Source organism: Heptranchias perlo, chromosome 25 (assembly GCF_035084215.1).
Source record: "Heptranchias perlo isolate sHepPer1 chromosome 25, sHepPer1.hap1, whole genome shotgun sequence".
Lineage (NCBI taxonomy): Eukaryota > Metazoa > Chordata > Chondrichthyes > Hexanchiformes > Hexanchidae > Heptranchias > Heptranchias perlo.
In genome coordinates, this window is record NC_090349.1 from 5431570 (window position 1) to 5492517 (window position 60948).

General features: G+C 46.6%; 1 protein-coding gene across 2 annotated transcripts; it reads right to left on the bottom strand.

The window, feature by feature from the left end:
- Positions 1 to 13011: 13011 nt before the first annotated feature.
- LOC137341950 (protein PML-like) lies at positions 13012 to 60521 on the bottom strand. 2 transcript variants are annotated; one of them, XM_068005491.1, is made up of 10 exons: positions 60177 to 60521; positions 47054 to 47553; positions 43603 to 44186; positions 42284 to 42330; positions 38805 to 38967; positions 33803 to 33939; positions 30430 to 30658; positions 26185 to 26240; positions 25412 to 25607; positions 13012 to 15995 (listed from the first exon to the last, which is right to left on the bottom strand). In XM_068005491.1, the coding sequence occupies exons 2-10, from the start codon at positions 47548 to 47550 to the stop codon at positions 15187 to 15189; spliced, it is 2718 nt and encodes a 905-aa protein (XP_067861592.1). In that variant the 5' UTR covers positions 47551 to 47553; positions 60177 to 60521; the 3' UTR covers positions 13012 to 15186. The 2 variants fall into 2 exon arrangements, with proteins under 2 accessions (XP_067861592.1, XP_067861593.1); XM_068005492.1 differs by lacking the exon at positions 60177 to 60521 and adding an exon at positions 50233 to 50313.
- Between the last annotated feature and the right edge of the window lie 427 nt (positions 60522 to 60948).

The following is a 60948-nucleotide window of genomic DNA, read 5'->3' on the forward strand; positions in this document are numbered from 1 at the left end:
CCCTACCTTTGGGAAAAGATTTTGACTATCTACCTTATCTATGCCCCTCATTATTTTATAGACTTCTATAAGATCACCCCTTAACCTCCTACTCGCCAGGGAAAAAAGTCCCAGTCTGTCTAACCTCTCCCTATAAGTCAAACCATCAAGTCCCGGTAGCATCCTAGTAAATCTTTTCTGCACTCTTTCTAGTTTAATAATATCCTTTCTATAATAGGGTGACCAGAACTGTACACAGTATTCCAAGTGTGGCCTTACTAATGTCTTGCACAACTTCAACAAGACATCCCAACTCCTGTATTCAATGTTCTGACCAATGAAACCAAGCATGCCGAATGCCTTCTTCACCACCCTATCCACCTGTGACTCCACTTTCAAGGAGCTATGAACCTGTACTCCTAGATCTCTTTGTTCTATAACTCTCCCCAACGCCCTACCATTAACGGAGTAGGTCCTGGCCCGATTCGATCTACCAAAATGCATCACCTCACATTTATCTAAATTAAACTCCATCTGCCATTCATCGGCCCACTGGCCCAATTTATCAAGATCCCGTTGCAATCCTAGATAACCTTCTTCACTGTCCACAATGCCACCAATCTTGGTGTCATCTGCAAACTTACTAACCATGCCTCCTAAATTCTCATCCAAATCATTAATATAAATAACAAATAACAGTGGACCCAGCACCGATCCCTGAGGCACACCGCTGGACACAGGCCTCCAGTTTGAAAAACAACCCTCTACAACCACCCTCTGTCTTCTGTCGTCAATCCAATTTTGTATCCAATTGGCTACCTCACCTTGGATCCCGTGAGATTTAACCTTATGTAACAACCTACCATGCGGTACCTTGTCAAAGGCTTTGCTGAAGTCCATGTAGACCACGTCTACTGCACAGCCCTCATCTATCTTCTTGGTTACCCCTTCAAAAAACTCAATCAAATTTGTGAGACATGATTTTCCTCTCACAAAACCATGCTGACTGTTCCTAATCAGTCCCTGCCTCTCCAAATGCCTGTAGATCCTGTCCCTCAGAATACCCTCTAACAACTTACCCACTACAGATGTCAGGCTCACTGGTCTGTAGTTCCCAGGCTTTTCCCTGCCGCCCTTCTTAAACAAAGGCACAACATTTGCTACCCTCCAATCTTCAGGCACCTCACCTGTAGCTGTCGATGATTCAAATATCTCTGCTAGGGGACCCGCAATTTCCTCCCTAACCTCCCATAACGTCCTGGGATACATTTCATCAGGTCCCGGAGATTTATCTACCTTGATGCGCGTTAAGACTTCCAGCACCTCCCTCTCTGTAATATGTACACTCCTCAAGACATCACTATTTATTTCCCCAAGTTCCCTAACATCCATGCCTTTCTCAACCGTAAATACCGATGTGAAATATTCATTCAGGATCTCACCCATCTCTTGTGGTTCCGCACATAGATGACCTTGTTGATCCTTAAGAGGCCCTACTCTCTCCCTAGTTACTCTTTTGCCCTTTATGTATTTGTAGAAGCTCTTTGGATTCTCCTTTGCCTTATCTGCCAAAGCAATCTCATGTCCCCTTTTTGCCCTCCTGATTTCTCTCTTAACTCTACTCCGGCAATCTCTATACTCTTCAAGGGATCCACTTGATCCCAGCTGCCTATGCATGTCATATGCCTCCTTCTTCTTTTTGACTTGGGCCTCAATCTCCCGAGTCATCCAAGGTTCCCTACTTCTACCAGCCTTGCCCTTCACTTTATAAGGAATGTGCTTACCCTGAACCCTGGTTAACACACTTTTGAAAGCCTCCCACTTACCAGACGTCCCTTTGCCTGCCAACAGACTCTCCCAATCAACTTCTGAAAGTTCCTGTCTAATACCATCAAAATTGGCCTTTCCCCAATTTAGAATTTTAACTTTTGGGCCAGACCTATCATTCTCCATAGCTATCTTAAAACTAATGGAATTATGATCACTGGTCCCAAAGTGATCCCTCACTAACACTTCTGTCACCTGCCCTTCCTTATTTCCCAAGAGGAGGTCAAGTTTTGCCCCCTCTCTAGTCGGGCCATCCACATACTGAATGAGAAATTCCTCCTGAATACACTCAACAAATTTCTCTCCATCCAAGCCCCTAATGCTATGGCTGTCCCAGTCAATGTTGGGAAAGTTAAAGTTCCCTACTATTACCACCCTATTTTTCTTGCAGCTGTCTGTAATCTCCTTACATATTTGCTCCTCAATTTCCCGTTGATTATTTGGGGGTCTGTAGTACAATCCTATCAAAGTGATCTCTCCCTTCTTATTTTTCAGTTCTACCCATATAGACTCAGTGGGCGAACCCTCGGATATATCCCCTCTCACTACTGCCGTGATGTTCTCCCTAATCAAGAACGCAACTCCCCCTCCTCTCTTACCTCCTGCTCTATCTTTCCTATAGCATCTGTACCCTGGAACATTGAGCTGCCAGTCCTGCCCCTCCCTTAGCCATGTTTCAGTAATAGCTATAACATCCCAGTCCCATGTACCCATCCATGCCCTGAGTTCATCTGCCTTGCCCATCAGACTTCTTGCATTGAAATAAATGCAGTTTAATCTAGACTTCCCTTGGTCTTTGCCCTGCTTTCTCAGACCATCTGTCCGGTCATGTTCTGTACACTCTCCCTTACTGCCTTTTGTTTCTGTCACCACTTTACTTCCCACTGACTTCCTGCATCGGTTCCCATCCCCCTGCCACATTAGTTTAAACCCTCCCCAACAGCACTAGCAAACACTCCCCCTAGGACATTGGTTCCAGTCCTGCCCAGATGCAGACCGTCCAATTTGTACTGGTCCCACCTCCCCCAGAACCGGTTCCAATGGCCCAGGAATTTGAATCCCTCCCTCTTGCACCATCTCTCAAGCCACGTATTCATCCTAGCTATCCTGTCATTCCTACTCTGACTAGCCCGTGGCACTGGTAGCAATCCTGAGATTACTACCTTTGAGGTCCTACTCTTTAGTTTAACTCCTAACTCCCTAAATTCAGCTTGTAGGACCTCATCCTGTTTTTTACCTATATCGTTGGTGCCTATATGCACCACGACAACTGGCTGTTCACCCTCCCCCTCCAGAATGTCCTGCAGCCACTCCGAGACATCCCTGACCCTTGCACCAGGGAGGCAACATACCATCCTGGAGTCTCGGTTGCGTCCGCAGAAACGCCTGTCTATTCCCCTTACAATCGAGTCCCCTATCACTATAGCTCTGCCACTCTTTTTCCTGCCCTCCTGTGCAGCAGAGCCAGCCACGGTGCCATGAACCTGGCCACTGCCAGCTTCCCCTGGTGAGCTATCTCCCCCAACAGTATCCAAAACGGTATACCTGTTTTGGAGGGAGATGACCGCAGGGGACCCCTGCACTGCCTTCCTACTCTTCCTCTGTCTGTTGGTCACCCATTCACTATCTCCCTCAGTAATTTTTATCTGTGGTGTGACCAACTCACTGAACGTGCTATCCACGACTTTCTCAGCATCGCGGATGCTCCAAAGTGAGTCCATCCGCAGCTCCAGAGCCGTCAAGCGGTCAAACAGTAGCTGCAGCTGGACACATCCTCAGATTAGATTCATTTCACATGTATTAGTCGTAGTGCAGTTTGTTGCAATATGATTCTTGGTTTTCATGGCATGTAATAAATGTAAGTAGAGGATGAAGGGTTTGGCAAAGATAGTAAAACAGAGCCTGGGTGAGAATGTCCCCATTGTCTCTGTGATTTCAACTAAGCATGATGGCTCGGATTGTGCCAGGGGCCAGCGTGGTCACTGAAGAAGAACATCTAATGGGAACACCCGAAGACGCCAAGGAAGACGGCAACGATGAGGAAGAAGACATCTATCTGTAACGTGTAACCTGTGAGTTACGGGTTAGGCATACGCACAGAACATCACGGAAGATAAATACCCGAAAAGGCTGTGTATTAAGTGCTGGACCAATGTTGCATGAACCTTATCGTTGTTGGTCAGTCTGATTATTAAGCCATAATCATGACCAAAAGGGTGGACTGTTAAAGTAAAATTTAAGCTGTTGGGTTAAACCGGCTATTGCTAAACTGTCAAACCGCTAGCATAGCAACACTCTCGAATTAGAAGCATAACATATGATGATTAACAAGTTAGTGTATTGCTAAACAAAATGGACTCTGTGGAACAAAATGGACTCTGTGGAAAGACATTAAAATGTGCTGACTTAGGCATAGACATTAAAAACTACGGGGCGGGCAGGGGCCGGGCTGCGAGGTCCAGATGGTCAGCTTAAGATAACGAGGAACCGAAACAATATGTTCTTGGTAACGGTTGTTTTTAAAGGAATGTGATTGGAGGTCAATTGTTGCTAGTGGGGAATAATTGGCTAATGTGTAACGAACCAAGGCTGATGATGTAATAACTGCTAAATGTCTGTACTTGTCGACTCTTTGGAATGTATAAAAGAAGCTCAGCGACCATTTTAAAATTGAGAAGTTGACTGCGAGCACTGCAGAGTGCCAAGCACTTCTCCCAAAGCTTTGTTCAATAAACTGCATGTTGAATCTTTAAGTCTGACTCCCACAACAGTGTGTACTAAGGTAGCTGGTCTCCCCTGGTTCTAGAGTCATTCCCTGGAGAGTAACATGGTTTGTGGTCTCCCCCAGGTTCTAGACTCATTTTTTGGTGTGCACTAAGGTAGCTGGTCTCCCCCAGGTTCTAGATTCAATTGCTGGTGAGGACCAAGGTTTGTGGCCTCCCCAGCTTCTAGATTCATTCCTTGGTGTGTACTAAGTTAGCTGGTCTCCCCCAGGTTCTAGATTCAATCCCCAGTGAGTACTAAGGTAGCTGGTCACACCCAGCTTCTACATTCACTGGTGTGTACTAAGGTAGCTGATCTCCCTCGGGTTCCAGATTAATCCCCGAGTGTCTACCAAGGTATGTGATCTCCCTCAGGTTCTAGATTCAATCCCCGGTGTGTACTAAGATAGTAGATCTCCTCAAGGTTCTAGATTCAATCCATGGTGTGTACTAAAGTAGCTGGTCTCCCCTAGGCCCTTGATTCAATCCCTGGTGTGTGCTAAGGTAGCTGGTCTCCTCTAGGTTCTAGATCCAATCCCTGGTGTGGACTAAGGTAGCTGGCCTCCCCCAGGTTCTAGATTCAATCCCTGGTGTGTGCTAAGGTCACTCATCTCCCCTAGGTTCTAGATTCAATCCCTGGCAGCACTAAGGTAGCTGGTCTCCCCTAGGCCCTTGATTCAATCCCTGGTGTGCACTAAGATAGCTAGTCTCTGCCAGGTTCTAGATTCAATCCCTGGTGTGTACTAAGGTAGCTGGTCTCCTCTAGGTTCTAGATCCAATCCCTGGTGTGTACTAAGGTAGCTGGTCTCCCCCAGTTTCTAGATTCAATCCCTGGTGTGTACTAAGGTAGCTCGTCTCCCCTAGGTTCTAGATTCAATCCCTGGCAGTACTAAGGTAGCTGGTCTCCCCCAGGTTCTAGATTCAATCCCTGGTGTGTACTAAGGTGGCTGGTCTCCCCTAGGCCCTTGATTCAATCAGTGGTGTGCACTAAGATAGCTAGTCTTTGTCAGGTTCTAGATTCAATCCCTGGTGTGTACTAAGGTGGCTGGCCTCCCTCCAGGTTCTAGATTCAATTCCCGGTGTGTTCTAAGGTAGCTGGTCTCCCCTAGGTTCTAGATTCAATCCCTGGCGGCATTAAGGTAACTGGTCTCCCCAGGCTCTAGATGCAAACCCTGGTGTGCGCTAGGGTAGCTGGTCTCCCCGAGGTTCTAGATCCAACCCCTGGTGTGTACTAAGGTAGCTCGTCTCCCCTAGGTTCTAGATTCAATCCCTGGCAGCACTAAGGTAGCTGGTCTCCCCCAGGTTCTAGATTCAAACCCTGGTGTGTACTAAGGTAGCTGGTCTCCTCTAGGTTCTAGATCCAATCCCTGGTGTGTACTAAGGTAGCTCATCTCCCCTAGGTTCTAGATTCAATCCCTGGCACCACTAAGGTAGCTGGTCTCCCCCAGGTTCTAGATTCAAACCCTGGTGTGTACTAAGGTAGCTGGTCTCCCCGAGGTTCTAGATCTAATCCCTGGTGTGTACTAAAGTGGCAGGCCTCCTCCAGGTTCTAGATTCATCCCCTGGTGAGTACCAAGGTTTGTGGCCTCCCCCAGGTTCTAGATTCAATCCCTAGTGTGTACCAAGGTAGCTGTTCTTCCCTAGGTTCTAGAGTCAATCCCTGGTGTGTACTAAGGTAGCTGGTCTCCCCCAGGGCGGTAGTGGATTCCTCGGACTATGGAGAAAAAACAAAATCCTGATCGCTATCCAGTGACCCCCTGCTGGAAAGTACATTGCGGTAGCACAGGATTGGGGTTGACTGTGATGCTTCCATAGTTGAGCAGCCTCTTAGTCTTAATGTCAAGGACAAGATGTCAATTGGAGGTCAGAAACTTCCACACAGAAGGGACAGAAAATATATTCTACAGTACCTCCTCGTGTCTGCATCACTGCAGCAGTGATTAAAGTAGATCTAATAAGAGAGGGGAGCTGTATGACATGAATGAGACTCCAGTAGAGCCATTTAACTTGAAGGAGTGTTTGAAATCTAAGCATTTCTACCATATCAGATATTGTGAGTATTGCGATAAAGTGGCTGGTTATCATGGAGCTACTCCAGCTGCACACTGGACAACTGGGTGCTTGGGCTCACAACCTAGAATGGTGGTTCCGATGATGTCAGGAAAAGAGTCACTCGAAAACAAGCTATTTTGAGGATTTTTGTGGCTATTCAAAAACCAGCATTAGCAGAGACAGGATGTGAGCCCGTGATCACTGAACACATAAACTCGATGATTCCCATCTGTTGTGAGATTCAGTTATTGCTCAATTAAAGGCCATGTGTTCCAAACTGCTATTACAGTCATCACAGGGAGTGCAGTGAGAAAGGGATCTCGATTACAGTCATTACGGGGAGTGCAGTGAGAAAGGGATCTCGAGTACAGTCATTACGGGGAGTGCAGTGAGAAAGGGATCTCGATTACAGTCATTACGGGGAGTGCAGTGAGAAAGGGATCTCGATTACAGTCATCACGGGGAGTGCAGTGAGAAAGGGATCTCGATTACAGTCATCACAGGGAGTGCAGTGAGAAAGGGATCTCAATTACAGTCATCACAGGGAGTGCAGTGAGAAAGGGATCTCGATTACAGTCATTACGGGAGTGCAGTGAAAAAGGGATCTCAATTACAGTCATCACAGGGAGTGCAGTGAGAAAGGGATCTCGATTACAGTCATCACAGGGAGTGTAGTGAGAAAGGGATCTTGATTACAGTCATTACGGGAGTGCAGTGAGAAAGGGATCTCGATTACAGTCATTATTGGAGTGCAGTGAGAAAGGGATCTCGATTACAGTCATTACGGGAGTGCAGTGAGAAAGGGATCTCGATTATAGTCATCACAGGGAGTGCAGTGAGAAAGGGATCTCAATTACAGTCATTACAGGAGTGCAGTGAGAAAGTGATCTCAATTACAATCATTATTGAAGTGCAGTGAGAAAGGGATCTCAATTACAGTCATTATTGGAGTGCAGTGAGAAAGGGATCTCAATTACAGTCATTACAGGAGTGCAGTGAGAAAGGATCTCAATTACAGTCATTATGGGAGTGCAGTGAGAAAGGGATCACCATTACAGTCATTATGGGAGTGCAGTGAGAAAGGGATCTCGATTACAATCATAACGGGAGTGCAGTGAGAAAGGGATCTCGATTACAGTCATTATAGGAGTGCAGTGAGAAAGGGATCTCGATTACAGTCATTACGGGAGTGCAGTGAGAAAGGGATCTTGATTACAGTCATCACTGGGATTGTAGTGAGAAAGGGATCTTGATTAGTCATAACAGGGACTGCAGTGAGAAAGGGATCACGGTTACATTCATCACAGGGAATGCAGTCAGAAAGAGATCTTGATTACAGTCATCATAGGTCTGCTGTCTGAAAAGGATCTCAATTACGTCATCAATGCGACTGTAATGAGAAAGCGATCTTGATAACAATCATCACGGGGAATCCAGTGAGAAAGGGATCTCAATTACAGTCATCACAGGATTGCTGTATCAAAGGGGTCTTGATTGCAATCATCAGGGGGAGTGCAGTGAGAAAGAGATATCGATTGCAGTCATCACAGGATGGCTGTATGAAAATGATCTCGATTACATTCATCATTGGGACTGTAGTGAGAAAGCGATTTAGATTAGTCATCATTACGACTGTCGTGAGAATGGGATCGCGATTACAGTCAGAAAAGGGACTGCAGTGAGAAAGGGATCTCGGTTACAATCATCACATGGACTTCAGTAAAAAGGAATCTCGATTACATTCATCACAGGCAGTGCAGTGAAAAAGGGATCTCGATTACATTCATCACGGGATTGCAGTATGAAAGGTGTCTCGATTGCAGTCATCATGGGTTGTGCAGTGAGAAAGTGATCTCAATTACAATCATCACAGGGACTGAAGTGAAAAAGGGATCTCAATTACAATCATCACAGGGACTGCAGTGAGAAAGGGATCTCGATTACAGTCATCGCGGGGACTGCACTGAGAAAGGGATCTCGATTACAGTCATCATTGCGACTGTGGTGAGAAAGGGATCTTGATTACAATCATCACAGGGACTGAAGTGAAAAAGCGATCTTGATTACAGTCCTCACGGTGACCGCAATGAGAAAGGGATCTTGATTACAGACATCATTGCAACAGTTGTAAGAAAGGGATCTCGATTACAGTCATTAAAGGGACTGCAGTGAAAAAGGAATCTTGATTACAGTCATCATGGGGACGGCAGTGAGAGAGGGATCTCGATTACAGTCATTGCAGGGAGTGCAGTGAGAAAGTGACCTCGATTAGGGTCATCATTGTGACTGTTGTGAGAAAGGGATCTAGATTACAGTCATAAAAGGGACTGTAGTGAGAAAGGGTTCTTGATTACATTCATCACGGGGAGTGCAGTCAGAAAGGGATATTCATTACATTCATTACAGGATTGCACTATGAAAGGGGTCTCGATTGCAGCCATCATGGGGAGTGCAGTGAGAAAGGGATCTCGATTACAGTCATCACTGGGACTGTAGTGAGAAAGCGATCTAGATTAGTTATCACTGGGACTGTAGTGAGAAAGCGATCTAGATTACAGTCATCATTACGACTGTAGTGAGAATGGGATCTCGATTACAGTCAGAAAAGGGACTGCAGTGAGAAAGGGCTCTCAATTACAATCATCACATGGACAGCAGTGAAAAAGGGCTCTCGATTACAGTTATCGCGGGGAATACAGTGAGAAAGGGATCTCGATTACAGTCATTACAGGGAGTGCAGTGAGAAAGGGATCTTGATTACAGTCATTACAGGGCATGCAGTGAGAAAGGGATCTCGATTACAGTCATCACAGCGAGTGCAGTGAGAAAGGGATCTCGATTACAGTCATCACAGCGAGTGCAGTGAGAAAGGGATCTCGATTACAGTCATCATTGCAACTGTTGTGAGAAAGGGATCTCGATTACAATCATCATGGGGACTGCAGTGAGAAAGGGATCTTGATTACAGTCATCACGGGGACTGCAATGAGAAAGGGATCTCGATTACTGCCATCACAGGGAGTGCAGTGGGAAAGTGATCTCAATTACAGTCATCACGGAGACCACAGTGAGAAAGGGATCTCGATTACATTCATCATTGCAACTGTTGTAAGAAAGGGATCGCGATTACAATCATCGCAGGGAGCGCAGTGTGAAAGTAATCTCGATTCCAGTCATCACAGTGAGTGTAGTGAGAAAGGGATCTCGATTACAGTCATGATTGCGACTGTTGTGAGAAAGGGATCTCGATTACAGTCATCGCAGGGAGTGCAGTGAGAAAGGGATCTTGATTACAGTCATCACTGGGACTGCCGTGAGAAAGGGATCTAGATTATAGGCTTCATTGCAACTGTAGTAAGTTATCTCGATTACAGTCAGAAAAGGGACTGCAGTGAGAAAGGGATCTCGATTACAATCATCACAGGGACTGCAGTGAAAAAGGGACCTCGATTACAGTTATCACGAGGACTGCAGTGAAAAAGAGATCTTGATTACAGTCATCACAGGGAGTGCAGTGAGAAAGGGATCTCGATTACAATCATCGCAGGGAGTGCAGTGAGAAATGGATCTCTATTACAGTCATCACAGGGACTGCAATGAGAAAGGGATCTCGATTACAGTCACCACAGGGATTGCAGTGAGAAAGGGATCTCGACTACAGTCATCATGGGCACTGCAATGAGAAAGGGATCTCAATTACATTCATCGCGGGATTGCAGTATGAAAGGTGTCTCGATTGCAGTCATCATGGGTTGTGCAGTGAGAAAGTGATCTCGATTACAGACATCACAAGACTGCTGTATGAAAATGATCTCGATTACAATCATCATTGCGACTGTAGTGTGAAAGGGATCTTGATTACAATCAGAAAAGGGGCTGCAGTGAGAAAGGGATCTCGATTACAGTCATCACCGGGAGTACAGTGAGAAAGGGATCTCTATTACAGTCATCACTGGAACTGCAATGAGAAGGGGGGTCACGATTACACGATTGCATTCAGAAAGTGATCTTGATTACAGTCATCACAGGGAGTGCAGTAAGAAAGGGGTCTTGATTACAATTATCACTGGGACTGCAGTGAGAAAGGGATCTTGAATACAGTCATCACAGGGAGTACAGTGAGAAAGGGATCACGATTACATTCATCATGGCGCGTGCAGTCAGAAAGGGTTCTCCATTACATTCATCACAGGGAGTGCAGTGAGAAAGGGATCTTGAATACAGTCATCATGGCGAGTGCAGTCAGCAAGGGATCTCGATTACAGTCATCACAGGATTGCAGACTGAAAGAGATCTTGATTACAGTCATCTCTGGGACTGTAGTGAGAAAGGAATTTAGATTACAGTCATCATTGTGACTGTAGTGAGAAAGGGATCTCGATTACAGTCAGAAAAGGGACTGCAGTGAGAAAGGGAACTTGATTACAATCATCACAGGGACTGCAGTGAAAAAGGGATTTCGATTACAGTCATCACAGGGAGTGCAGTGAGAAAGGGATCACGATTACATTCATCATGGCGAGTGCAGTCAGAAAGGGTTCTCCATTACATTCATCACAGGGAGTGCAGTGAGAAAGGGATCTCGATTACAGTCATCACAGGACTGCTGTATGAAAAGGATCTCAATTACAGTCATCACTGGGACTGTAGTGAGAAAGTGATCTCGATTACAGTCATCACAGGACTGCTGTATGAAAAGGATCTCAATTACAGTCATCACTGGGACTGTAGTGAGAAAGGGATCTCAATTACGGTCATAAAAGGGATTGCACTGAGAAAGGGATCTCGATTACAGTCATCACAGGGAGTGCAGTGAGAAAGGGATCTCTATTGCAGTCATCACTGGGACTGTAGTGAGAAAGCAATCTCAATTACAGTTATCACTGGGACTGCAATGAGAATGGGATCTCTATTACAATCACCACAGGGAGTGCAGTGTGAAAATGATCTCGATATAGTCATCACAAGGACTACAGTGAGAAAGCGATCTTGATTGCAATCATCACAGCAATTACAGTGAGAAAGGGATCTCGATTACAGTCATCACTTGGACTACAGCGGGAAAGGGATCTCGATTAGTCTTCATGGATTACAGTGAGAAATGGGCCTTCATTACAGTCATTACAGGGAGTGAAGTGAGAAAGGGATCACAATTACAGTCATTACAGGGAGTACAGTGAGAAAGCAATCTCGATTACAGTCATCATGGGGATTCGAGTGAGAAAGGGATCTCAATTACTGTCATCATTGGGACTGCAGCGAGAAAGAGATCTCAATTACAATCATTACAGGGAGTGCAGTAAGAAAGGGATCTCGTTCACAATCATCACAGAGACTAAAGTTGGAAAGGGATCTCGATTACGAATGTCACAAGGAGTCCAGCCCCCTCTCCCCACCACCCCCCCACCCCTATTTTCCCATATTCTGAGCACCTTGAGTTTCAAGTTGTGAAATTTTCCACTCTTCATGTTCAGGGAACTTTGACAATACATGAGGACAGAGTGACGAGTGACTGAATGTCCCTGAATAAGTGTTGGTATAAAATCTACAGGGAATGACACAGGATTTAATTGAAACACACTCAAAGAATAAGAGTGAAAAGAAACCCTGACTATACCCAGCCTCTGACCTGCTATAAGAGCAGGTCAGAGGCTGGGTATTCTGCGGCGAGTGACCTGCTATAAGAGCAGGTCAGAGGCTGGGTATTCTGCGGCGAGTGACTCACCTCCTGACTCCCCAAAGCCTTTCCACCATCAACAAGGCACAAGTCAGGAGTGTGATGGAATACTCTCCACTTGTCTGGATGAGTGCAGCTCCAACAACACTCAAGAAGCTCGACACCATCCAGGACAAAGCAGCCCACTTGATTGGCGCCCCATCCACCACCCTAAACATTCACTCCCTTCACCACCGGCGCACCATGGCTGCAGTGTGTACCATCCACAGGATGCACTGCGGCAACTCGCCAAGGCTTCTTCGACAACACCTCCCAAACCCGCGACCTCTACCACCAAGAAGGACAAGAGCAGCAGACACATGGGAACAACACCACCTGTACGTTCCCCTCCAAGTCACACACCATCCCAACTTGGAAATATATCGCCGTTCCTTCATCGTTGCTGGGACAAAATCCTGGAACTCCCTTCCTAACAGCACTGTGGGAGAACCTTCACCACACGGACTGCAGCGGTTCAAGAAGGCAGCTCACCACCACCTTCTCGAGGGCAATTAGGGATGGGCAATAAATGTTGGCCTCGCCAGCGACGCCCACATCCCATGAACAAATAAAAAAAGCTTCCACCTCTCAGTGACAGGAATTATGAGACAGATAACCAGTTAAAGATCCCCAGCGATCCAACTGATCAATACAACAAGTATAAAAACACTTCCATAAAATTTCATGAACTATTTATTTCAAAAAATGATAATGAATATATTTCCACCGTTTACATTTTGATGTTTGTCTCTGTCTATGTTCTCATGCAGAGCCTCAAATTTGGAGTGCGAACAAATGAATTACTTTACACAGAGGTTGATGACTGTATGGAACGGCGTACTTGGGAGGCAGTGGGTCAATCACCCAATTGGAGAGAGCTGGGTAGGTACCTGTGATAAATTTGATTGAGGAGGATGCCTGGTACCATGGGAGATGTGTCCGAACTTCCTCGGCTGTTGTGTGCGGTCTCCACTGCTCTGGGGGGGTTCCTCTTTGCCTTGTAAGGGGTGCAAACCCTGTCCGCCCCTTAGGGACCGCGAATTCCTGCTTCTCAGGCTCAGTCAGGTCGAGGTCCATCAGTGGAGGATGGAATGCCCAATGAGGTGACGTATACCAGCCTCCACAAGGGTTAATGTGGCTCCCACAATAGCGACCAGGCCAGGCAATCGGCCTGGACTCCTGAGGAAGAGGATTTCCTTTTTGTAATTTTTTTTTGGAGACCGGCCTCCCTTTATCGAGTGGAATGTAGCCTCTCTGCCCCATCCCAACAAAAGGGCAGGTGAACACCAAAGTTTCCAGGTACATGGGGGCAAATGAGCTCCATACTGGTGCTTGTGCCCGCCAGACTCTTGCCAAATAGATGCCCTCCCACTGACCCCACTAACCCTGGTGGGATCAGTACTGAGGATCAGCGGAGGGCGTGTTCCTGGCGCAACCAATGGGATCACGTCCTGAGGAACTTCGGGGTCGTGATAGTTCCAAAGCACAGGGCTGGCCAGGTGGATGTGATGGTCTTTTCTAAACCGGTACATCCTCCTGTTCCTACATTAAACCTTCAACTTCCTCCTGGTTCCTGACTCTGACCTTTCCAAACCCCTTCTGCAAGTATAACCGGGGAGGAGGAGCTCGGCCTGTGGTGGCGGGGGGGAGCAACCTGCAGGTTAGCCTGGGGGTGAGGGGGAGGGTTGGGGAGATGGAGAATTCTGGGCCTCTCTCAAGTGTTGACCTGAGGTTTTCCTTGTCCTGCTGCATGGTTTCTGTGGGGGTAGCAGGGAGGCAAGTGTCCCAGTGTGTACTGGAGGTCGTGTGGATATACTGCTCAGTCTGGCCAGTACCCAAACCGATTGCTGATGGGAGACCCATCACTGTGCTCGTCAGGAGCCAAGCTTCATGTCCTTGTGGCTTCCACTGCCCAACGAGAAGCCAATCTGGCAGGAGAGAACCCTTCACTACAGCTCCCGCTGACACCTACTGCTTAGCTTCCTGCTGGCAGCAAATCTGATTATCACATGCTAGCACCAGAGTGACCAATATCCAGGCTCAATGGAGCTTGGCTTTGCACCCACAGCTCAGACTACAGGGTGAATGAGCTTCAGAGCGGTCAAACAGCAGGCTTTTCCTTTTTGAACATACTGCGTTGGTCATCCCCCTCCTCCCCTGGCGTCCTGCCTCTTGCTAGGATACAGTTCCATAGTTGCCGAGTGCCCTCCATTACCTCCACCTGAGTGGCCATTCCTCATGTGGGTGAACGTCAGTGGGCTATTATACCACTCGGGGCATCACAGCTCAGCCCCATCCTGTTAAGAACATAAGAACATAAGAAATTGGAGCAGGAGTAGGCCAATCGGCCCCTCGAGCCTGCTCCGCCATTCAATAAGATCATGGCTGATCTGATCCCAACCACAAATTCTCACCCAATGTCTACACACACATGCATTTTCCACTGGGCGGGGAGGGGAGGGAGTCACTCGATAGTGACCAAGAGCGGGAACCCTGGCTGATTCCCCCCCACTCCTACAGCCCCAAGTCCAGGGGTACTCAGCACAGATGGATAATCGAGCCTGAATCTTGCTGGTCTTACACCAGGCCCACTGTAACTGGGTGAGTTATCCGAGATTGGAGCTCTGCTACCAGGCGTCCATCACAGGGCCTGCCTCATGCGGCTTCATTCCAGCACTCGAGCACTGAAGGGGTGAAGGGATGAGCCTCATTGTGTCCTGCCTACACGGAACACAGCTCAGCAGACAATCTACTATCAGGAGCTTTCGACATCCCACAGTTGGATAAGGGAGTGACATTATGACTTCCAGCAGGGGTTACACGTGCCGCAGCCCCCGGTTGACTGTCACTCTATTTATTCTCCAGCTTCAGGCACTCACTCCTGCGTCGCCTGCACTTCCATTTCTGAAGCTGCAAGAACCACTGGATTTTATGAATGGCCTGCTGGGGGTTCCTGAGTCCCAGGTTGCTGCTGGCACTGACCAGGTCTCTCACGCCAGTCTGTGGGTCACTGTGGTGAGCCAGCTGCAGGATATTCAGGCTGATTTCCTTAAAAGCCAATTCATCCGCGACGATTCGGGTTATCACTTCCTGATCAAAGAGAGGTTGCAGGGACACTCGACATTCGAGCTGAGAGAGGGAAAAGTGACTGCTCTGCTTCTGCATTTGAGTAGGTTTGAGAACAGAGTACAGCTCCTGCAAGGCCCTCACATTGTCCAGGGCCCCATCAGCTAAAAATAACTTCCCTACACGGGCCACGACTAAATGCTTCAGCCTGTAGTTCTTGACCTCTGACCTGGGAACAATATCCCTGGCCAGCCATAATGTATCCAGGAATCCAGTCACACATCTGGCAAACTGATCTTTCATGAAGAGATCTCCCCACGCCTTGTAGACAATTTGACAGTCACGGATCCAGATGTTGTGACCCGCTAACAGAGGCCTGCCCATCGACTGCAGGAACTGGAGGAAAGCTGCCATGGCGTCCTGGAGACTGCAGGTGGGCTGAGGTTCTCCTCTCAGGTACAAGATTCCATCCATGACCTGCAATCCATTAATGGCCGCAGCACCTGCTGAGATGGGATTGCGAGGCAGGATGTACTTGTCAAAGATCTTCTCACCACTCACTGCCGAGAGCTGCACAATATCACCGCTTCCTTCTAGAAATAAAAAATAACATATTGTGTGTTAGTGACACCGTGAACACAGTGGGTGGAGTCCCTCCGTCACTGTGTGTTAGTGACACTGTGAACACAGTGGGTGGAGTCTCACTGTCACTGTGTGTTAGTGACACCGTGAACACAGTGGGTGGAGTCCCTCTGTCACTGTGTGTTAGTGACACTGTGAACACAGTGGGTGGAGTCCCTCTGTCACTGTGTGTTAGTGACACTGTGAACACAGTGGGTGGAGTCTCACTGTCACTGTGTGTTAGTGACACCGTGAACACAGTGGGTGGAGTCTCACTGTCACTGTGTGTTAGTGACACTGTGAACACAGTGGGCGGAGTCCCTCCGTCACTGTGTGTTAGTGACACTGTGAACACAGTGGGTGGAGTCCCTCCGTCACTGTGTGTTAGTGACACTGTGAACACATGATGTGGAGATGCCGGTGATGGACTGGGGTTGACAATTGTAAACAATTTTACAACACCAAGTTATAGTCCAACAATTTTATTTTTAATCCCACAAGCTTTCGGGGGCTTCCCCCTTCCTCAGGCGGTGTGGAAGGGGGAAGCCCCCGAAAGCTTGTGGGATTAAAAATAAAATTGTTGGACTATAACTTGGTGTTGTAAAATTGTTTACAACTGTGAACACAGTGGGCGGAGTCCCTCTGTCACTGTGTGTTAGTGACACTGTGAACACAGTGGGTGGAGTCCCTCTGTCACTGTGTGTTAGTGACACTGTGAACACAGTGGGTGGAGTCTCACTGTCACTGTGTGTTAGTGACACTGTGAACACTGGGTGGAGTCTCACTGTCACTGTGTGTTAGTGACACTGTGAACACTGGGTGGAGTCTCACTGTCACTGTGTGTTAGTGACACCGTGAACACAGTGGGTGGAGTCCCTCTGTCACTGTGTGTTAGTGACACTGTGAACACTGGGTGGAGTCTCACTGTCACTGTGTGTTAGTGACACTGTGAACACTGGGTGGAGTCTCACTGTCACTGTGTGTTAGTGACACCGTGAACACAGTGGGCGGAGTCCCTCTGTCACTGTGTGTTAGTGACACTGTGAACACAGTGGGTGGAGTCCCTCCGTCACTGTGTGTTAGTGACACCGTGAACACAGTGGGTGGAAGCTCAACTCGGGGTTAAATAGGACGGCAAGGTTGCGAACAGTCTGGTTCAACTTGAGATGATGGCCGGGGCGGGGGAGGGATCAGGGGCAAGGGTCGAAGACAATTGCTTCCATCTTCCCAATAATTAACTGGAGGAATTTGTGGCTCATCCAGGACTGGATGTTGGACAAGCAGTTTGACAACACAAAGGCAGTGGAGGGTGTTGTTAGCGTACATGTGGAACCTGACCCCGTGTCTTTAGATGATGTCATCAAGGGACAGCATGTAGATGAGAAATAGGAGGGGCCAAGGATAGATCCTTGGGGGACTCCAGAGGTAATGGTGTGGGGGCGAGAAGAGACGGCATTGCAGGAGATGCTCAGGCTACTATTGGATAGATGAGTGGAACCAAGCGAGGGCAGTCCCACTCAGCTGGACAACGGAGGAGAGTCATTGGAGAAGGATGGTGTGGTCAACCGACTGCGGAGAGGTTGTGAAGGATGAGTGACAGTGAGCCACGGTCACAATCACAGAGAATGGCATTTGGGCTGTCCTATTTCTACAGGAATCAACAACAATTCTAAAACAAACACATTTATGATGTGACTTGAGGTTGTGATCAAGGGGTAATCTTTCCATTGTGTTTAAGAATATTGGAATAGGAGGGGGCCATTCAGGCCCTCGAGCCTGTTCCGCAATGCAATTAGATCATGGCTGATCTGTATCTTAACTCCATTTACCCGCCTTGGTTCCTTAACTCTTAATAACCCTTGTTTAACAAAAATCTATCAATCTCAGTTTTGAAATTTTCAATTGACCCCCAGCCTCAACAGCTTTTTGGGGAGAGAGAGTTCCAGATTTCCACTACCCTTTGTGTGAAGAACTGCTTTCTGACATCACCCCTGAACGGCCTAGCTCTAATTTTAAGGTTATGCCCCCTTGTTCTGGACTCCCCCACCAGAGGAATAGTATAGAAAGAACCTGCATTTCTATAGCGCCTTTCACGACCTCAGGACATCCCAAAGCACTTTACAGCCAATGAAGTTCTTTTGAAGTGCAGTCACTGTTGTAATGTAGGACATGTCTCTCTATCTACCCTATCAACTCCTTTGATCATCTTAAACACCTCAATTAGATCACCCCTTCATCTTCTACATTCAAAGGAATACAAACCTAAATATTGGCCAGGGCACAGAAAAACTCCCCTGCTTTTCTTCGAATAGTGCGGTGGGATCTTTTATGTCCATCTGAGAGGGCAGACAGGGCCTCGGTTTTAACATTTATCTGAAAGGAGGCAGTGCAGCACTCCCTCAGTACTGCACTGGAGAGTCAGCCTGGATTATGCATTCAAGTATCTGGAGTGGGACTTGAGCCCACGACCTTCTGACTCAGAGGCGAGAGTGCTACCCACTGAGCCACGGCTGAGAACTTCTAAACCACAACAGAACTGGACAAACTACTACAGGAGCACACCTCCCCCTGCCAAAACAAGACTTCCACAAACAGAAAAAATACTGAAACAAAAGCTAAATACTGTGGATACTGGAGAGAAAGTACTGACCCAGGCAATCGTTCCCAGACACAGGGTGCAGAGACAATGACCTGGACTTTGCCCTGAGCGGCGAACGAATGGCGCCCACCGCTCATTAGATCTAAACTTGCCCTCAAACAGCCCACGGGCATTACTGCAGGGACGTCCTCTAATGATGAGCTACAAAAAGGGCAGCGTCCTCTCCCGGGAATCTGTAAGCTGTGTGAGCGGGGAAAAAGATCTCTCTGTCCCCTCAAAACAATCAGGTTGAAGCATCCTTGACAAGCCGCGCAGTCAGAACCAGGAAGTGAAAGCTGCAGCAGTTAATTCAACGTAAACTCAGTTAGAGAAAGTGAAATAAAGAAAGGGTAAGAAATAATCATAGAATCATAGAAAATAGGAGCAAGAGTAGGCCATTCAGCCCTTCGGGCCTGCTCCGCCGTTCAAAATGATCATGGCTGATCGTCCAACTCAGTACCCTGTTCCTGCTTTCTCCCCATATCCCTTGATCCCTTTAGCATTAAGAACTATATCTATCTCCTTCTTGAATATATTTAATGACTTGGCCTCCACTGCCTTCTGTGGTAGAGAATTCCACAGGTTCACCACCCTCTGAGTGAAGAAATTTCTCCTCATCTCGGTTCTAAATGGCATTCCCCGTATCCTGAGACTGTGACCCCTGGTTCTGGACTCCCCAGCCATCAGGAACATCCTCCCTGCATCTAGTTTGTCTAGTCCTGTTAGAATTTTATATGTTTCGATGAGATCACCTCTCATTCTTCTAAACTCTAGTGAATATAGGCCTAGTCGACCCAATCTCTCCTCATACATCAGTCCTGCCATCCCAGGAATCAGTCTGGTAAACCTTCGTTGCACTCCCTCCATGGCAAGGACATCCTTCCTCAGATAAGGAGACCAAAACTGCACACAATACTCCAGATGTGGTCTCACCAAGGCCCTGTATAACTGCAGTAAGGCATCCCTGCTCCTGTACTCAAATCCTCTTGCAATGAAGGCCAACATACCATTCGCCTTCCTAATTGCTTGCTGCACCTGAATGCTCGCTTTCAGCGACTGGTGTACAAGGACACCCAGGTCTCGTTGCACCTCCCCTTTTCCCAATCTATCATCATTCAGATAATAATCTGCCTTTCTGTTTTTACAACCAAAGTGGAAAACCTCACATTTATCCACGTTATACTGCATCTGCCATGTTCTTGCCCACTCACCCAACTTGTCTAAATCACAATGGAGCCTCTCTGCATCCTCCTCACAGCTCACATTCCACCCCAGCTTTGTGTCGTCTGCAAACTTGGAAATGTTACATTCAGTCCCCTCATCCAAATCATTGATATATATTGTGAATAGCTGGGGCCCAAGCACTGATCCCTGCGGTACCCCACTAGTCACTGCCTGCCATCTGTTTATTCCCCCTCTCTGTTTCCTGTCTATCAACCAATTCTCAATCCAGTGAATTAAAAGTCAGAGGCAAGAGAGACAGAAAAAGTAAAATATAACATTTAAAAATAATTGTTTTTTTTAAATGTCCAACGATTAATATCAGAAGGAATGAGACTCCACGATTTTAAAAGTTAATTCTCAGTGCCAGAGAGGTTTTTTGACAGTCATTATGACTTATCACGCCGTTAAAAATGAGTTTAGATGTGAAAACCCCAGCGTACCTTTTTCTGTGCAGATTAGTTTGTTTCCAGCTGGGCAGTGCAGCAACTGTGCACTGGTCCATTCATTCAGCTGGCGAGCTGTCCTTCACACACTGCAGGGCATCTGGTAGAGCAACGTCCAGAGAAACGTCCAGATTTGCACGCTCGCCGGAAGTTGCTCTTCTAATTGCCCTTAATTAACAGTGAGCGCTGTTCTGCACTCTGTTATTTTCGGAGCAAATTCCAGGCCAATGTCTACGGGGAAAAGCAAATGGCGTGGCAGCCCTGGAGAAGGAAGCAGCCTCAGCTGACAAGGAACATGCACCTCTGAGCAAGGAATGAGAGCCAGGCCCGGATCAGAATCTGAGGCAGTTCAGGCTCTGACCCTGGCTCTGCTCCCCGTTCTTGTTATCAATGCAATGCTTTGCAGCGGGGTGAGAAAAAAACATGTGCTTGGAGAGAAGCTCCCACTTGGCACCAACCTACTGCGTGCATGGGTCTGAACGTGGCGAAGGGCAAGGAGCTGGGCATCAGCGGGTAGAACTGATCAGTTAGCAGAGATGTTGTGTGTTTACTGGCAGCGTTTCTTTGTGAATCTTGTGCCCCTCAAAGTGAAGGATATTACTAGTGGGGAATGGAACACTTTCCACATCTGCCATCCAGTGCCAAACACGCCCAGGTCAGTTAAAGTGCATTTTAGATACAGAGTAAAATTCTTCCTACCAGTGTGGTAGAAATCCAGAATTCTCTCCCCCAAAAGGCTGTGGATGCTGGGGGACAACAGGAACTTTCAAGACTGAGGTCGATAGATATTTGTTGGGTAAGGGTATCGAGGGATATGGAGCAAAGGTGCAAAAATGGAGTTTAGATGCAGATCAGCCATGATCTAATTGAATGGCAGAGCAGGCTCGAGGGGCTGAACGGCCTTCTCTTGTTCCTAATGTTCCTACTCTGTCCTCATAATCTGCTGCTCAAACTAATTTTGTGAAGATCGCAGTCAGCGGAGACTTTCATGCCATGATTCTGAATTAGATTTCAGGTGGCAGAGGTGGAAGTCAGCGTCTAACTAGCAATAGAATCATAGAATCTTAGAAAAATTACGGCACAGAAGGAGGCCATTCGGCCCATCGCATCCGTGCCGGCTGAGAAACGAGCTACCCAGCCTAATCCCACTTTCACACTTTGGTCCGTAGCCCTGTGGGTTACGGCACTTCAGGTGCATATCCAGGCACTTTTTAAATAAGTTGAGGGTTTCTGCCTCTACCACCCTCTCAGGCAGTGAGTTCCAGACCCCACCACCCTCTGGGTGAAAAAACTTTTCCTCATTTCCCTCTAATCCTTCTACCAATCACTTTAAATCTATGCCCCTGGTTATTGACCCCTCCACTAAGGGAAATAGATCCTTCCTATCCACTCTATCTAGGCCCCTCATAATTTTGTACACCTCAATCAAATCACCCCTCAGCCTCCTCTGTTCCAAAGAAAACAACTCCAGCCTATCCAATCTTTCCTCATAGCTAAAATTCTCCAGTCCTGCAACATCCTCGTAAATCTCCTCTGTACCCTCTCTAGTGCAATTACATCCTTCCTGTAATGTGGTGACCAGAACTGCACACAGTACTCAAGCTGTGGCCTAACTAGTGTTTTATACAGTTCCAGCATAACATCCCTGCTTTTATATTCTATGCCTCAGCTAATAAAGGAAAGTATCCCATATGCATTCTTAATCACCTTATCTACCTGTCCTGCTAACTTCAAGGATCTGTGGACACGCACTCCAAGGTCCCTCACTTCCTCTACACCTCTCAGTATCCTCCCATTTATTGTGTACTCCCTTGCCTTGTTTGCCATCCCCAAATGCAATACCTCACACTTCTCTGGATTGAATTCCATTTGCCACTTTTCTGCCCACCTGACCAGTCCATTGATATCTTCCTGCAGTCTACAGCTTTCCTCCTCACTATCAACCACACGGCCTATCTTTGTGTCATCCGCAAATTTCTTAATCATGCCCCCTTCGTTTAAGTCCAAATCGTTAATGTATACCACAAAAAGCAAAGGACCTAGTACTGAGCCCTGCAGCACCCCACTGGAAACAGCCTTCCAGTCGCAAAAACACCCGTCGACCATTACCCTTTGCTTCCTGCCACTGAGCCAATTTTGGATCCAATTTGCCACTTTCTTTTGGATCCCATGGGTCTTTACTTTTTTGACCAAGCTGCCATGTGGGACCTTGTCAAAAGCCTTGCATAAATCCATGTAGACTATATCAATTGAACTACCCTCATCGATCCTCCTTGTCACCGCCTCGAAAAATTCAATCAAGTTAGTCAGACACGACCTCCCTTTAACAAATCTGTGCTGACTGTCCTTGATCAGTCCGTGCCTTTCTAAGTGACCGTTTATCCTGTCCCTCAGAATTGATTCCAGTAATTTGCCCACCACCGAGGTTAGACTGACTGGCCTGTAATTACTCGGTCTATCCTTCGCTCCCTTTTTAAACAATGGTACAATGTTAGCAGTCCTCCAATCCTCTGACACTACGTCTGTAACCAGTGAGGATTGGAAAATGATTGTTGAAGTCTCCGCTATTTCCTCCCTGGTTTCTTTTAACAGCCTGGGATACATTGCATCTGGCCCTGGTGATTTATCCACTTTCAAAGACGTTAATCCCGATAATACTTCCTCTCTCACTATGTTTATCCCATCCAATATTTCACACTCCTCCTCCTTAACTTCAATCCCTGCATCGTCCCTCCCCTTTGTGAAGACAGATGCAAAGTATTCATTAAGAACCATACCCACATCTTCCGCCTCCACACACAGTTTACTTTTTTGGTCTCTAATAGGCCCTACTCTTTCCTTAGTTATCCTCTTGCTTTTAATGTATTTATAAAATATCTTTGGGTTTTTTTTGATTATACCCGCTAATATGTTTTCATGCCTTCTCTTTGCTTTCCTAGTTTCCTTTTTAACTTCACCCCTGCACTTTGTATACTCCTCTAAGCTTTCCATAGTATTGAGTTCCCGGTATCTATCATAGGCTTTCTTTTTCTGCCTTATCTTACCCTGAATGCTTCTGGACATCCAGGGGGGCTCTAGATTTGGCAGCCCTTCCCTTTTTCTTTGTGGGAACATGTTTACTCTGCACCCCTTGAATCTTCCCCTTGAATGTCTCCCACTGCTCTGACACTGATTTACCTTCAAGTAGCTGTTTCCAGTTTACTTCTGCTAAATCACTTCTCAGTTTAGTATAATTGGCCTTTCCTCAATTGAGAACTTTAACTCCTGCTCTGCCTTTGTCCTTTACCAAAACTATGCTAAAACTAACTATATTATGATCACTACCACCAAAATCCTCTCCCACTGCTACATCTTCCACCTGCCCAGCTTCATTTCCTAGAACTAAATCCAGAACTGCCCCCTCTTGTTGGGCTTGCTACGTACTGGCTAAAAAAGTTCTCCTGAATGCAATTTAAGAATTCTGCACCCTCTATACCATTCACACTGTTTGTATCCCAGTTAATATTAGGGTAGTTGAAATCCCCTATTACTGCCCTATTGTTTTTGCACTTCTCAGAAATTTGCCGACATATTTGCTCCCCTATCTCCCTCTGATTGTTCGGGGGTCTATAGTACACTCCCAGTAGTGTGACTGCCCCTTTTTTGTTCTTCAGCTCAACCCATATGGCCTCATTTGACGCTCCTTCTAAAATATCATCCCTCCTCACAACTGTAATTGTTACCTTAACCAAAATTGCCACCCCCCTCCTTTTATATCCCCCTCTCTATCGCGTCTGAAAATCCTGTAACCTGGGACATTGAGCTGCCAGTCCTGCCCCTCTTTAACATGGCTATGTTTCTGTAATAGTTAAGATATCTATAGCCACATGTCTATCTGTGCCCTCAGCTCATCCGCCTTATTTCCTATACTCCTTGCATTGAGATGAATACATTTAAGGACTGTCAATTTTCTAACCTTCATTCCCTCTGCCTTCCAGACTCACTCACTAATCTTCTGCCTTCCATTTCCAGTTCTGACTTTATCCCATCTGAATCCACACTCAGGTTCCCATTCCCCTGTCAAGCTAATTTAAACCCTCTCCAACAGCACTAACAAACCTCCCCGCCAGCATATTGGTCCCGGCCCTTTTGAGGTGCAACCCGTCCGGCTCGTACAGGTCCCACCTCCCCCAGAACCAGTCCCAATGCCCCAGGAATCTAAAGCCCTCCCTCCCACACCACCTTTGCAGCCACGCATTCATCTGCTCTATCCTCCTATTTCTATTCTCACTAGTGAGAACAATTAGACAGGATCGGGATTCCCATCGATACTTACTCCATGAACTAATCAAATAGAAAACACTGAGATTGTTGTAAAGGGAGGCACGGGGCACTCCAAAACAGAAACCTCCCGAATAGAGGGAAAAACCAGAGCCCAGACTAATCAATCGTTCCACTAACCAGAGCCCAGACTAATCAATCGTTCCACTAACCAGAGCCCAGACTAATCAATCGTTCCACTAACCAGAGCCCAGACTAATCAATCGTTCCACTAACCAGAGCCCAGACTAATCAATCGTTCCACTAACCAGAGCCCAGACTAATCAATCGTTCCACTAACCAGGGCCCAGACTAATCAATCGTTCCACTAACCACGGCCCAGATGAACTGCACCACCCGTTAATCAGAGCCCAGACTATCTGCACCTCCTTTAACCAGAGCCCAGACTAATTAATTATTCCATTAACCAGAGCCCAGACTAAGTGCTCCAACCATTAACCAGTGCTCAGACTAATTAATTATTCCAATAATCAGAGCCCAGACGAATTGCACACTCATTGACCAGAGTCCAGACTAACTGTACCACCCATTAACTAGATCCCAGACTAACTGTTCCTCCCACTAACCAGAACCCAGACTAATTAATCATTCCACTAATCAGAGCCCAGACTAACTGCACCTCCCAGTGACCAGAGCCCAGATTGCAATAACCTGAGTCCGGACTAATTAATCATTCCAGTAACTATAGCTCAGAATAAGAGTTAGTGACAGTACACATGGGGATGAAGGGAGGGGGAAACGGAAAATTGTAAAATAACCTCACCCATTCCTGTGGTTTGGAGTTGGAAGAATACCATCGGATCGCCATCCATCTCCTGACAGAGCATACTTCCTCCCGCCTTATCGCGACACCCATCTCCACTGGTCCAATTAACCATGTTGTGCCCCAAGTGACCATGCGATGACACGGTGCTCTCATTAGTCATCACTGCAGAGGATGCCTTGTTCTGCACTTCAGTCTAGGACGACAATACGTACCGAAAAAGATGCACAGGATATCGGTCAAACTTTAGAACCCCAGGATATCAATCAAACCCTAGAACCCCTGTCTATCGATCAAACCCTAGAACCCCAGTCTATCGATCAAACCCTAGAACCCCAGTCTATCGATCAAACCCTAGAACCCCAGTCTATCGATCAAACCCTAGAACCCCAGTCTATCGATCAAACCCTAGAACCCCAGTCTATCGATCAAACCCTAGAACCCCAGTCTATCAATCAAACCCTAGAACCCCTGTCTATCAATCAAACCCTAGAACCCCAGTCTATCAATCAAACCCTAGAACCCCAGTCTATCAATCAAACCCTAGAACCCCAGTCTATCAATCAAACCCTAGAACCCCAGTCTATCAATCAAACCCTAGAACCCCAGGATATTGGTCAAACCCATAACCCCTGGATATCAGTCAAATACCAAGTATACATTATACAGTACACACCATATGTTTGGGTATAATGATCCTGTGTATATATTATACAGCAGGCCTCTTCAGTGCGGTGTAAATATCTTCACTCAGAAGTGCTGGAAGCCCTTACCATGCTGGAGATCCCAATGTCCTCACTGTCTTCAGATAATATGGTTATTGTCTCCTCTGCATAAAAATAAGAAAAGTTTCAGTTTGTAGGCAAGGCTAATTTCCCACACTAGTTTTGCCTGTTCCATGTTTTATTGAGCGGTTATAACAGTAAATTTGCTCCATACTTTGTGGGCCACAATCAGTGATATGAAAGGTCCTGTCAATCCAGAGCTCCCAAATAACTCAGAAAAACGTTTGCTGTTAAATACTTCCCTTATCCCTCTTTAAAACTGAAGTAACAGCATTCAGAACCTTCAGGACTAGTGTTCTACTGCAGCATGTGTTGGGATTAATGCCAGATTACAGGTTAAATCTACGAGAGGTCCTTAAACAATCGCAGCAGAATGGGGCAGGTTTCTACAGCAACGAGGCTGCTGGGCCTTGGGTGTCACACCAATGTAGAGAGACTTATTTGACTAGATTTTACAATCATTATTATTTTATAATAAATGGGCTGCTGCCGGTGTTAAAATAACACAATCAGAAAACCTAAGGAAAGAATCTGCAGTTATATAGCACCTTTCACATCTACAGAATATCCCAAAGTGCTTCATGTACAATCAATTACTCTTTTTTAGTCATGGTTATTGGGGAGCCAAACATGGCAGCCAATTTCTACACCATTAACTGCCTACAACTCACACACTGGAACACTTTGAGATGCTGTGGCAACTACTGGGATCACAGATTGCAAAAATATAGGCCATAGTGTACACTGAATGGAATTGAATTAGCACAGAAAGGCTTAGTAAGGGCCCTGTGAGTTATAGTAGACTGATCACTTTCAATGTGCAGGTAGGGTGTTGAAGCAGGTAAAAAAATCTAATAGGATGACGAGGATCAAGACATTCACGTCTATAGAGGTTATGCTGAGGCTTTACAACACACTGGTCAGGCCCACTTAGTGCAATGTGTTCAATTCTGATTATCGTGCCACAAAAACATACACAAGCACAGGAGAGAGTGCAGAGAAGAACAACAAGACTGATCCCAGTGTAAAGGGGATGGGCTAGGCAGAAAGAAAGGAGAACCTTCAACTTTTCAGTCTGGAAAGAAGTTGGGGTTTGGGTACTGGAGGAATGGGTTTGATAGGAGAGTTAGCGTACTAGAGGCCTGGGCTTCAATGAGTGAGGGTACAGGAAGGATGAGCTTTGATGATAAAGTGCGGGTACTAGAGGGACGGGCTTCGATGGGAGAGAAAGCGATTTGGAGCTGGGGAACAAACACACCAGGGCCCAGCGCATTAATGGCTCGGTGTAAGGAACAAAACTCAGTATGTTGCTGCAAAACAAAACTGTTCCTAATTACATCAACCTGGGGACATTAAATCAACAAGAGACAGGATATCTGTTCAAATATAAAATGAACCAGAAAAACATTAGGAAATCCTATTACTTCTACAAGTAGCTGTGAATTGAAGCTTTACTCTGTATCTAACCCGTGCTGTACCTGTCCTGAGTGTGTTTAATGGGACAGTGTAGAGGGAGCTTTACTCTGCATCTAACCCGTGCTGCACCTGTCCTGAGTGTGTTTAATGGGACAGTGTAGAGGGAGCTTTGCTCTGCATCTAACCCATGCTGTACCTGCCCTGGGAGTTTTTGATGGGACAGTGTAGAGGGAGCATTCCACAGAATTACATAGAGTCTACAGCACCGAAACAGGACATTCAGCCCAACTAGTCCATGTCAGCCTTTATGCTCTCCACGAGCATCCTCCCATCCCTCTTCATTTAACCCTATCTGCAAACCCTTCTATTCCTTTCTCCCTCATGAGCTTATCTAGCTTCCCCTTAAATTCACCTCAACTACTCCTTGTGGCAGCAAGTTCCACATTCTAACCACTGTCTGGGTAAAGAAGTTTTTCCTGAATTCCCTATTGGATTTATTGGTGACTATCTTATATTGAATGGCTTCCTTCTGTGCTGTATCTTTCCATTTATGTTCCATAGTTTTGGTCTCCCCCACAAGTGGAAACATCTTCTCTATGTCAACTCTATCAAACCCTTTCATAATCTTAAAGACCTCTATCAGGTGACCCCTCAGCCTTCTCTTTTCTAGAGAAAAGAGCCCCAGCCTTTTCTGATGAGCATATCCTCTCAGTTCTGGTGTCACCCTTATGAATTTGTTTCATGCCTTCTCCAGTGCCTCTATATCCATTTTATAATATGGAGACCAGAGCTGTGCACAATGCTCCAGGTATAGTCTAACCAAGGTTCTATACAAGTTTAACATAATTTCTCTGCTTTCCAATTCTATCCCTCTAGAAATGAGCCCCAGTGCTTTGTTTGCATTTTTAAGGCCTTACTAATCTGTGTCGCTACTTTTAGTGATTTGTGTATCTAGATCCCTCTGCTCCTCTACTTCATTTAAATTCTTATTATCCAAGCAGTATGTGGCCTCCTTATGCTTCCTACCAAAATGTAACATTGTACAATGAAAGCCGTTTGCCAATTACACACACATTCTGCAAGTTTATTAATGTCTTATTGTATTTTGTCGCATTCTTCCTCGGTATTAACTTTACCCCCCAGTTTGGTGTTGTCTGCAAATTTTGAAATTGAACTTTCAATTCCTGAGTCGAAATCCTTTAGGTAAATGGTGAACAACAGTGGTCCCAGCACCGATCCCTGTGGAACACCACTTCCCACCTTTTGCCAGTCTGAGTAGATACCTTTAACCCCCACTCTCTATTTTCTATTCTGTAGCCAGCTTGCTATCCATTCTGCTACTTGTCCCCTGACTCCACATGCTCTGACTTTAGTCATAAATCTACTATGCTGTACCTTATCGAAGGCCTTTTGAAAATCCAAATATATCAAATCTACTACATTACCCTTGTCTACTCTTTCTGTCACTTTTCAAAGAATTCAATAAGGTTGGTCAAGCATGACTTTCCCTTTTGAAATCCGTGCTGACTATTCTTTATTATACTTTTGGTTTCTAGATGTTTTACTCTCCATTATCTTTCCTACCACCGACGTTAAGCTAATTGGTCTATAGCTCCCTGGACTTGTTCTAGCTCCCTTTTTAAATATAGGAATCACGTTAGCTGACCGTCAGGCACTATTCCTTTATCGAATGAATTTTTATATATATAAAATAGTGCCTCTGCTATCTCCTCCCTAACTTCTTTTAATATTCACAGATGCAATCCATCCGGACCTGGGGTTTTATCCTCTCTAAGTTTGATTAGTTTATCAGTTATCTCCCCCCTTTCTATCTTAAATGTCTTTATATCTTTTTTGATCTCTTCTTCTAGTGTCATGTCCACCTTGTTAGTCTCCCTGGTAAATACTGAGGCAAAGTTTAATATTTCTGCCATTTCACTGTCATTACTATGAGTTTATCTTGTGCATCCCTTAGTGGCCCTATCCCTATTCTGATTTTTCTTTTGTTATTTATGTGCCTGTAGAATACTTTACTATTTCTTTTTATATTCCTTGATAATTTAATTTTGCAGTTCCTCTTTGCTTTCCTAATTGTATTTCTAACATCCTTCCTAACCTCTTCGTATTCCCTATCGTCATCCTCTCCGTTATTGTCTAGATACTTAGTGATTGACTTTTTCTTTAGTTTCAATTTTGTCTGTATCTCTATTTATCCATGGTGTTTCATTATTGGCTAGTCTGTTCTTGCTTTTTAGAGGAATATATTTCTCCTGAACTCTATTGATCACCGTTTTAAATATCTCTTTGTCGGTCAAAATATTTTTCCAGTTTACTTTCCGTAGTTCCATTCCCATCCCCTCAAAATGAGCTTTTCTCCAATCTATTACTTTGGTCTTTGTCTTACTCAAATATTATTTTAAACCTTATCATGTTATGATCGCTATTGTCTAGATGTTCCCCTGCGCTTACTTCTCATATCTGCTCTGGTTCATTTCCCATTACTAGATCCACCAGTGTTTCCTCTCTTGTTGGGCTTCTTACGTATTGGGTAAGAAAGGAGTCCTGTACACACTGTAAAAACTCCATTCCCTTTTCCTTTACCTACCTCTTCCTGCCAGTTTATTTGGGGGTAGTTGAAATCTACTCTGTAAAAAACCCATGCTCTACCTGCCCTGGATACTGATGTATAACATTGATGTGAGTTTTAACCCTGTGCTGTATTCCACACTACGAGACATGCCTGTAGTTGACTAGAAGCTGAATGTTCTTTACTCTCTCCATTTTACAATGAAACATGGGGGGGTCTCGCAACCTGACCTGCTGGAAGTTGGTAGGTGTCCTCATCACCGAGGTCAATAGAAATATTCAGCATGGTCTCGTCTGTGCTGCTCCAGGAGAGGAGCTCGGGTTTGCAGTCGGAGATTATTCTGGGTGGACCCTTCATACTGTAATTGTGTTCAGATTGCCAGTGCTGCTTTTTGACATCGGCTGCATTTTTGTCCTCCACCGACCAAGACCTTTTGCCTCGCAGTTTCTCCGGAGATTTCTGGATAAAAAGAAAATTAGCTCAGTATTTGGAAGAACCTCCTCCCTCAGTAGGGTCACGTTAGCCCGAGTATTTCCAGAGCACTATCGGCAGATTTGTGTGTTTCTTTTCTCTCTGTGTCATGCGCCAAACTCCAGCTGAGAGGTCAGGACTCTGTTCCGCTACCTGAGTCAGTCCTGTTTCATAAACAGATACTAGATATCAGCCTTGGCTCAGCTGGTAGCACTCTCGGAAAGTCGTGGGTGGAAGTCCCACTCCAGAGACATGAGCACATAATCTAGGCTGACACTGCAGTGTAATACTGAGGGAGTGCTGCACTGTCGCAGGTTCCGTCTTTCAGATAAGACACTAAACCGAGGCTCCCTCTGCCTTCTCAGGTGGACGTAAAAGATCCCATGGCACCATTCCCAAGTACAGCGGGGGAGTTCTCCCTGGCATCCTGGCCAATATTTATCCCTCAACCAACATCACTAAAATAGATTATCTAGTCATTATCTCGTTGTCATTTGAGGGAGCTTGCTGTGCATATATTTTCTGCCGCATTTCCTACATTACAACAGTGAGTACACTTCAAAAAGTACTTCATTGGCTGTAAAGCGCTTTGGGACATCCTGAAGTTTTAAAAGGCGCCAAATAAACTCAAGTCTTTCCTACAGATTTCCACTCTGCTCCTGTTGGAAGAGGCTGCTCACCACTTCTTTCAGAGGCTGAGGTGAAGAGCAGAGCAGGGTGAAGATCCATTAAGGGGACACTGCAGCCTTGGTCACCCCAGGCCAATTCCGCATGTCCCCCTAAGCGTGCTGGTGTTGTTTGAAGGCATCAGCCTGTCTTTTCTGGCTGGGGAAGGGACATGGCTCCAGGGAAGTGCAGGAGGGAGGGAGGGAGAAGAAATTAAAAATAAAATGATTAAAAAGATGAAATATTCTTTAGTGAGGCTTGGACATCATTTATCACCTAGAAGCCCTAAACGAGCAGTTGTCATAGAATGTGATTGGTTTATAACAAACAGTGATACAAAAACACTGGCCTGGGTTGTCTAATCATGTGCAAACCCAATCAGAAGTGACCAGACCATGATCACAGACCCCACTGGAGACTCTGGGCTCTTCCTCATTGTGATAACTCAGGCAAATCCCCTCTGACTGGGGGTTTACCCACTGGCACTGGGAATTAGCATGCTGCTGCAGGATTTAAAGGCCTGCAGCAGCTTAAATGGGCAGTCACCATCACAATGGATTTTTTGCTGCAACATAATAAAAAAAAGGTTCCGAGAATAAAGAGTGTCCAATGGGTCTGCAAGAGGATAGAGTCCCTACTCCCCGCACCCCCTCCCTCACCCCCGTTTGCAGAGGTAGCAGTGGAAGTGCTGTTATAGGAAGTGAAGCAGAGGTGGGAGCCCCATGTTGGCACAGAGTGCCACAAGGAGAGCTGGCTAGGGGGAATGGAAAGTAGCAGCAGTCAGTGTCAACTAAATCAACATCACCAGATCAAGCAAGATAAGAGTGTCAGGTACACCTTTTAAGAATGGACTAAGCATGTCTGCCACTTAGTGACCTTCCCCTCACACTATGTTAATTTAATTGCTTACCATCAATACTCATGAAACAGGACTGTGTCCTTAACGCCCCCCAGCATTCACTCACATACCTACATGCATTCACCCCACAAAAATCCTAACATGGAATCTAATTGTTTCGTGCAGGCGCCTGTCATAGAACCTTACAGTACAGATTGAGGCCGTTCGACCCATCGTGCCTGTGCCAGCTCTTTGAAAGAGCTATCCAATTAGTCCCACTCCCCCACTCATTCCCCATAGCTCTGCAAATTTTTCCTTTTCAAGTATTTATCCAATTCCCTTTTGAAAGTTATTATTGAATCTGTTTCCACCACCCTTTCAGGCAGTGCATTCCAGATCAGAACAACTCACTGCATAAAAAAAATTCTCCTCATCTCCCCTCTGGTTCTTTTGCCAATTACTTTAAATCTGTGTCCTCTGGTTACCGACCCTCCTACCGATGGAAACAGTTTCTCCTTATTTACTCTATCAAAACCCTTCATGATTTTGAACACCTCTATTAAATCTTCTCTTAACCTTCTCTGCTCTAAGGAGAACAACCCCAGATTCTCCATGTAACTGAAGTCCCTCATCTGCATTTTGGGTTCTCACTCTGACAGCTAGGTTTCACCGCATGCCATGCTAACAATACGTCATTCTCACTTTATGCCTTCCTTGTCCAAGGACAAGACAGCCCATAATACTCAGATGGCAGGCTCCTAAGAGCTCTAACCTCTTGCAGGGAAGAAATCCTGAAAATTCTAGGGAGGGAGATCACAGAGGGTGTTGGACAAGCAGAAGTAGGAGAGCAGCTGTGGGTTTGTGATGAACTTAGCCATCTCATCCTGTTGTACGCTGCATTATGGTCAGCAAACCATATCATGAAACCGCCATGTTACTCCCTCTACTGTGAACTCTGCTCCTCAGCAAATTATTACTAACCTCTCTTCCTTCTCTAGATCTGTCAGAGGAAGAATACACAGGCCCCAGTACATTCAGCCCTTCCCGGCAGATGCCACCACTCACTCCGTCCCTCCCAGGCACTAACTCAGAGCTCCATGTATCCCTCCGACAGTGGGAGCCACTCGTGACCACACTGCGGCTGCCGGTGCCCGCGCTCAGGCACTTTGAGAAGAAGCCACCTTCCTGGGTGCTTCCTGCGGTCAAGCTGGGCCCCACGGCTGGAGGTCCGGCAGGCTGCGTGAGAACAGATCACAGGGTTTCTCCGATGCTGCTGAGGCCCACCGTCACTGCCCGTTCCACACAATCGCCTATTCTTTCCATGCTGGCAGTGACGCACTCCTGCCACTGGGTGCCCGAGGTCTGCACAGCTTCAGTTGCAATGCTCCTGAAAGACTGCTGCTCTGTGCTTGGTCCCTTCCTGCCTTGGGGCTCCCCTGTAGATGGCTGTGAAGATGACACTGTGGCTCCATGCTGTTCAGCGTTGGTGCAAATCCCTCTCACAGCCCCACAGCATTATCAGATGTGCTCTGCTGCACATTCTCGGACTCTAAGGTTGAAGCTAATATCTTGTGCCGCTGCATTAACTGGCGTCTGAAAGAAGGCCTACTTGGACACCAATCCCTTACCCATGCACTGGAGTCAGGACCTGGGCTCACAGGCTGCTCTGACCCCTCCTCCTCTTCTCCTGGCCGCTCCACTTGCCCCCCCTCACGTGTGAATGGTGCTCTGCCACTTGGTCCTGGGCCAGAACCTTGGGAAGAGCCTACAGGAAGAGACAAGAACAACCCATTATATTGCAACACCCCTCGCTGGGCAATGCCTTCATGGAGCTAGAAGCCGAGTGTACCAGCTGCTGTTACTATGCCTACTCCCACCGCACTGAAACCGATGCACAACAGGAACACGAGAAATTGGTCATCAGGATGTGACTGGTGAGCTGGGATCGCTAATCGCACCCCAGGAGGCAGTGCACCAGAGGACGAAGATCGGCCAGCACCAGATCCACAGTGAGTCTGGGGAAGGGTGAGGGGGGCGAGCGGTGGCTGATAACTGCCCGCAGTTTCAATATGGAGCCAGGAAGAGCACTGGTAAAAAATGTTGTTAGTTACCTTTTTCTGGCAGCCTCCAGCTGTCCCTTTAAAAGCCACTGGTTTGGCTGCTTAAGGCCAGGAAAACTGCGCTGCGATCAGTCCCGATCGAATATGGGAGAAGGGCCTGGAACTGGTGTTAGGCCCTGGATTTACATAGGAAATGGGCCTAACATTGAATTCAGATGTGTGGCCTGACCAATTTGGCATGTGGTGGTCTCCCGGCACAGAGATATTGGATCCTTCAGTGACCGGACACTGCATGATCCAATTTCTGGGCCAGAGTTCTTTGAGGAGGTGACGGATATGGTGCATGGGGGGAAATGCAGTGGATGTGGTGAGAAAGTCATCGAGCAGGTACCACACAGGAGACTTCTGGAGAAGATTAAGGAGTATGGAATTTGGGGATGGATTAAAAACTAGATAGAAGGGAGAAACAAAGAGCAGGAGTTGAAGGCAGTTCCTCAGAGTGCATGGTCCCACAGGGTTCTGTCTGGGACCACTCCTGTTCACTGTGTACGTCAATGATTTGGATATAGGGCTAAAGGGAGTGGTGTTCAAATTTGCAGATGATACTAAAAAATGAGGCACAGTAAATAATTCAGCGGACCAATGGATATCGATAAGATGGTGGAATGGGCAAAAAAGTGACAAATGGAATTCAACGTCAGTAGATGTGAGGTGTACATTTTGATACAAAAAATAAAAGTAATAAATATACTTTGAATGGGGAAAACTAAGTGATGCGGAAGAGCAGAGGGATTTGGGGATTCAGGTTAACAAGACATTACAAGCAGCACCTCAAGTGGATGGGGCCATAAAAAGGCTAATAGAATCCTGGGCTTTACGACAAGAGGTATAGAATATAAAAGTGGAGATGTAATGGTGAATCTATATAAAACCTCAGTAAGACCACAGTTGGAGTACTGTGGGAAATTTTGGGCTCCGCACTATAGGAAGGATGTTGAGAGGGGCCAGTGCAGATTCACCAGGGTGCTGTCTGGTATGAAGAAATACAAATACAAAGAAAGACACAAAAATTGGGGCTTTTCATTGGAAGAGAGGCGATTACGGGATGGTTTGATGGAGGTGTTTCAAATTATGATGGGATGGGACTCAGTGGATAGAAACAGACTGCTTCTGGTGATTGTAGGGTCGAGAACGAGGGGACATAGAGATACTTTAAATATATGAGATTTAGGACATAGAGCAGGAGAAACTTTATACACAGAGGCTTCCGAGACTGCGGAATGCATCACTGGAGTTATGATTTGGAGATGCCGGTGATGGACTGGGGTTGACAAATGTAAAGAATCTTACAACACCAGGTTATAGTCCAACAATTTTATTTGAAAATCACAAGCTTTCGGAGGCTTTCTCCTTCGTCAGGTGAATGTGGGAATCCTTGAACGTTTCGCATTTACGTTCAGAGAACAATACCTGATGATTACAGATAATCTTTCCAACTGCCCGTTGTCAAGGCAATCAAAGTGTTCAGACAGAGAGGTGTTACCTACAGGACCACCGAATATACAAACGGCCAGAACACAAGACAGAGAGAGAGAGGGAGAAACATCCGAAAGGAAGAGAAAGACAGAGAATGACCCGTTGTATTAAAAACAGAGAACTTTTATTCGCTGGTGGGGTTACGTGTAGCGTGACATGAACCCAAGATCCCGGTTGAGGCCGTCCTCATGGGTGCGGAACTTGGCTATCAATTTCTGCTCGACGATTTTGCGTTGTCGTGTGTCTCGAAGGCCGCCTTGGAGAATGCTTACCCGAAGATCGGTGGCTGAATGTCCTTGACTGCTGAAGTGTTCCCCGACTGGGAGGGAACCCTCCTGTCTGGCGATTGTTGCGCGGTGTCCATTCATCCGTTGTCGCAGCGTCTGCATGATCTCGCCAATGTACCATGCTCCGGGGCATCCTTTCCGCAACGTATGAAAAGTGTTCAGACAGAGAGGTGTTACCTACAGGACCACCGAATATACAAACGGCCAGAACACAAGACAGAGAGAGAGAGGGAGAAACATCCAAAAGGAAGAGAAAGACAGAGAATGACCCGTTGTATTAAAAACAGATAACTTTTATTCGCTGGTGGGGTTACGTGTAGCGTGACATGAACCCAAGATCCCGGTTGAGGCCGTCCTCATGGGTGCGGAACTTGGCTATCAATTTCTGCTCGACGATTTTGCGTTGTCGTGTGTCTCGAAGGCCGCCTTGGAGAATGCTTACCCGAAGATCGGTGGCTGAATGTCCTTGACTGCTGAAGTGTTCCCCGACTGGGAGGGAACCCTCCTGTCTGGCGATTGTTGCGCGGTGTCCATTCATCCGTTGTCGCAGCGTCTGCATGGACTCGCCAATGTACCATGCTCCGGGGCATCCTTTCCTGCGGTAGACAATGAGGTAGACAACGTTGGCCGAGTCACAGGAGTATGAACCATGTGCCTGGTGGGTGGTGTCCTCTCGTGTGATGATGGTATCTGTGTCGATGATCTGGCATGTCTTGCAGAGGTTGCCGTGGCAGGGTTGTGTGGTGTCATGGACGCTGTTCTCCTGAAAGCTGGGTAATTTGCTGCGAACGATGGTCTGTTTGAGGTTGGGTGGCTGTTTGAAGGCGAGTAGTGGAGGTGTGGGGATGGCTTTAGCGAGGTGTTCGTCGTCATCGATGACATGTTGAAGGCTGCGGAGAACATGGCGTAGTTTCTCCGCTCCGGGGATGTACTGGACGACGAAGGGTACTCTGTTGGTTGCGTCCCGTGTTAGTCTTCTGAGGAGGTCTATGCGATTTTTCGCTGTGGCCCGTTGGAACTGTCGATTGACGAGTTCAGCGTCATATCCCGTTCTTACGAGGGCATCTTTCAGCGTCTGTAGGTGTCCATCGCGTTCCTCCTCGTCTGAGCAGATCCTGTGTATTCGCAGGGCCTGTCCATAGGGGATGGCCTCTTTGATGTGGTTAGGGTAGAAGCTGGAAAAGTGGAGCATCGTGAGGTTGTCCGTGGGCTTGCGGTAGAGTGAGGTGCTGAGGTGCCCGTCTTTGATGGAGATTCGATGTTATCAACAAGTTCCATCCCACCATCAAGCTCACCATGGACTACTCCTCAGAATCGGTTGGCCATCGTTGTCTACTTCATACGTTGCGGAAAGGATGCCCCGGAGCATGGTACATTGGCGAGATCATGCAGACGCTGCGACAACGGATGAATGGACACCGCGCAACAATCGCCAGACAGGAGGGTTCCCTCCCAGTCGGGGAACACTTCAGCAGTCAAGGACATTCAGCCACCGATCTTCGGGTAAGCATTCTCCAAGGCGGCCTTCGAGACACACGACAACGCAAAATCGTCGAGCAGAAATTGATAGCCAAGTTCCGCACCCATGAGGACGGCCTCAACCGGGATCTTGGGTTCATGTCACGCTACACGTAACCCCACCAGCGAATAAAAGTTCTCTGTTTTTAATACAACGGGTCATTCTCTGTCTTTCTCTTCCTTTCGGATGTTTCTCCCTCTCTCTCTCTGTCTTGTGTTCTGGCCTTTTGTATATTCAGTGGTCCTGTAGGTAACACCTCTCTGTCTGAACACTTTGATTGCCTTGACAACGGGCAGTTGGAAAGATTATCTGTAATCATCAGGTATTGTTCTCTGAATATAAATGCGAAACGTTCAAGGATTCCCACATTCACCTGACGAAGGAGAAAGCCTCCGAAAGCTTGTGATTTTCAAATAAAATTGTTGGACTATAACCTGGTGTTGTAAGATTCTTTACATTACTGGAGTTAGTGACTGAAGCAGAGACCATGTCAACATTTAAGAACAGGTTCGAGAGGTGATTGAAGGAAAGGGGGATAAAGGGATATGGGAACAGGGCGAGCTCATGGGATTAGCATACTGCTCTCATGGAGGATAAACTCCAACATGGACTGGACCTGGTTTCCTGTGCTGTAATTTCTAAATGATTCTGTGGTAAGAACATAAGACATTTTGCAACAGATTCTGCAGGGTGGTTGGCCGGGGAGCCATTGCACTCGGTCCCTGACATCCAGTATTTGTCCATGTATACCCATGTCCGAGTACACCCATGTCCATGGACATTGAATATGTCCTATACTTGGGTGGGGTATTCAAATTAGATGTTAATGACAGGAAAAGTTCAATATCACCTTATCAACTCTGGTGAATTGCTGGCATCCAGCATTGTTAAGGCCCCGGACATTGGGGTGTCAAATCCACCCAAAAATGTTTCCGGTCTTCAGCAGGTGCGGCAGCTGTTTACCACCCCTCCGCCTGAGCTGGACCACCAAGCAGTGGGCACACACCACCGGGAGCTCATCAACATGGAAATGAATCTGGCCCCGAAGACCCACTGGGGCCAGCACTCACTGGGATTGGTCAGGATTAAGCTTGTCCCAGCGTCAATCCAGCGGGACTCCCGTTTTTTTTTTTATGACCCAGCTGCTTAGCAAGTGTGGCCCCTAGAGGAGGAGGAGGAGGAGGTCGGGGCAGGTGAGTAAGGTGTCAAAAATAAAAGAGATACTTGCTGAACGGTAGCACCACGCCTCCAAACTCAACCTCGTCAATGCAATCCATGGTTGCCCTGAGCAACGGAGGGAGGACCATCTCTTCGCCTGCTGGGAGAGCCTCGAGGTTGGCTGGGCCCTCGCCTGACGGGGTTCTCTCCTGGTGGTGATTCAATAACTTGGCCTGCAAGCAGAACAACAGTAATGAATACTAGAGGAACTGATAGAGCATCACTGTGATAAGACTCCCTCCCTCTTGGGGCAGAATTAAGTTGGAGCAAAATTTGCATTAGGGTATCCCATGGCAGGTGTCCTGCGCCTAGTACTGTGTGCTCGAGTACTGTGGAAAGGGAAACATGTCATCATCCTGCATCCTTGAGAGGGCAGGGGAGCATCAAATCCTGTGGGCCACACCATCCAAGTGTCAACTTTGGCTCAGTTGGTAGGACTCTCGCCTTCAAGTCAGAAGGTTGTGGGTTCAAGCACCACTCCAGAGACTTGAGCACAATAATCCAGGCAGACATGGACGTAAGAGCTGAATTCCAGAGGTGAGGTGAGAGTGACTGCCCTTGACATCAAGGCAGCATTTGACCGAATGTAGCATCAAGGAGCCCTAGTAAAATGGGAATCAGGGGGAAAACTCTCCAGTGGCTGGAGTCATACCCAGCACAAAGGAAGATGGTAGTGGTTGTTGGAGGCCAATCAGGACATTGCTGCAGGAGTTCCTCAGGGCAGTATCCTAGGCCCAACCATCTTCAGCTGCTCCATCATAAGGTCAGAAATGGGGATGTTTGCTGATGATTGCACAGTGTTCAGTTCCATTCGCAACCCCTCAGATATTGAAACAGTCCGTGCCCACATACAGCAAGACCTGGACAACATCCAGGCTTAGGCTGATAGGTGGCAAGTAACATTTGCGCAGACAAGTGCCAGGCAATGACCATCTCCAACAAGAGAGAGTCTAACCACCACCCCTTGACATTAAACGGCATTATCATCGCTGAATCCCCCGCCATCAACATCCTGGGAGTCACCATTGGCCAGAAACTTAACTGGACCAGCCACGTAAATACTGTGGCTACAAGAGCAGGTCAGAGGCTGGGTTTTCTGCACCGAGTGACTCACCTCCTGACTCCCCAAAACCTTTCCACCATCTACAAGGCCAACAGAATGTTGGCTTTTATTGCTAGGGGGATAGAATATAAAAACAGGGAGGTATTGCTGCAGTTATATAAGGTATTGGTGAGACTGCACCTGGAATATTGCATACAGTTTTGGTCTCCATACTTAAGAAAAGACATACTTGCTCTCGAGGCAGTACAAAGAAGGTTCACTCGGTTAATCCCGGGGATGAGGGGGCGGACATATGAGGAGAGGTTGAGTAGATTGGGACTCTACTCATTGGAGTTCAGAAGAATGAGAGGCGATCTTATTGAAACATATAAGATTGTGAAGGGGCTTGATCGGGTGGATGCGGTAAGGATGTTCCCAAGGATGGGTAAAACTAGAACTAGGGGGAATAATCTTAGAATAAGGGGCTGCTCTTTCAAAACTGAGATGAGGAGAAACTTCTTCACTCAGAGGGTGGTAGGTCTGTGGAATTTGCTGCCCCAGGAAGCTGTGGAAGCTACATCATTAAATAAATTTAAAACAGAAATAGACAGTTTCCTAGAAGTAAAGGGAATTAGGGGTTACGGGGAGCGGGCAGGAAATTGGACATGAATTTAGATTTGAGGTTAGGATCAGATCAGACATGATCTTATTGAATGGCGGAGCAGGCTCGAGGGGCCAATTGGCCTACTCCTGCTCCTATTTCTTATGTTCTTATGTTCTTATGTTAAGTCAGGAGTGTGATGGAATACTCTCCACTTGCCTGGATGAGTGCAGCTCCAACAACACTCAAGAAGCTCGACACCATCCAGGACAAGGCAGCCCGTTGTTTGTTTGGTATCCCATCCACCACCCTAAACATTCACTGGCACACAGTGGCTGCAGTGTGTACCATCTACAGGATGCACTGCAGCAACTCACCAAGGCTTCTTCGACAGCACCTCCCAAACCCACGACCTCTACCACCTAGAAGGACAAGGGCACCAGGCACGTGGGAACAACACCACCTGCACATTCCCCTCCAAGTCACACACCATCCCGAATTGGAAATATATTGTCGCTGGGTCAAAATCCTGGAACTCCCTAACACATTAGCAATGTGGGAGAACCTTCACCACACGGACTGCAGCGGTTCAAGAAGGCGGCTCACCACCACCTTCTCAAGGGCAATTAGGGATGGGCAATAAATGTCGGCCTCGCCAGCGACGCCCACATCCCATGAACGAATAAAAAAAATCAAAAAAAACCCACTCCCAGTGCAGTACTAAGGGAGTGCTGCACTGTCGAAGATGCCATCTTTCAGATGAGACGTTAAACCTGCCCTCTCAGATTAGGGTTGCCAACCCTCCGGGACTGTCTTGAGGTATTGAAGATTAATCTCCTGGACACTGCTGTGAGCAACCCTGGAGGAAAATCATCACGGCATTAAAAAAAATTATGTTTTTTTCATATTCTTTGAATACTTTTGTTTATCAGTTATAGAAATGTTGGGAATGGGAAAAAAGGCTGTTTGACAATGCAGGGATGTTGGAGTTGGGAGTTCTCCAGGAATATGTCCAACCAGAGATGGCAACCCTATATCCCTATCTCAAGTGGATGTAAAAGATCCCATGGCATCATTCGAAGAAGTGCTGGGGAGTTCTCCCAGTGTCCTGGCCAATATTTATCCCTCAACCAACATCACTAAAACATTTATCTAATTTGTTATTTGTAAACAAATTGGTTGTTGTGTTGCCTGCGTAACAACAGTGCCTACATTTAAAAAGACAGTAATCCATTGATTAGAAAATACTATGGGACATCCTGAGCATGTGAAAACGCAAGTCATTTTTTCTTTCTTCCACGGAGAAAGAGGCAAGTATGCAAAGGAGGGCCCACCTCCTTTGAAACTTGTTCAATTATCTAGAAGTTGTTTCCCAACTGGTCCCAGGTCCAGAGCAGGCTGCATTAACCTGCTGCAGCCCCTCCTTACAGGCTGCCTGCACTCGGAAGTTGAGCCTCTGTCCCAAAAAAGAGCCACCCTTCGTTGCTGCACCTCTCACAGCGGGACGCCACGGCCAGGACTTCACCGCTGAAGGTTCCAGTTTTACTATTGTGCTGCTTTCCGCCATTCTTCAACAATGCAAATCTTTATTTTCAGTGAGAGAGAGAACTATATACCTCCCCTTTAAAGGCGGGCATCCTCCCTTTAAAAGGTGGCCTGATTTTGTGACTGGTAGCCAGTCAGCTTGTAGGCCATATATTTTGTTTGGCTTGAAATGTGGTGTTAATAAAACGTGCTCCAACAACACCACAGAGTTGGGCATCACACATGTGGCATAAAGGGTTAAACAACCAATCGGATTGCAGCTTCGACCAGCCTCTCCCTCCCCACAGCTCCCACTACTTACCATCAGAACCTCGTCAACTTCAGAAGTTCCAGCTTCCTCACTCTGCTCTAAAACCAACAAGAGAAAATCAGACGGAGATGGTTTGTTACCGAGGTCAGATTTCAGTAATGCCCATGCAATGGGATAAACCAAGCACTGGTGCTCATTGCTCAGCAGAAGCAAGCTTCACATTTCAAAAATAAGATGGGATGAACATCAGTGAGGATCCTTAATCAAAGGCAGAGCTATAAGCAATGCACATTATACCAGAGAGGGTTAGAGTAAGGGCTCGGGTCTCAGGGCAGCTTCACATATCATTAACATCAACACTCCCAGGGTACGTACAGCAAGGGCTGGATACAGAGTAAAGCACCCTCTACACTGTCCCATCAAACACTCCCAGGGCAGGTACAGCACGGGTTAGATACAGAGTAAAGCTCCCTCTACACTGTCCCATCAAACACTCCCAGGGCAGGTACAGCACGGGTTAGATACAGAGTAAAGCTCCATCTACACTATCCCATCAAACACTCCCAGGGCAGGTACAGCACGGGTTAGATACAGAGTAAAGCTCCATCTACACTATCCCATCAAACACTCCCAGGTCAGGCACAGCACAGGTTAGGTACAGAGTAAAGCTCCGTCTACACTGTCCCATCAAGCAATCCCAGGGCAGGTTCACCATGGGTTAGATACAGAGTAAAGCTCCCTCTACACTGTGCTAATAGTTCACTTTCACCCCAATTTCAGACGACAGCATGTACTGTACTAAGAAATTTTTTCCTTTCCTAACACCAACCAGTTTATAACACACTGCACCACCCAGCATCTAATCTACTCCCAATCAGCTGCTAACCTACTGCATATCCGGCATCAAATCTACTGACAAATAGTTTCTAACCCACTGCACCATCCAATATCTAATCTACTGCACCATCCAGTGGTTTATTAATTTTATCATCCAGTGTCTAACCCACTGCACCATCCAGCCCCCCCTGATTTTTATATTACATAGAATTACATAGAATGTACAGCATGGAAAGACCATTCAGCCCAACTGGTCTATGTCGGTGCTTATGCTCAACACAAGTCTCCTCCCTCCTCTCTTCATCTCACCCCATCAGCATATTTTTCTATTCCTTTCTCCCTCATGTGTTTAGCTAGCTTCCTCTTAAAGGCGTCTATGCTATTTGCCTCAACTATTCCACGTGGGAGCGAGTTCCACATTCTGACCACTCTCTGGGTAAAGAAGTTTCTCCCGAATACCCTATCGATTTATTGGTGACTATCGTATATTTATGGCTTCTAGTTTTGGTCTCCCCATATTAAGTGTTATTTACCTTTCTTGGGGATGAAAGAACCGAGCAGAATCTGTGCTTCCAGCGTGCATTCCATAAACTCTAGCAAGATGGCTTCCTTGCTCACAACTACTGACGTCTCTCCCGCTAGGGCGGCCAGCGCTGATTCGACTGTTTTATACATCTCCATCATCTCCTCGTTATTGCCAAACTTCAGCAATTTTCCTGCCAGCTCTTTCCCGGCTCCCATTCTTTTAATTATCTGTTCTGTTCGATTCAGCCTCTCCAACAGTCTGCTGTGCTCTGAGTCGTGCTCGGTTTCCAGCTCCCTCAGCAGCCCCTCCCCCTGCTTATTAATCTCTTGTATCATGGCAGAAGCCTTTTGTTTTATCAACACTTCGGTGTCATTCTTCACCAAGTCCAGGCTTCCCATCAGGGATTTCAAATCTGTGTAGGTTTCAGTAAATTTATTGTGATTTTCTTGGGTTGCATCTGTCATTTGTTTCAACTCTCCCTTCTTCAGGGCAACCTCCTCCTTAATGTCATGGTAACAGTGATCTGGGGAAATGTGATGAAGCAACAGGCAGTTGCAACAAATGCTCGTGGAACATGTCTTACAGAAAAACCTGTAAATAAACCAAACACAGAAAGGCCAATGTGGTGAAGTAGAGATGTAATAACAACAACTTGCATTTATATAGCGCCTTTAACGTAGTAAAACGTCGCTTCACAGGAGCATAATCAGACAAAGATTGACACTGAGCCACATAAGGAGAGATTAGGGCAGGTGACCAAAAGCTTGGTCAAAGAGATAGGTTTTAAGGATCATCTTAAATGAGAGAGAGAGATAGAGAGGCGGAGGGGTTTAGGGAGGGAATTCCAGAGCAGCTGAATTGTAAACAATTTTACAACACCAAGTTATAGTCCAACAATTTTATTTTAAAATCCACAAGCTTTCGGAGGCTTCCTCCTTCCTCAGGTGAACGTGGAGGAAGCCACATTCACCTGAGGAAAGAGGAAGCCTCCGAAAGCTTGTGGATTTTAAAATAAAATTGTTGGACTATAACTTGGTGTTGTAAAATTGTTTAAAATTGTCAACCCCAGTCCATCACCGGCATCTCCACATCTAGGCAGCTGAAGGCATGGCCGCCAATGGTGGAGCGATGAAAATCGGGGATGCGCAAGAGGCCAGAATTGGAGGAGCGCAGAGATCTCAGAGGAATGTAGTGCTAGACAAGGTTACAGAGATAGGGATTTGAAAACAAGGATAAGAATTTTAAAATAGATGCGTTGGTGGACCGGGAGCCAATGTACATCAGCGTGCACAGGGGTGATGGGTGAACAGGACTTGATGTGAATTAGGATACTGGCAGCAGAGTTTTGGATGAGCTCAAGTTTACAGAGGATGCAAGATGGGAGGCCGGCCAGGAGAGCATTGCAATAGTCGAGTCTAAAGGTAACAAAGGCATGGATAAGGGTTTCAGCAGCAGATGAGCTGAGGCAGGGGCGGAGACGGGCAATGTTACAGAGGTGGAAGTAGGCGGCCTTGGTGGTGGAAAGGATATGGGGACAGATACTCAGCTCAGATCAAATTGGAAAGTAGATTAGTATTAGGGATAAGGTGGAAAAAAAAGTAATGAGAAAAGGCAAAAGAAGAATTGAACATGAGATTTCTGGGAACATCTCGAGTAATAATACAAGCTCTTCAAATGTACACAGTAAGAAAAAAGGAAATATTAGTCCATTTAAAATGATAACAGGAAGCGGAATCTGATGGCAAAGAAATAGTAGAGCTATTAAATAGTTACTTCAAGAGAACTTGCATTTATATAACACCTTCAACAATGAAAAACATCCCAAAACGCTTCACAGAGGGAACAAAACAAACACTGAGCATAAACGGGGAAAAGGCAGCCTGGGCTTCGGTCTTGAGACTTTTGGCATTTTGAAAGGGCACAGATTTTCCCTTCATGGTGCTGAAGTGCAGAGAAACATCAGGCGATAAGGCTGGTCCTTAATGGAGCCTGCATCATTTCCCATCATTTAAATTAATGGCGTAAAATTGGATGGGCTCCATCACAGGTATGTGATCTTCATCACCTGATCTCCTTCCAATAGAGCAGAGCCACCCCTACAAACCCAGCCTTTTACATCGATAATTGATTCACACTTCAATGGTACCCTGGTCCTCAGAGGATTGTGTGCTGATGTTACACTCTGTCAAAAAATAACACCATAGTGGTTTGAAACATTTTTTTGTTCAGAGCCTGCTTTAGTATGAATATAAAGTATGGTGGTGCCATGCTATCTGCCGGTACGGTGTGGTATGGTGTGGCTCCTTGTGGTGAGTTGCCAATCTCAGTCGAACAGGGTGTCTTCCATATGAGGAAAGGGCAAAGTCAGAGGATGAGGCACCTCAACTAGTGGTGGGCTCGGACCAGCTGGGCTACCCACTGTTGGGTTCATAGGATATCGTCATATATCCCCATTGCCCTTATGTGGGGTATTATAGGATATCGTCATATATCCCCATTGCCCTAATGTGGGGTATTATAGGATATCGTCATATATCCCCATTGCCCTTATGTGGGGTATTATAGGATATCGTCATATATCCCCATTGCCCTAATGTGGGGTATTATAGGATATCGTCATATATCCCCATTGCCCTAATGTGGGGTATTATAGGATATCGTCATATATCCCCATTGCCCTTATGTGGGGGTATTATAGGATATCGTCATATATCCCCATTGCCCTTATGTGGAGGTATTATAGGATATTGTCATTTATCCCCATTGCCCTAATGTGGGGTATTATAGGATATCGTCATATATCCCCATTGCCCTTATGTGGGGTATTATAGGATATCGTCATATATCCCCATTGCCCTTATGTGGGGTATTATAGGATATCATCATATATCCCCATTGCCCTTATGTGGGGTATTATAGGATATCGTCATATATCCCCATTGCCCTTATGTGGGGTATTATAGGATATTGTCATATATCCCCATTGCCCTTATGTGGGGGTATTATAGGATATTGTCATATATCCCCATTGCCCTTATGTGGGGTATTATAGGATATCATCATATATCCCTATTTCCATTAGTTCTCTGTAGCCTTCAAAGTCTTATCTCTTCCCAGTACATATATGAAACAACTGTATTCATACTTTACTCTTGACTGATTTACTGTATACTTTATTTCTTATCTCTTCTCATGGACGAGAGGTAATGTCTATGATACTCCTAGCCCGACCTTATATAACCATTGCAGAATGCCACTTTAATATTTGGATATATATTTTAGATTAAGAGAAACTTACTGTGGCTATTTTACCTGGTACACCTATACTTACACCCACCCTCTCAATTAGGGATAGTGCATGACGTGGGGAGGCCTGAAGGCCAAGGTGTTGGGGGGGGGGAGGGGATATAAACTGTGGGATCAGCCACCCGTACCGTGAGCAGAGGAGACGTTATTACCTGATGCGCTGCTCTCTGTGGTCGGGACAAACGATCTGTTTCTTGTTCCTTGCTAAAGTAACAAAGTCTTCACAGCCCAACTTCCTCAGATTATCCAGGGTCTCCACCAAGTGACTGTAGTTCTCCATGAACAGCTGGTGAGAATGGCAGCATCTCAGGCACAAGAACTTATCGCACTCAAAGCACAGGGAAGTGGCAGGTCTGTCGTCACCACAAGCCAGACACGGACCACACGAGATGTCCGACCCCAACCCAATCCTCCTCCTCAACTGCAGCTTGGCCACCAGGTTCGCAATGAACGTGTTGTCCTGTAAGTTGGTGACCTCTCCGTCAGTGGGGGCACTGCAGACGGGGCAGGTGGCATCGCCATGACCGGCCCACTCATTCCGCAGGCACGCCTGACAAATACTGTGCAGGCAAGGGAGCAGCTTGGGTCTGTCGAGCTGTTTACAGCAAACTCCACACTCAAATTCTTCAGCCTCGGACCCAGTTTCCATCACCTTCATTTGAAAAATTTTTTAAAATTAAAATGAACAAAAATGATAATTAGTACAAAGAATTATTTGTGTGACTCTCTGCACTATATCAAAAAACGGAGAGATTATTGTGAAGAATTAAATTACTGGGACAGTCCTTTGCTCAGACTAACAGTCCCAGTCACAGCAGAAACCCTGTATTACTGCAGACACAGAGCCACTTACCATCTGAACCAGTGCCTTATTCCCCCAGTTTTGAATAGGTGCTGTCTGGGCTCAAACACCAGCAGCCTAGTTCCCCTAGTACTGATGGATAAAGGGAATGACTGAGGTTAGAGCACCTGAGGGTATCCATACAGTGTCCAGCCAAACAAAACATTCCATCAATGAATAAATGAACCAATTAAACACTATGCAAGAATACAATTGACCTGCCCCTGGCTCAGACTCCACTGGGATCCATGATGGAGATGAGACGACTTCTGGGAGCAGCAGTGAGCGCTCGTTGGTGGAAAGTATTGTGTGTGTAACATGGATAGGTCTTCAACCCAATTGGGAAAAAATGGGGACACCTGCTCCGGAGGCAGCACCATCCTCTTCCTGCACTAACTGTGCCCCAAGTGACCCACTCAAGTTTGCTTTGACTGCAAAACAACCAATAACATCTCACAGTATCGAAGCTTTAGTGTAATAAAGGATTAGTGTTTGGTGGGGCTGTTGAGCCCTTGCAGTTTAACACCTGTAAAAGTGACAGTTGGTTAATCGGGTATTGTAACATTGAAGACACAAGTCTACCAGTTTTTACTGCTTCAGACAGAAGCACCTGGAATAAGCGGTAGGGAGATTAACCACATGTCAATGATAGTCTAATTTCATTTCAATTGTTTAGTTCTAAATTTCAACTGTCAGTGTAGGAATGACTTCAATGCCACTGTGTAGCTGAGGCTGATTACTTAAACTTTTTTTGTGTAAAGTTCAACTTCTTCCTCGAGACTTGCCCATGAAATTGTATTGTAAATAGTTAGCTGGGTATAAGTTTAATTTTTTATATTTGAGTTTATTGTTTGAGTTTACCAGTGAAAGAATGGTCTTCAGTAACGAGAAACAATGAAGGGCCAGTAAAATGTGGGAGCTCCTGAGACTTGAGCACATAATTTAGGCTAACACTTCCAGTGTAGTACTGAGGGAGTGCTGGACTGTTGGAGATGCTGTCTTTTGCTTTAGATGTTAAACTGATGACCTGTCTACCCTCACAGGTGGATGTAAAAGGTTCCATGGCACTATTCGAAGTACAGCAGGGGAGTTCTCCCCAGTGTCATGGCCAATATTTATCACTCAACCAACATCGCTAAAACAGATTGCCTGATCATTAACTCATTGCTGTTTCTGGGAGCTTGCTGTGTGTAAATTGGCTGCCGCATTTCCCACATTACAACAGTGGCTACACTTCAGAGAAGTACTTCATTGGCTGTAAGATGCTTTGGGAAGTCCTGAGGTTGTGAAAGGCGGTGTATATGCAAAATGCAAGTTCTTCCTTTCTTTCTTCTTTTTGGGTCTACGATGATCACATGGTGGAAGGTGTCTCCAACTGTTGTACTTAGCTCAAATGTTATGAGCTTAATGAGCTGCTGGGCCAAGTCCATCAGATATGGAGGACACACTAATGACATTCTAAAATAGCCTATGGAATTTGAGGTTTTATATAAAGGTAATGATAAACCCCCACAAACCTTATCGTAGGCCACAGTAAAGATACTGCGTGCTAAATTGGGCCGTGTAGCGCCCATTGTTTCGGCGCTACACGGCCTCTCCGACATCCAAGGTGGCGTCTTGGATGCGTACGCACATTTCCAGCGTGACGTGCGCCAGACGCCATCTTAGTATAGGAGCCTGTGCAGGCGCAGATAACGAATGCTAGAATCATGTAAAGTAGGGAGAAAATAGCTTCAATCAGAGTGCAACGATGATTTCAAGTGATAGACACCATCTTGGGACTTAACGCTCAACTCAACGCACAGTCTTAACCCCGACCATCTGAACATGTCTCAGAGTGCCTGGAGGACCCCCCCACCAGCACAATTTAAAGGGACCATGCAAGATTTACAGGTTAGTGGCTGGATTATTGCTTCTGGCTGCTGAGACATTTGTAACTGTTTTTGGAGGTCTCCTAGACTTGAATACTAGGACGTGGGGACATAGCCTAACATTTAGAGCCAGGTCGTGCAGTTAGGAAATGCTTCTACAAGCAAAGGATGAGAGATGTTTGGAACACTCTTCTGCAGATGGCAGTTGATGCTAGCTCACTTGTGAAATTTAAATCTGAGATTGATAGATTTCTGTGAACCAAGGGTATTAAGGGAATGGGGCTAAGGTGGGTATATGGAGTGAGGTCACAGGTCCACCATGATCTCACTGAATGGCGGAACAAGCTCAACGGGCTAAATACCACTTGCTGCCTCTTGATATGTGCCACCTTCTCCTGCAAGAAAGTGGGACGTGTGTCTGGGTGATGTGCCTGTCATGGTTAAATAGCTGTCAGTGTGTGTGGCCTGTGGGGGCTTGAAACAGTGATAATGTGTAAGGGTGAGAGGAAGCATCTGATTGGCAGAGTTGAGTACTGATGGAAAGAGTTTGTTGGTATGTGGGTGATGGGGGTGTAGTGCAGTTGGTAGGAGACACCACTTGACAGTTGACCTCACTCACCTTGCCCACTCATGTCAAAGCATTGAACTTCTTCCTGAACTGCAAACATGTTCATGATGCTGTGCGCCTGGCATTGACTTCGTCCCCCGCTGTTTCCCGAGTATATGTCTGAAGGGCATCTTGCGCGCCCCCCCCCCCCCCGCAACCCCCCCCCGCAACCCCCCCCCGCACCCCCCCCCGCCCCGCCCCCGCCCCCCGCCCCCCGCTGCCCCCGCCGCCCCCTGCCCCACGGATATAGGCTGTCCCTCCTTCTGTCGACCTCTTGCACCCAAGGTCTCTAGTGCATCAGCATAGAATCTTGGTGCACGCACTCTCGCAGGCCTGGAACCAACTCGGATCGGCAGATTGGTGTGCAGGTTTTAGAATGTGGGATTTAGTCGTGCACAACCTTTATTCAATGTTTTAACATAATTCATCGGTATGTAAACATAGGGATGGGACCTGCATCTGTGTTTTACGTGTGCGATGTCTGATCTCCATTCAGACTCAGTGCAGACAGTAGACTTTATTTTCAGCAAATAACAGGTACCAGCTACCTTTAAGAAATTTCTAAGAAACATCCTCCCTTTAAGGGATTGCGCTCCCTCTGGTGGTGGAAAGTGCAAATTGCGATGATTCCACGTGCAAGACCTGGAACGGAACGCCGATTGCAGGTAAGTCCTGGGGTGGGTCGAAACTTGTGTCCTGCCTGCGCAGGGGTCATTGGGCGCGGGGTAATAGCACATCACGCTACCTGCGCCCAAAAACAGCCCCTATCGAATCTTTTCCCCCATTCTATCCAGTTGTAGGTGTCCTACTTTAGGAATGGTGTCAAGGCCATGGAGATGGCACAGAAGATGTTAAGATGGTTGACAAGCTTTAATCATGAGGAAAGACTGGAGAAACTGGGGTTCTTTTCACTAGAGGAGAGAAGATTAAGAGAAGATCTGATAGAGGTGTTCAAATTACGAGGGGTTTTGATAAGGTAATTGGGGAACAGTTATTTTCAGCCTAGGGTCAGTGGTAGCACTCTTACCTCAGAGTCAGAGGGTCAGCTATTTGCTCCCCAAGCACAGATCCTCTGCTCCTGACTCAATTACCCAACACTTAGTGCAAATGTGCACTGATACACGGAGGATCCGTGATGGCCCATATATCGTTATCCACACACGTCACACAAGTTCCCTGCACTGTCATCCCTGTGTCCACCTTATAAATGTGCGCAGTGTTAGTCTGAACTCAATAACAACTTGTATTTACATAGTACCTTTCAATAAAATTCATAGAATCATACAGCACAGGTCATTCGGCCCATTGTACCTGTGCCGGCTCTTTGAAAGAGCTATCCAATCAGTCCCGCTCCCCTGCTCTTTCCCCAGAGCCCTGCAAATTTTTCTTTTTCAAATATTTATCCAATTCCCTTTTGAAAGTTATTATTGAATCTGTTTTCACCACCCTTTCAGGCAGTGCATTCCAGATCATAACAACACGCTGTGTAAAAAAAATGTTTCCTCATCTCCCCTCTGGTTCTTTTGCAAATTACTTTAAATCTGTGTCCTCTGGTTACCGACCCTCTTGCCAGTTGAAACAATTTCTCCCCATCTACCCTATCAAAACCCCTCAAAATTTTGAACACCTCTATTAAATCTCCCCTTAACCTTCTCTGCTGTAAGGAGAACAATCCCAGCTTCTCTAATCTCTCCATATAACTGAAGTCCCTCATCCCTGGTACCATTCTAGTAAATCTCCTCCGCACCCTCTCCAAGGCCTTGACATCCTTCCTAAAGTGCGGTGCCCAGAATTGGACACAACACTCCAGCTGAGGCCTAATTTATAAAGGTTTAGAACAACTTCCTTGCTTTTGTGCTCTGTACCTCTATTTATAAAGCCAAGGATCCCATATCCTTTTTTAACAACCTTATCAACTTGTCCTGCCACCTTCAAAGGTTCCTTCACCCTCTTTAAAATTGTACCATTTAGTTTATATTGCCTCTCCTCATTCTTCCTTCCAAAATGCATCACTTCGCACTCCTCTGCATTGTCTGCCCATTTCACCAGTCCATGTTCTCCTGAAGTCTGTTACTATCCTCCTCACTGTTTACTTCATTTCTGAGTTTCGTGTCATCTGCAAACTTTGAAATTATACCCTGTGTACCCAAGTCCAGGTCATTAATATATATCAAAAAGGTCCTAATAGAGACCCCTGGGGGGACACCACTGTATACTTCCTTCCAGTCTGAAAAACAACCATTCACCACTACTCTCTGCTTTCTGTCCCTTAGCCAATTTTGTATCCACGCTGCCACTGTGCCTTTAATCCCACGGGCTTCAATTTTGCCAACAAGTCTATTATATGATAAAAGGAGGCTTATGATAAATGTCAGATTCATAATACAGTAGAGAATCAAGCAGAATACAGAAAGTGTAGAGGAGAACTGAAAAAGGAAATAAGAGGGGCAAAGAGAGTGTATGAGAAAAGATTAGTGGGTAACGTAAAAGGGAATAATAAAATCTTTTAGAAACAAATGAAGAGTAAAAAAGGATAAACAAATGAAGGATGGGGCTAATTAGAGACCAAAAAGGAGATATTCTAGTAGAAGCAGAGGGCATGGCTGAGGTACTAAATGAATACTTTGCATCTGTCTCCACTAAAGAGGAGGATGCTGCCAATGTTACAGTAAAGGAGGAGGTAGTTGTGATAAGGCAAATCATGTCTGACAAACTTGATTGAGTTCTTCGATGAAATAACAGAGAGGGTTGATGAAGGCAGTGCAGTTGATGTTATGTATATGGACTTTCAAAAAGCGTTTGATAAATTGCCACACAACAGGCTAGTTAGCAAAATTGAAGCCCCTGGGATGATAGGGACAGTGGCTGCGTGGGTACGAAATTGGCTACGGGACAGAAAGCAGAGAGTAGTGGTGAACGGTTTATCAGGCTGGAGAGAAGCATACAGTGGTTTCAGCATTTTGGCTGCTGCTCCAGACCTGAGCCCATCACTCTATTTCCCCCTTTTTTCTTCTTTACCCCTTCTAGGCCCCTCCCTCCCGTCGTCATGCCTCCTTTCTCCCCTCTCGGGTACTCTGCCCCCCAAATCCCAACCCCACCCCTTTACCACTCCTCGAACTTCCTACTCTCCTGCTGCTATCGCAGGCTTGACTCCCTCTTAGATAAGCCTACAGCATCCCTCTGTGCCTCTCTTGGCATCCTCCGCAGGGCCCATCGAGACACTCGTCGCTGCCTCCTTACGAGCAGCAACCTCAACTGCCCCACCCTACTCTCTCACCGACTTTCCCACCCAGCACGCCCACTGAGAGCCAATCTTGCCAATCTCCTTCCCGTCCCACTCACCCCACCCAGCGCTGACCCTGTGCACTCTGCCAGTGGATCGGCTAACATCATCCCTCTCCACATCTCCCTCCAGAACATCCATTCACTTGTGAACAAGGCCCTTGCCATCCATGAGCTTATTGTGGATGACTGCATCAACATCATGGCCTTGATGGAAACCTGGGTGACGGGTGATGACACCTTCCCCCTTAATGAAGCCTCCCTGCCTGGCCATACCTTCCACCACTTGCCCCACCCAGACCGCCACGGTGGCGGTTTGGCCCTTATCACCTAATCACACCTTGGTCTGTCCCCCTGCTCCTCTGGCACCTTCTCTTCCTTTGAGCATCTCACCTTGTTCCACACCCCTCGCCTCTCCTTTAAAATCCTCGTTCTTCACCGCCCACCCAAGTACCACGCCAAGTTTCTCACCGAGATATCTTCACTGCTTTCCTCCCTCAGCCTCTGCACCGAGCGACTTCTCATCCTTGCTGATTTCAACCTCCTCTCATCATGCTCTCTCTCTTCCGAGTTCACTGCCCTCCTAATCTCCCTTAATCTCTCCCTCCATATAAACTCCCCTACCCATATTCACGGCCACCCCCTCCACCTTGCCATCTCACGTGGCCTCTCTACTCCCATCATGTCAATCACCGACACGGCCATCTCTGATCACTTCCTTGTATCTCTCTCCACCCACATCTCCCTCCCCCTCCTAATCCCACTTCCTTCTGTGTCCGCCCCTGGAAAAAACTCTCCCTTAAGTCACTTACATACAAACATACAAATTACGCGCAGGAGTAGGCCATTCAGCCCCTCGAGCCTGCTCTGCCATTTGATAAAATTATGGCTGATCTGATTGTGACCTCAACCCTATTTTCCAGTCTACCTACTATAACCTTTGACTCCCTTGTTAATCAGGAATCTATCTAACTCAACCTTAAAAATATTCAATGACCCTGCCTCCACCGCTCTCTGGGGAAGGGAGTTCCACAGACTCACGACCCTCAGAGAAAAAAATTCTCCTCATCTCTGTCTTAAATGGGAGACCCCTTATTTTTAAACTGTGGCCCCTAGTTCTAGTCTCTCCCACAAGGGGAAACATCCTCTCAGCATCTACCCCTTCTAGTCCTCTCAGAATCTTATATGTTTCAATAAGATCACCTCTCATTCTTCTAAACTCTAATGTATACAAGCCCAGCTTGTCCAACCTTTCCTCATAAGATAGCCCCCTCATCCCAGGAATCAGTCGAGTGAACCTTCTCTGAACCGCTTCTAAAGCAATTATGTCCTTTCTTAAATAAGGAGACCAAAACTGCACACAGTATTCTAGATGTGGTCTCACCAATGTCCTGTACAACTGTAGCAAAACATCTCCACTTTTATATTCCATTCCCCTTGCAATAAATGAATGCATTTCATTTGCCTTCCTAACCACTGCTATACCTGCATACTAACTTTTTGTGATTCATGTACTAGGACACCCAGATCCCTCTGTACCTCAGAGTTCTGCAATCTCTCTCCATTTAAATAATATACTGCTTTTCTATTCCTCCTGCCAAAGTGGACAAGTTCACATTTTCCCACATTGTACTCCATCTGCCAAATTTTTGCCCACTCACTTAACCTATCTATATCTCTTTGCAGACTCCTGATGTCCTCTTCACAACTTACTTTCCTTCCTACCTTTGTGCCATCAGCAAATTCAGCAACCATACATTCGGTCCCTTCATCCAAGTCATTGATATCGATTGTAAATAGTTGAGGCCCCAGCACTGATCCCTGTGGCACTCCACTCGTTAAATCTTGCCAACCTGAAAATGCCCCATTTATGCCTACTCTCTGTTTCCTGTTAGCTAACCAATCCTTTATCCATGCTAATATGTAACCCCCTACACCATGAGCTCTTATTTTGTGTAGTAGCCTTTGATGTGGCACCTTGTCAAATGCCTTCTGGAAATCCAAGTACACCACATCCACAGGATCCCCTTTATCCACGTTGCTTGTTACTTCCTCAAAGAACTCTAATAAATTAGTCAAACACGATTTCCCTTTCACAAAGCCATGTTGACTCTGCCTGATTGCATTGAGATTTTCTAAGTGCCCTGCTATAACCTCCTTAATAATACATTCTAGCATTTTCCCTATGACAGATGTTAAGATAACTGGCCTGTAGTTTCCTGCTTTCTGTCTCCCTCCTTTCTTGAATAGAGGAGTTACATTCGCTATTTTCCAATCTGATGGGACCCTTCCAGAATCTAGGGAATTTTGGAAAATTAATACCAATGCATCCGCTATCTCTGCAGCCACTTCTTTTAAGACCCTAGGATGAAGTCCATCAGGACCTGGGGACTTGTCAGCTTTTAGTTCTAATAATTTTTTCAGAACCCTTTCACTGGTGATTGTGAATGTTTTAAGTTCCTCCCTCCCTTTCACCTCTTGATTCACAATTATTTCTGGCATGTTATTTGTATCCTCTCCAGTGAAGACGGACACAAAATATCTGTTCAATTCACCCGCCATTTCCTTGTTCTCCATTATTAATTCCCCAGTCTCACTCTCTAGAGGACCAAAGCTCACTTTTTTAAATACCTGTAGAAACTCTTATTATCTGTTTTTATATTTCTAGCCAGCTTTCTCTCATACTCTAATTTCTCCCTCATTATTCTTTTAGTTATTCTTTGCTGTTTTTTATATTCTGTCCAATCTTCTGACCTGCCACTAATCTTCGTGGAATTGTATGCTTTTTCTTTCAATTTGATACTATCTTTAACTTCCTTAGTTAGCCACGGTTGGTACGTCCTTCCCCTGGAGTCTTTCTTTCTCTCTGGAATGTATCTTTGCTGAGTGTTATGAAATATCTGATTAAATGTCTGCCACTGCATCTCTACTGACCTATCCCTTAACCTAAGTTCCCAGTTCACTTTAGCCAGCTCTGTCTTCATGCCCTCATAATTGCCCTTATTAAGTTTAAAACACCAATCTTAGACTTACTCTTCTCTCCCTCAAATGGAATGCAAAATTCAATGGCACTTTCAAATTCCCAACCGTCTAGCCTTTGGCCCTCCATTTCTGCAGCTACCGATCTGCTCAATCACACCCTCGCCTCCACCTTTGATGCCCTTGACCCCTTAAAATCCTTACTCTCTCTCTCACCCTGGTTGCTCCCCCTGGTACGGCCTTCATCTCCACTCCCGTAAGTCCAAGGAATCCAGATTTGAACATTTATGGTGGACAACTGGTTTAGCCATTCATCAGCAGATCTGGTTGGACCACATAAAGCACTATCAGGTCCTGCTCTCCTCTACCAAAACTGCTCACTATTCCAGGATCATCCTGGAATGCAAAGATAACTCCGGCTTCTCTTCTCCAATACAAACCGTCTTCTTAAACCCCTCTCCCCTGCCTCCTCCACCCTCACCTCCAACAAGTGCGAGGAGCTCATGGACTTCTTTCTCACTAAGATTGAGACCATCCATTCAGCTGTCTCTGCTTCCCTCCCTTCCCCTAGCCCACCGAGCCAAACTTCCCCTATGGTTCCCCCCCCCCACCCCGCCCTAGCCCTGAACTCACATCTTTCTCTAGTTTCTCTCCTATCTCCCCATAGGCTGTCTCCGAGCTCATTTTTAAAAATTTGTTCATGGGATGTGGGCGTCGCTGGCGAGGCCGGCATTTGTTGCCCATCCCTAATTGCCCTTGAGAAGGTGGTGGTGAGCCGCCTTCTTGAACCGTTGCAGTCCGTGTGGTGAAGGTTCTCCCACAGTCCTTATAGGAAGGGAGTTCCAGGATTTTGACCCAGCGACGATGAAGGAACGGCGATATATTTCCAAGTCGGGATGGTGTGTGACTTGGAGGGGAACGTGCAGGTGGTGTTGTTCCCATGTGCCTGCTGCTCTTGTCCTTCTAGGTGGCAGAGGTCGCAGGTTTGGGAGGGGCTGTCGAAGAAGCTGCAGTGCAACCATGAGACCCACCTCCTGCTCCCTCGACCCTATTCCCACCAAACCGCTGACCACCCAACTTCCCTTCCTGACCCCCATGTTAATTGATATTGTTAACGGTTCCCTCTCCTCAGGTACTATCCCCCTCCCCTTCAAATTTGTCGTCATCAACCCCCTCCTCAAAAAACCCATCCTTGACCTCTCTGTCCTTGCAAACTACCGCTCCATCTCCAACCTCCCTTTTCTCTCCAAAGCCCTTGAACGTGTTGTCTCCTTCCAAATCCGTGCCCATCTTTCCTGCAACTCCATGTTTGAATCCTTCCAATCAGGTTTCCGCCCCTGCCACAGTACTGGAACGGCCCTTATCAAAGTCACAAATGAGTCTTATGTGATTGTAACAGTGGTAAACTAACCCTTCTCATCCTTCTCGACCCCTCTCCATCCTCCACCAAGACTTCCCTTGTCCAGCTGGGTAGGACTGCCCTCGCCTGGTTCCATTCTTATCTATCCAGTCGTAGTCAAAGAATCATCTGCAACGGCTTCTCTTCCCACTCCCTCACCATTACCTCGAGGATCTATCCTTGGCCCCTCCTATTTTTCATCCACATGTTGCCCCTTGGTGACATCTCACCACCACCTCCCTCAACCCCTCCACTGTCTCTGATTTGTCACATTGCTCGTCCAACATCCAGTACTGGATCAGCAAAAATTTCCTCCAACTAAATATTGGGAAGACCGAAGCCATTGTTTTCGGTCCCCATTACAAACTCTGTTCCCTAGATACCAACTCCATCCCTCTCCCTGGCCACTGTCTGAGGCTGAACCAGACCGTTCGGAACTTTGGCGTCTTATCTGAACCTGAGCTGAACTTCCGACCCCAGATCCTCTCCATCACCAAGACTTCCACCTCTATAACATCGCCCGTCTCCGCCCCTGCCTCAGCTTATCTGCTCCTGAACCCTCATTCATGCCATTATTACCTCTAGACTTGACTATTCCAATGCTCTCCTGGCCAGCCTCCCAACTTGCCCCTCCGTAAACTTGAGCTCTTCCAAAAGTCTGCTATTCATATCCTAACTCGCACCAAGACTCGTCACCCATCACCCATGTGCTCACTGACTTACGTTGACTCCAGGTCTGGCAACGCCTCAATTATACAATTCTCATCCTGGTTTTCAAATCCCTCCATGGCCTCGTTCTTCCCTATCTCTGTAACCTCCAGCCCTACAACCCTCCGAGATCTCTGCGCTCCTCCAATTCTGGCCTCTTTGCGTCCCTAATTTTCTTCACTCCACCATTGGTGGCCGAGTCTTCAGCAGGCCAGGCCCTAAGCTCTGGAATGCCCTCCCTAAATCTTCACCTCTCTACTTCTCTCTCCTCCTTTAAGATGCTCTTTAAAACCTACCTCTTTGACCAAGCCTGTCCTAATATCTCCTTATGTGGTTCGGTGTCAAATTTTGTTTGATAATCACTCCTGTGAAGAGCCTTGGGACGTTTTGCTATCTTAAAAGTGCTATATAAATGCAAGTTGTTGTGGTTGCGGTGTCTCCCAGGGGTCGGTATTAGGACTGCTCTTTTTGATGTGTAATAATGACTTGGACTTGGGTATAGAAGGCAAAATCTCAACGTTTGCAGAAGACACAAAACTTGGAAATGTAGTAAGCAGTGAAGAGGCTTCAGGAGACATAGACAGACTGATGAAATGGGCAGGCGCATGGCAGACGAAAGTTAATCATAGAATCTTATAGTATAGAACAAGGCCATTCGGCCCAACGTGCCTGTACTGGCTCTTTGAAAGAGCTATCCAATTAATCTTTCAAAACCCCTCATAATTTTGAACACCTATATTAAATCCCCCCTAAATGCGGAGAAGTGTGAAGTGATACATTTTGGTAGTAAGGATGAGGAGAGGCAATATAAACTAAATGGTACAATTTTAAAGGGTGTACAGGAGCAGAGAGACCTGGTGGTTCACATATGCAAATCTTTGAAGGTGGCAGGACAAGTTGGTACACGGGATCTTGGAATTGATAAATTGAGGGACAGAGTACAAAAGCAAGGAAGTTATGCTAAACCTTTATAAAACACTGGTAAGGCCTCAGCCGGAGTATTGTGTTCAATCCTGGGCACTGTAGGAAGGATGTCAAGGCCTTAGAGAGGGCACAGGTAAGATTTACCAGGGGTGAGGGACTTCAGATATGTGGTGAGACTAGAGAAGCTGGGATTGTTCTTAGAGCAGAGAAGGTCAAGGGGAGATTTAATAGAGGTGTTCAAAATTATTAAGGGTTTTGATAGAGTAGATAGGGAGAAACTGTCTCTTCTGGCAGGAAGGTCAGTAACCAGAGGACACAGATTTAAGATACTAGGCAAAAGAACCAGAGGGGAGAATTTTTTAGGCTGCAAATTGTGATGATCTGAAATGCACTGCCTGAAAGGGCAGTGGAAGCAGATGAAATAATAACTTTCAAAAGGGAATTGGATAAAATACTTGAAAAGGAAAAGTTTGTACGGCTATGGGGAAGGAGCAGGGGAGTGGAGCTAATCCGATAGCTCTTTCAAAGAGCTACAATCTCCAAGCTTTGTGTCACCAGTTCCCCGAGACCTTGTCTTCTCTTTCACCCTTTGGTGGTGTTCTGCACTGCGGGCCTTGGCCCCTTCGCCTCTCAGTAAGATACTGTTTTGAAACCTAATACTTACTGGAAACGTGTTTTAGGCCTGGTCACAGCAGCAGCGTCTTAAATTCGGAGTGTTGGCGGTGCGATCATAGCAGGAGCCCGTCAGACTGGGTCAATACTCGAAGGGAGACCACGAGGCGGTCCCGGCTCCGGGACATGTTGTGGGCCCGGCCACCGGCCTCTTGTAACTGAAGCTTGCGACCAGCCCCGATTGAAGGGTTGGGGGGGGGGGGATCTAACGGCCGCTCCTGGTTCGGCTGGGCTTGGGCCCGAAGCACCGTGTTTCAGGCAGTCAGCGGCCGCTTGTAGTTTCGCTCCATTTATTATTACTTCTGGGAAAGTGAAATTGAAAGTAAAGACTTCCAGGTCATGGGGGCCCACCCTCCCTCCCCACCAGCCCACGGCCCGGCCCACCCTCCCTCCCCACCAGCTCACGGCCCGGCCCACCCTCCCCACCAGCTCACGGCCCGGCCCACCCTCCCCACCAGCTCACGGCCCGGCCCACCCTCCCCACCAGCTCACGGCCCGGCCCTCCCTCCCCACCAGCTCACGGCCCGGCCCGGCCCACCCTCCCTCCCCACCAGCTCACGGCCCGGCCCGGCCCACCCTCCCTCCCCACCAGCTCACGGCCCGGCCCGGCCCACCCTCCCCACCAGCTCACGGCCCGGCCCACCCTCCCCACCAGCTCACGGCCCGGCCCACCCTCCCGCTTTATCCAAGACTTACTCCAGACTGGCGGGCGACCTTCAGGTGTTTCCCATGTCCACCTGTCAGACATCCAAACAGGGACATGA

Bases quoted from the DNA above. Each gene is read 5' to 3' on its own strand.
- LOC137341950 (XM_068005491.1), bottom strand. From the start codon at position 47,550: ATGGAAACTGGGTCCGAGGCTGAAGAATTTGAGTGTGGAGTTTGCTGT. The intron at 44,187-47,053 runs GTAATAACGTCT...GTTTATTTACAG, and splicing joins CACAGAGAGCAGCGCATCAG to GTTTTTCTGTAAGACATGTT. The intron at 26,241-30,429 runs GTCAGGTTGCGA...ATTTTTATGCAG, and splicing joins CACCTACCAACTTCCAGCAG to AGGAGACAATAACCATATTA.